The 72,089-nt window shown below is 46.1% G+C and overlaps 2 protein-coding genes across 3 annotated transcripts; one reads left to right on the top strand and one right to left on the bottom strand.

The window, feature by feature from the left end:
• The first annotated feature begins 40,076 nt into the window (after positions 1-40,076).
• LOC123097977 (uncharacterized TPR repeat-containing protein At1g05150) lies at positions 40,077-43,178 on the top strand. The gene has a single exon (XM_044519840.1). The coding sequence runs from the start codon at positions 40,396-40,398 to the stop codon at positions 42,922-42,924; it is 2,529 nt and encodes an 842-aa protein (XP_044375775.1). The 5' UTR covers positions 40,077-40,395; the 3' UTR covers positions 42,925-43,178.
• Positions 43,179-46,514: 3,336 nt separating this feature from the next.
• On the bottom strand, positions 46,515-51,186 carry LOC123097976 (ASC1-like protein 3). 2 transcript variants are annotated; one of them, XM_044519838.1, is made up of 6 exons: positions 50,708-51,183; positions 49,814-50,022; positions 48,591-48,746; positions 47,753-47,938; positions 47,482-47,665; positions 46,515-46,991 (listed from the first exon to the last, which is right to left on the bottom strand). In XM_044519838.1, the coding sequence occupies exons 1-5, from the start codon at positions 50,810-50,812 to the stop codon at positions 47,518-47,520; spliced, it is 804 nt and encodes a 267-aa protein (XP_044375773.1). In that variant the 5' UTR covers positions 50,813-51,183; the 3' UTR covers positions 46,515-46,991; positions 47,482-47,517. The 2 variants fall into 2 exon arrangements, with proteins under 2 accessions (XP_044375773.1, XP_044375774.1); XM_044519839.1 differs by lacking the exon at positions 46,515-46,991 and having other exon boundaries at positions 47,210-47,665; positions 50,708-51,186.
• Between the last annotated feature and the right edge of the window lie 20,903 nt (positions 51,187-72,089).

Raw genomic sequence — 72,089 nt, 5'->3', positions numbered from 1 at the left:
ACTATCTGGTCGATGCGCGGGAGAGGGAACGGATCCTGGGGGCAGGCTTTGTTAAGGTTGGTGAAGTCGACGCACATCCGCTCCTTCCCGCCTTTCTTTGGCACTACGACAGGGTTTGCCAGCCATTCGGGATATCGAACTTCCCGGATGGCGCCTGCCGCCTCCAGCTTGCGTGTCTCTTGGACGATGAAGGCCTGCTTCTCAGTGGACTGCCGTCTGGCTCGCTGTTTCACGGGGCGTATGTTGGGGCATACCCTTAGATGATGCTGGATCACCTCTCTCGGGACCCCTACCAGCTGATTGGGCTCCCACGCGAATATCTCCTTGTTCGCGCGCAAGAACCTCACCAAGGCTTCTTCTTGTTCCGGGTCAAGGCCGGCTCCTATGGTGAAGGTGGCCCCCGAAGACCCGTCCTCGTTGACCGGCACCTGCTTGGTTTCCTCCTTGTCTTGGGTGAACAGCTGCTTCTTCTTGGTAGGCGCGGCCTCCTTGGCCTCGTGGGTACCGCCGGCCGGCTGTGCTGCTGTCGCGGTCTTGAAGGCGAGCCTGAGCGCCGTCACGGCCTCCTTAGTGTCCCCCTTGATGGTGAGGACGCCCTTGCTTCCTGGCATCTTCATGAGGTTGTAGGCCGGATGGGTCGCCGCCATGAATTGAGTGAGAGCTGGGTACCCGAGGATGGCGTTGTATGGGAGACCGATGCGGGCGATGTCGGAGTCCACCAGCTCGGTGCGGTAGTTGTCATGTGTGCCGAAGGTGACAGGGAGGCGGATCTGCCCTAGAGAGTGGGCAGCTCCACCACCCACTCCTGAAAAGGACTTGCTGAGGTTGAGCCGCTCGAGCGGCACGTGAAGAAGGCTGAAGGCTTCTACAGAGAGCAAGTTGAGGCCGACACCACCGTCGATGCGGGTCTTGGTGACGGCCACGTTGCAGATGGTGGGCGTGCAGAGCATTGGGAGCATGCCGGAGCCAGCGGTGGAGCCGGGGTGGTCTTCTGAGCCGAAGGTGAGGTCGGCCTCTGGGGCAGCCCAACCTGGCGGAGCCCCCGGGCGCTTGGAGGCGGCCCCGATCTGACGGAGGAATGGTTTGACGCGGCGATCTGAAGGCGGTGCTTGAGAGCCGCCTAGCAGGGCCGCGGCCCTATGGTGCGCTGGCACCGCGTAGCGATCAATGAAGAGGTCACGGAGCTCCCCCCAGGAAGCCACTGTGGATCCCGGGAGGTTGAGCAGCCAGGCGCGCGGCTCGCCGGCAAGGGCCATGGGGAACCAGTTGGCCATGATCTTGTCATTGCCTCCGGCTTTGAGGACAGCCTCCTCGTACGCCAGCAGGAACGGCATCGGGTCTGCCGCGCCGTCATAATGCGGCGGCATCTCTGGCTTGAACTTGGTCGGCCAGCACACTCAGCGCAGGGCGGGGGCCAGGGCTCGGTACCCAGATGCCCCGCTGCCGACGTCGGTCGCAGAGGTGGATGGCGTGGCATCCGCCATGGGAGCGAAGTGCGGCGGTCCGGGGTGCAGGTTGGTGGAGAGGAGCTCCGGCGCACCTCTACCTGGCGCGCCAAATGTCGGATGTGGGGTTCCGGCAAACCCTTAAGGTTCAAACACTGGGGTGCGCGCGAAGTCTTTCCCTCCTACCGATCTATGCCCTAGCTCGCTAAGATCTCGCGGACGAACTCGACGAACTCGCAACACAGAAAGACACGAGGTTTATACTGGTTTGGGCCACCGTTGTGGTGTAATACCCTACTCCAGTGTGGTGGTGGTGGATTGCCTCTAGGGCTGATGATGAACAGTACAAGGGAAGAACAGCCTCCTGAGGTTGAGGTGTTCTTGTGGCTAGGGTAGGCTCTCGATCGGGTTGGATTAAGCTAAGATGAGATGCCCCTACTATGGTGGCTGGCTCTACTTATATAGGCCCTGGTCCTCTTCCCAAATATCGAGCGGGAAGGGAGCCAACAACGGCGGGCAAATTTGAAGGGGGGCAGCTAGTACAAGCTATCCTGATAAAAGCGGTCTTCGCCTGCGAAAAGCTCTGGTGGTGACGCCGTCTTGAGCTCCACGATGACCTCCGTCTTGCCGTCCTCCTGGTCTTGGTCTCGTTGCACCAATATAGCAACCTTTGCCTGATGCCTCGGTACTCTTCGCCTGCGCTGGCCTCCTTAGCACCAAAGAGGAAATAAGGACACTGCGCGCGCTGGCGCCAGCCTGGTGTCGTTCGTCATGGCTCACGTCACAAGAGCCTCGTGAGGTTTGCCCCGCCTTGATATCTCCGCTCCTCGTGAGCCTGCCTGGCTAGGCCACTCCAGAGGAGGTCTTGCGTCATCCGCCTCGCGAGGCTTGGACCCTCGCGAGGGTCTTGGATGCCTTGTTGATGAAGATGGGTCGTACGGCCTGCTGGCTTAGCCACGCCGTGGGCCGCAGGCAGGCAAGTCTGGGGACCCCCGTTCCCAGAACGCCGACAACACCATTATATCTTTTGGTCTGACCAATACTACCACATTGTTCACATAATGGTGGAATTCCAGTGATATGGAAATTCCGATGAGTTGCTGTTGAGCCCATCAGCAGCATTTTGTGTCCTCCATGATTCATGATGAACATCAAGCTAGTGTTGGAAACTTTCGTAAGCATTATCTTCGTGTCCCGTTCATGAAGCCTATGTGTGAATGAAAGAAGTGACTTCCTCTAATTCACGTGCATTTGGTGCAAGTTGCCGCCATGAATTCGAGAAAGTTAGTTTTGCTTCCTCTGGAATCATCCCAAGTCAGTTATGCATGTGCAAAGTATTCCATGGTTTGATAGGCTCGCTACCTCCACTCCATGTGTAATTCCTAACACCTCAAGCCACTGATTGATTTGTTCTAGGAGAAGAAGTTCCTTCTTAAGATTCGTACTTATGCAAGGACTTCGATATCCTCGATGATGGTTTCCAACTAGAACTCGGTAGTGTTTAGTTGTAAGACTTCTACGTGGTCATGCTTGTCTTGGACAGCGTGTTCACATGTGTGTAGCCGAACCAGCTCATGTTTTGGAGCTTGCTATCGTAGTTCATTTCCCGAGAATCTCGCAATGCCATCTCATCGACTTGTGTTGCAAACTTTCATTCTTCTTCCTAGACTTGATGGGTCTGGAATATCCTGACACCAACCGGATCTAAATCTCAGGCAGACATGATGGTTGGACCTTTTCCCAGGAATTATAATGTTGATCTTTCTAAACCGGTAAGGTGGATGTCGTGGCCAACACACCCAGCCGGAAGGCCTATCATTGTAGTATCTTGACTGAGGAAGTTGGCCACCTCCCCATAAGGATTTCGTAGGATTTACTCCAGTAGGTATTCCTTATGGACTCTTGTGCTCCCAAAGTCCGACCTTTTACTTGATGTTCTAGATACCAAACCATATCTATAAATGGGTTATGCTAGCACATCAAGGAGAACATTAGAAGCGGAGTGTTAAATGTCTCTCGGTCAAACATCCAGATTTTGTTTCCTTGGCATCGCTAAGGTGAAATCTGAGAAAGTGTTGTCTTCCTTTGCATCTGCATTGACCATCACTATTCATCATGGTAGTAAGATGTGTTGCCAGGATCCTTAGCACGGATGTTGGTAAGACATTGATGAGTATGGAAGGGCTCAAGTTCTTGAGAGCACACTCAGTCACTAGGTTATATCCTCGGTATCCACTGGAATGTGCCTCCCGTTTGTCGAGTTGTCTATAACCATAGTTTCCTTCCCGATTTGAGTATGCCATTCCTTCGAACTCCTTCAAACGACCATTTGTGAATTGCCTTAGGCTGGTATAGAGAGTATCAATGATCTCTGTATCAAAAGTAATTCTTTTTGCCACTTAAGGGAATAATTCTATGAGTCACCTTCCCTGAGGTGCCCCGTTATGGAATCATGGCAATTTTTCCTCGCTACTTTGAAACCCTTGTCAATTGTTTCTTCCTTCCTTTTTAAGGTGTGTTTTGCCCCTCAGCTCAAGAGATGTTCAACGTCTCATTCCGTGAGTTGATCGTGAGTTGCTTGATCTTTAAGGAGATCGATTTCTATAGAGTTTCTTTCTGTCATCATCGTGTTGGATAAGGATCTCGAAGGCAAAGACGCCAAGATCAATATGATGCAACGAACCAACATCTTCAGAAATGCAATGGATCGTGAAGAATGTGTCAGTTCCGTGTCCCCTCTGTCTTCTTACCTCACGTCTTGAATCTCGGGACGAGATTCTTGTTTAGTGGGGGTGAGCTGTCACGGCCCCAGATCAGCTCTTGTTTGACTTTGCTTGCTCATCATGTCATCATGTTTATTTCCCAAACAAACTTGAAATGGGGATGTTGAAACCCTAGCACTAAATGAATTCAACTAGGTTCAAATAAACAATATTTTAAATGAACCCAAAATGCCCTTTGAAAATGTTCATGATTTTTGATAAAGGTGAAAACCTCTGCCAAAAATGATGCCAATATTTTTAGGCCATTCTAGATTTTTGAATAACCCATATTGTATTTGAATTGGGGCATTTAAATACTATTAATATTTTTAAATGCTCCAGCAATTCTGAAAATAGTTAAGGGCCTCTGTAATAATTCATCTAATGCCCACAGTTATTTTCAGGATTTATTAAAATTATTTGGTTTATAAACTAAATCAAAACAAAATAACAGAAATAGAAGAGCAGAACAAATTAGTAAAGAGAGAGAGAGTGGACTTACCTGACGCAGGCCATTTAGCAGCCCAGCTGCGGCCCAGCTCTGTAAAGGGTCCAGCCCACCTCCTCACCACGTCATCTACTTCCTGCCAGGAGGAGTAGGGGCGCGTGATCGTTGCGCGCGCGCCAGCTCCTGCTTCCACCGCGACGCCGGCTCTTCTGGACGTGCCACGGAGACGCCCGGAGGCCTCTCTCCCCTCCCCCTCACCCGCTGCTCTCTCTCCCCTCCTCTGTTTCTCTCGTGCACAGCCACCCGATCGCGACCGTCACCACCGCTCGCCATTGCCGCACCCAGAGCCTCCCCCTCGACCCCTCGGTGTGCCCAATAGCTCGGCTACCTCGTCCTCGACCTCCTCGCCAAGCCAAGCGATGCCGGACGCCCCCGAACGCCCTCACCGCCGTCTTCTTCAACCTCGGGCCACCGAGATCGCCGGCGACCATGCGCCCGCTCCTACGCTTCCCCGAGCTCGCTGAGGCCACCGAACGAACCATTGTGAGCTTCTGCGTGGATCCCCTCCTTCCTCCCCTTCGATTTTGAGCCATAGATGTCGCCCCCTAGACGACCGTAGCCGCCGCCGTTTGAGCTCGTCGCCGACGCAGCTCCGGTGACCAAATGGTCACCCCGGCGAGTCCAACTTGCTCCCCGCAACGCGTAGTGCCCCGCTAGACCTTCGCCTCACTCGTTTGCGCATCGCAGAGCCAACCCCACACCCACCCGAACTCTGGCCGCCGCCAAAGCTCGTCGCCGGCATGATTCCGACGACCCCCGCGCCCAACTCCGCCTCCTCTTGATGCGGGCGAGCAAGGGCTATGCCCTGGTGCCCTCAGCGCGCTAAGCCGACGCCTCTAGCGCAAATCCGGCCCACCCCGTCGTGTTCTGTGGTCGCCGCCGGCTGAACTCCGGCGAGCTCGACGTGGCCCCATCATTAGCAGCTAATGACATCGCTAATTAACCCTAGAGCCACTTACAGACGGGCCCCACTGCCTGACTAACCCTGGTTTAGTTTTGTTTACATTAAACTAACCCTGCACGGCCCACAGGTCAGTTTGACCTGGCCACGTCACCTGTTGAACGACCCCACACGTCAGCGTTGACTTGCTGACGTGGCTGTTGACCTGACCCCACCTATCGGTGACCCAAACAGCACTGTGTGACTGACCAGTGGACCCCACTGGTCAGGTTTGACCTGGTCAGCCGCAGTTGACTTGCTGATGTCACAGTGACGCGATGCTGACCCAGTTAATAATTTTCTGGATTTAAAATAATTAAGAAAATTCCAGGAAATATCAAAAACTTTTAAAAATCATAGAAAATCAACCGTAACTCCAAATGAAATAATTTATATATGAAAAATTAACAGAAAAATCCAATCTATCCATTTATGCTACTTTCATGCATGAAAAACTAACTTATACCTGCTGTATAAGTGAAAACATTCAAATGGCATTTTAAATGCTCAAACTAGAGTTTGCATTTGAACCTTTGGTTCAAATGGACTCCCTTGCACTTGTTGCTAGCTGCATTAGCTCAAATCACAGCATATTGACATGTCACATTCATGCATCATATGCCAGGCAAGCGAAACCCCCTTGTTCCCCCTGAGTAGACGTTGTCACATTCATGCATTCATTCATGCATCATATGGACTCCCTTGCACTTGTTTCCTCTCTGTTGCCGGTAATTGTCCCCCCTGAGTAGACGTTGATCCAGCAATGAATTCGATGACACCGATGAAGAGCTATATCATCTTCAGAAGTGCCAGGCAAGCGAAACCCCCTTGTTCATTCCGATACAATCCCACTCTCTGGCTCCTGCTCTCTTTTACTGCATTAGGACAACAACGATTCAACTGTTACATGCTACGGTAGTTGAACCCCTTTCCTTTGCATGACCTGTCATTGCCACAGTAAATAGATGAAACCCACTAGCATGAGTAGGAGTTGTCTGAGCCCTGATGTGCCTACTCATTCATGCTTGTTGTCATGCCTGCTACTGCTTAGAGTTGAGTCCGGTCTGATTCATCAAGGATGAATTGGAATGTGGTGAACATGTCCTACTGTTGAGAGCTAAGTGTGTGAACACGATTTGGTAAAGGTACCGGTGAGAAGCCATGTAGGAGTACATGGTGGGTTGTCTCATTGCAGTCGTCCTCAGGAACTGAGTTCTGTGTTTGTGATCCATGAACAGTTACTACCACACATTAGGTTCCGGTAACTCGACCCCTCTCGGCTTATTAATCAACTCGATCTCTGTCCAAGAGTTGCAACTAGTTTCTGGTGTTTGTAGGTAGTGTTAGTAGTCTACAAAGTGGCACCCGGTACAGGTGGGCTTGGGACAGACTAGGCATAGTGGCATGGTGTACCAAGCGTAGAACCATCCGTCGAGGTGGGCTTGGGAACCCTGCACACATCGTTTGGGGCCGTGAGCGACACCCCGCCCGGATCTCCTTGCGGATGGAACCGGAATGGCGATAAACCTGGACTAGAGACTTGTGTGGTTAGTCTGGTCGTGGCCGACTCCCTCGCCAGGCTTCCGCTTGAAGGTTGCCGAGATACACGACGTGTACATGGTGGTAAGTGGCGAGAGCATGTGTGAAGAAGTACACCCCTGCAGGGTTAACATGATCTATTCGAATAGTCGTGTCCGCGGTAACGGACTTCTGGGTTGCCTGTACAGTTCATAGACAAGTGAAAGCGGATACTCTAAAATGCGCAAGATAAGCGTGAGTGTTATGGATGGCCTTCTCGTAGGGAGACGGGAGCGGATCCATAGTGGTGTATTGATTGGTGAATATGTGGACTCGTGTGCGCCACCTCAAAGGAGTTACCAGCAGTCGTAGTGCTTCCACTTAGACTGGCCGGCATGTGTCCTTCTTCGATCCTGTGTCTGTCCCTTCGGGGAAATGTCACGCGGTGTCTTTCGGAGTCCTGTTAGCCCGCTACAGCCCGGGTTCCCGGAGTCCTGCTAGCCCAGTTGCTACAGCCTGAATTCACTCGCTGATGACCGACACGTTCGTTGCTGGGTCATGTATGTCTGTCCCTGTAAGTTAGTGCCACTTTGGGTTCATGACTAGTCACGTCGGCCCGGGTACTCTGTCATATGGATGCTAACGACACTATCATATACGTGAGCCAAAAGGCGCAAACGGTCCCAGGCCAGGTAAGGTGGCACCCATGGGAATACCGTGCGTGAGGCCGCAAAGTGATATGATGTGTTACATGCTAGATCGATGTGGCTTAGGATCGGGGTCCTGACACTCCACCTCAAGGCGTGTGTCGACGTCGTTGAGCTCCACCCCAAGGCAACCGAGCGCGCTCATCGCCTCCCGGAGAAGGTCGTGCCAGACGATGCTACACCCGTGTGCGAGCTCCACGGCCTGGCCAGGGCCTTCCTCTGCGCTCCAGTTGGTAGAGGAGGCGCGCGAAGACTCGCCCGCCCCTGGCAAGGGCCCGGGGGCTAGGGCTCCCTCGCCCGGCCCTCCGGTCTGAGGCGAGGCCTGACGCGGACTCGTCCCACTACTTGAAGATGGTGCCATGGAGCGAGTCGCCCGGCCGCCGGCAAGGATCAGCAAGGGAGCCTTAGGCACTGCCCCCGCAATCCGGAGGCCGCCCTTGAGGATGGATGCCAGGAATTCAGGCCCGAGGCCCCACGGGGTTGGCCTCGACTCGGGTGCAGGTGCCTCCTTGTGCACAATTGCGCGGCTCATGAGGCACGAGGTCGTGATGGGATCGGTGCCTTTGAGTGGCAGTGCCCGAGACACGCCCGTTACTTCGTTGAAGGGGAACCTGAGGAACAAGAGTCAAAAAACATGATGCGCGCGGATCAAGGAAGGCAGGGTGCTTACTCGTCCGCGGCAATCCACCTCCTACTCGTCAGGGCCCTCAGGGCAGGGCTACGGCGGCCATCGGACTCCTTCCTCCTTCGGGATGCGCGAGGACTGAAGGGCAGCATGTTGGAGCCTGGCACGTGGCCTCCCACTGCAGGGGTGGAGGCCGTGCCCCCAAGCGAGGCGTCTCCTCTGCCGCTTGGAGGAGTGGGGACTGATGATTGAGGAGTGCGTGGCTCAGGAGGCCTCCCTGCGGCTGTCACGGGGGCACACACCTCCGGACCCCCGGACCACGGGGTCACCAGCAGGGGGTTGTCGCGGGGTCCCACGTGGCCTTTGGGAAGCAGCCCCCATTCGTCGAAGCGCGGCATCTTAGCGGCGAAGGCTCCCCCGTTCGAGTAATTGTACAGGGAGACGCCCCTGATGGGAGCTCGAAGGGCTCCCCGCCAGTTAGGAGGCGAAGCACCCCGCGCAGTGTGTTGGAGGGAAGCGAAGGCTTCTGGAGCCTCATGGCGTCTTCGGGGCCGGTGAAGGCCCACATTGGGTTAGAATGCACCGCCGGACAAACTCCTTCACCACCATCGCCATCGTCATGCCCGCCTCCCTCAAGACGGCCAACCTGGCCATGACCCGCGCGAGCCGTGGGTCGATGAGCTCCGCGTGCTGCCAACTGGAGCTCGGCTCCGCGGGGGCCGTCGGAATCAGGAGCAAGGGGCTGTACGTGGTGGCATCAAAATACACCCACTACTTCCTGAATCCCGCCGCGTCCGGGTGGAGGGTGGGGTCGATGCCGGCGCCCGCAATCGCCGCCACCGCCCGAAGCGACACGCACCCCGAGCGCTACCCGCCGGCGACCATCTGGAGGGAGAAGAAGTGGCGAAGTGGGGCCACAGACGGGCGATCCCCAAGAAGGCCTCACACAGGAATGTGAAGGCGTAGAGGAGGACGATGGACCCGGGATCCAGGTGCAACGCGTGGATTTGGTAGTGCGTAAGCACGGTGTTGAAGAAGTCAGAGAACGGCGACAGCAGACTGGAAAAAAGGGCGTGAAGATGGTGAGGGATATTGGTAGCCTCCATGTCGACTAAAGGATGGGAGGCCAGCTAGATCTCTTCTTCGTCGCCTTCCACTTGTTGGAGTCGGCGGCAATCTCGGGCCAGACCTTGTCCAGCCCCTCGCGGTTGATCACGGTGGACCGGCCCAGCGCGGGGATTAGGCCCCGCCGGGGGCTCAGTCGTTGCCGGAGCCCTGCCTCTCTTCTTCTTGGGGGCCATGGCGGCGAGGTGGATTGGAGCTGGCGCGAAATCCGGCAAAGAAGACACAAGTTTGCAAAGAGGAGGAGGGGCAGAAGGCAAGCGCGCAGCAGGGCAATGATGGCTCTGCAGGCGTGTGCCGGCCTTTTGTTAGCCAGGGCGGTTGCCTGAGGCGATGTGGGGAAGTGGAGGCGCCCTCGTCCCATCAAGTGCCACGCGTCAGCCTGGCCCGCAGGCGGTTGGGCCCCGCGGCGCTTCGCCCTTGCCCCTTGGCTTCGCCTCGAAGCCAGCCCGAGCATGCCTTGGGCCCGGGGGCTACTGTCGGCATTTTGGGAACCAGGGTACCCAGACTTGCCTGCCTACGGCTCACGGCGTGGCTCCCTTGACGGCCTGGTATGGCTCATCTGCAAGACTACCAAAACAAGACCCTCGCGAGGGCCCTGGCCTCGCGAGGCGGATGACACCAAGACCTCCAGAGGGGGCGGCCTCCCCAGGCGGCCTCCCGAGGAGCAGAGATTCCTATGCAAGTGCCCAGCCTTCACGAGGCTGCGATGACGTGAGCCATGACGACCAAGGCCAGGCGGGCACCAAAGGGCGCAGAGGAGACAGTTTCCCTTTCGATGCTAAGGGAGCAAGGAAAGATGTGGGTTCCCAAGGAAACCCCCAAAAGTTTCCATTCCAGTGCAACGAGACCAAGACCACGAGCTCGGTAGGACAGATGTCATCGCCGAGCCCACTGCTATGTCACGAGCGTAAGCTTTGCAGGAGAAGACCACCTTTTGTCAGGATAGGATGTACCTCCTGTCCCCTTTCAAATTGGCCGTTGTGAAATCCCTTCCCGCCTAAGTTCCCAGGGAAGAGGACCGAGTCCACTATAAATATAGGTTAGCCACCACCATAGAAGGGGGACTCATTCTCGCCCCCCGAGCCCTCATGAGGCAGCTCATCCACTGTACTAGTTCATCCTCAAACCTCCTTGTGAGGCCAATACACCACAAAGCAGGAGTAGGGTATTACACCGCAAGGTGGCCCGAACCTTGGTAAACTATCATGTCCATCTTCTTCCCCGCTTGAACGCGTATTCGGCGAGGCTAGGCTATAGTGCGACGAGCTTGAGGTTTGAGAGATTGAGATCTTCGCACACGCCCTAGAGTTTGAACCTTCTTGGGTCTGCAGAGCCCTTAATATGACAAGAGTGCCCATACTTATTCCCGCATGGTGGTCAGTGCGGAAAAGGCCAGAGGCCTACTTAGATCAAATATACAAATCGTTAGTGTCTTGGGAGTGTGTGGTAACGATCAATGATCCATGATATGTGGTCCCGTTGCCCCGCTCACGGACTTGCGGCAAGGGCTAAGAATGCCCAGCCGCGCCGCGTGGAAAACTCGCGAGTATCCTCTAGATCAACTTGACTACACATCAACTCGCGGGTACACTCACGGTCAACCCGACTTCACTTTTCTCTCGCGGGTACCCCTGGGGCTGCTACCTCTTGAGCACTGCGTTGGTTTTCCCTTGAAGAGGAAAGGGTGATGCAGCACAGTAGCGTAACTATTTCCCTCAGTTTTTGAGAACCAAGGTATCAATCCAGTAGGAGGCCACGCACGAGTCCCTCGCACCTACACAAACAAATAAATCCTCGCAACCAACGCAATAAAGGGGTTGTCGATCCCTTCACGGTCACTTACGAGAGTGAGATCTGATAGATATGATAAGATAATATTTTTGGTATTTTTATAATAAAGATGCAAAGTAAAGAAAACAAAATAAAAACGGCGCCAGAAATAGCTTGTTGTCGGGAGATTAATATGATGGAAAATAGACCCGGGGGCCATAGGTTTCACTAGTGGCTTCTCTCATGAGCATAAATATTACGGTGGGTGAACAAATTACTGTTGAGCAATTGATAGAATTGAGCATAGTTATGAGAATATCTAGGTATGATCATGTATATAGGCATCACGTCCGAGACAAGTAGACCGACTCCTGCATGCATCTACTACTATTACTCCACACATCGACCGCTATCCAGCATGCATCCAGAGTATTAAGTTCATAAGAACAGAGTAACACTTTAAGCAAGATGACATGATGTAGAGGGATAAACTCATGCAATATGATATAAACCCCATCTTGTTATCCTCGATGGCAATAATACAATACGTGCCTTGTTGCCCCTAATGTCACTGGGAAAGGACACCGCAAGATTGAACCCAAAGCTAAGCACTTCTCCTATTGCAAGAAAGATCAATCTAGTAGGCCAAACCAAACTGATAATTCGAAGAGACTTGCCAAGATAACCAATCATACATAAAAGAATTCAGAGAAGATTCAAATATTGTTCATAGATAAACTTGATCATAAACCCACAATTCATCGGTCTCAACAAACACACCACAAAAGAAGATTACATCGAATAGATCTCCACAAGAGAGGGGGAGAACATTGTATTGAGATCCAAAAAGAGAGAAGAAGCCATCTAGCTAATAACTATGGACCCGAAGGTCTGAGGTAAACTACTCACACATCATCGAAGAGGCTATGGTGTTGATGTAGAAGCCCTCCGTGATCGATGCCCCCTCCGGCGGAGCTTCGGAACAGGCCCCAAGATGGGATCTCAGGGGTACAGAAGGTTGCGGCGGTGGAATTAGGTTTTTGGCTCCGTATCTGGTAGCTTGGGGGTACGTAGGTATATATAGGAGGAAGAAGTACGTCGGTGGAGCAACGTGGGGCCCACGAGGGTGGAGGGCGCCCCCCCTACCTCGTGCCTTCCTGGTTGATGTCTTGACGTAGGGTCCAAGTCCTCTGGATCACGTTCGTTCCGAAAATCACGTTCCCGAAGGTTTCATTCCGTTTGGACTCCGTTTGATATTCTTTTTCTGCGAAACTCTGAAATAGGCAAAAAACAGCAATTCTGGGCTGGGCCTCCGGTTAATAGGTTAGTCCCAAAAATAATATAAAAGTGTATAATAAATCCCAATAATGTCCAAAACAGAATATAATATAGCATGGAACAATCAAAAATTATAGATACGTTGGAGACGTATCAGGGGCCAACCCGACTTCAGTCATGGTTCTGTGGTAAAGTCAAAGTAACCATGTGTCCATAATAGCAAGGGGGAAACCCGTGGAATCACCCTCGATGGATTCCCACTCAATGTAACCGTCAAGGTGGACTTGGAGGAATCACCCTCGATGGTCCACACTTGAGGGGTTCCACAATAGAGTCGTTATCGGGAGTGGTGAAGGAGGAATCACCCTCGATGACCACGACCGATTAACTACACTACAGAGTTAACATCAGAAGTGTTATACGAGGTATCACCCTCGACACTCGATAGTAACCCTGGAGTGTCGTACAACTAAGGGGGTGTGATGTGATGTGTCGGGCTCTGGACATCGATCACGTTGATCGAGTCATCGGTCATCAAGCGGGAGCAACTGGGACAAGGTGAGGGGTCTAGAGAAGATCACTAACCAACCTAAACTAAGCAGTTTAGGATAAGCAGGTAAGGTATGAAAGCAGGTAACAAAAATAGGCTATGCATCAGAATAGGATCATACAAAAAACAGTAGCAGTTCTAATGCAAGCATGAGAGGGAAAGAAATGGGCGATATCGGAATGATCAAGGAGGGTTTGCTTGCCTGGAAGCTCTACTGCAAAGGAAGAAGGGTCATCGGTGACGTAGTCGATCACAGGAGAAGCATCGGTCTCGGGGTCTACCGGAGAGAAGAGGGGGACGACACAATAAATATAAGCAAACAGATGCATGATGATGTCTGCTAGAACTATGTCGGTATTTCCCCAAAGAGGAAGGGATGATGCAGCACAACGACGGTAGGTATTTCCCTCAGTGATGAGACCAAGGTTATCGAACCAGTAGGAGAACCAAGCAACACTACGTAAACAGCACCTGCACACAAATAACAAATACTCGCAACCCGACGTATTAAAGGGGTTGTCAATCCCTTTCGGGTAACGACACCAGAAATTGGCAAACGGGCGTGAGAGAGTTGTAAATATTGATAGATCGAACTCCAAATAAAGTAAAGTGCAGCAAGGTATTTTTGTATTTTTGGTTTAATAGATCTGAAAATAAAAGGCAAATAAAATAGATCGCAAAGGCAAATAATATGAGAAAGAGACCCGGGGGACGTAGGTTTCACTAGTGGCTTCTCTCGAGAAAAATAGCAAGCGTTGGGTAAACAAATTACTGTTGGGAAATTGATAGAACTTCAAATAATCATGACGATATACAGGCACTGATCATTATATAGGCATCACATCCAACATTAGTAGACCGACTCCTGCCCGCATCTACTACTATTACTCCACACATCGACTGCTATCCAACTTGCATCTAGTGTATTAAGTTCATGGAGAAACGGAGTAATGTAATAAGAATGATGCCATAATGTAGACAAGATCTATTTATGTAGAAATAGACCCCCATCGTTTTATCCTTAGTAGCAACGATACATACGTGTCGGTTCCCCTTCTGTCACTCGGATCAAGCACCGTAAGATCAAACCCACTACAAAGCACCTCTTCCCATTGCAAGATAAATAGATCAAGTTGGCCAAAAAAACCAAATATTGGAGAAGAAATACGAGGCTATAATTAATCATGCATATAAGAGATCAAAGAAGACTGAAATAACTTTCATGGATAAAAAGATAGATTTGATCACAAACTCAAAGTTCATCTGATCCCAACAAACACACCACAAAAAGAGTTACATCATATGGATCTCCAAGAGACCATTGTATCGATAATCAAAAGAGAGAGAGAGGAAGCCATCTAGCTACTAACTACAGACCCCGAAGGTCTACAAAGAACTACTCACGCACCATTGGAGAGGCACCAATGGAAGTGGTGAACCCCTCCGTGATGGTGTCTAGATTAGATCTGGTGGTTCTCGACTCTGCGGCGGCTGGAATTAATTTTCGCCGACTCCCCTAGGGTTTCTGGAATATTGGGGTATTTATAGAGCAAAGAGTCGGTTCAGGGGGCACCCGAGGTGGGCACAACCCACAAGGGCGCGCCTGGGCCTCCTGGCGCACCTGTAGGGGAACGTAGTAATTTCAAAAATTTCCTACGCACACGCAGGATCATGGTGATGCATAGCAACGAGAGGGGAGAGTGTGTCCACGTACCCTCGTAGACCGAAAGCGGAAGCGTTAGCACAATGCGGTTGATGTAGTCGTACGTCTTCACGATCCGACCGGTCCAAGTAACGAACGCACGACACCTTCGAGTTCAACACATGTTCAGCTCGATGATGTCCCACGAACTCCGATCCAGTAGATCTTCACGGGAGAGTTCCGTCAGCACGACGGCGTGATGACGGTGATGATGTTGCTACCGACGCAGGGCTTCGCCTAAGCACCGCTACGATATGACCGAGGTGGAATATGGTGGAGGGGGGCACCGCACACGGCTAAGAGATCAAGAGATCAATTGTTGTGTCTCCAAGGGGTGCCCCCCTCCCCGTATATAAAGGAGGGAGGGAGAGGCCGGCCCTAGAGGGGGCGCGCCAAGTGTGGGGAGTCCTACTAGGACTCCCAAATCCTAGTAGAATTCCCCTTTCCTTTCCGGAGTAGGAGAGAAGGAAAGAGGGGGAGAGGGAGAAGGAAATGGGGGCTGCACCCCTTGTTCAATTCGGACCAGAGGGGGGGCGGGTGCCTCCTTCCTTTTGGCCTCTCTCTCCTCTATTCCCGTATGGCCCAATAAGGCCCAATATTTCTCCCGGTGAATTCCCGTAACTCCCCGGTACTTTGAAAATACCCGAATCACTCGGAACCTTTCCGATGTCCGAATATAGTCGTCCAATATATCGATCTTTACGTCTCGACCATTTCGATACTCCTCGTCATGTCCCCGATCTCATCCGGGACTCCGAACTACCTTCGGTACATCAAATCACATAAACTCATAATACAATCGTCACCGAAACTTTAAGCGTGTGGACCCTACAGGTTGGAGAACTATGTAGACATGACCGAGACACGTCTCCGGCCAATAACTAATAGCGGAACCTGGATGCTCATATTAGCTCCCACATATTCTACGAAGATCGTTATCGGTCAAACCGCATAACAACATACGTTGTTTCCTTTGTCATCGGTATGTTACTTGCCCAAGATTCGATCGTCGGTATCTCAAAACCTAGTTCAATCTCGTTACTGGCAAGTCTCTTTACTCGTTCCGTAATACATCATCCCGTAACTAACTCATTAGTTACAATGCTTGCAAGGCTTATAGTGATGTGCATTACCGAGTGGGCCCAGAGACACCTCTCCGACAATCGGAGTGACAAATCCTAATCTCGAAATACGCCAACCCAACAAGTACCTTCGGAGACACCTGTAGAGCACCTTTATAATCACCCAGTTACGTTGTGACGTTTGGTTGCACACAAAGTGTTCCTCCGGTAAACGGGAGTTGCATAATCTCATAGTCATAGGAACATGTATAAGTCATGAAGAAAGCAATAGCAACATACTAAACGATCAAGTGCTAAGCTAACGGAATGGGTCAAGTCAATCACATCATTCTCCTAATGATGTGATCCCATTAATCAAATGACAACTCATGTCCATGGTTAGGAAACTCAACCATCTTCGATTAACGAGCTAGTCAAGTAGAGGCATACGAGCGACACTCTGTTTGTCTATGTATTCACACATGTATTATGTTTCCGTTTAATACAATTCTAGCATGAATAATAAACATTTATCATGAAATAAGGAAATAAATAATAACTTTATTATTGCCTCTAGGGCATATTTCCTTCAGTCTCCCACTTGCACTAGAGTCAATAATCTAGATCACATCGCCATGTGATTTAACATCAATAGTTCACATCACCATGTGATTAACACCCATAGTTCACATCGTCATGTGACCAACACCCAAAGGGTTTACTAGAGTCAATAATCTAGTTCACATCGCTATGTGATTAACACCCAAAGAGTACTAAGGTGTGATCATGTTTTGCTTGTGAGAGAAGTTTAGTCAACGGGTTTGCCATATTCAGATCCGTATGTATTTTGCAATTTTTTATGTCAACAATGCTCTGCACGGAGCTACTCTAGCTAATTGCTCCCACTTTCAATATGTATCTAGATCGAGACTTAGAGTCATCCAGATCGGTGTCAAAGCTTGCATCGACGTAACTCTTTACGATGAACCTTTTGTCACCTCCATAATCGAGAAACATATCCTTATTCCACTAAGGATAATTTTGACCGCTGTCCAGTGATCTACTCCTAGATCACTATTGTACTCCCTTGCCAAAATTAGTGTAGGGTATACAATAGATCTGGTACACAGCATGGCATACTTTATAGAACCTATGGCTGAGGCATAGGGAATGCCATTCATTCTCTTTCTATTTACTGCCATGGTCGGGCTTTGAGTCTTACTCAATTTCACACCTTGTGACACAGGCAAGAACTCTTTCTTTGACTGTTCCATTTTGAACTACTTCAAAATCTTATCAAGGTATGTACTCATTGAAAAAACTTATCAAGCGTCTTGATCTATCTCTATAGATCTTGATGCTCAATATGTAAGCAGCTTTACCGAGGTCTTTCTTTGAAAAACTCCTTTCAAACACTCCTTTATGCTTTGCAGAATAATTCTACATTATTTCTGATCAACAATATGTCATTCACATATACTTATCAGAAATGTTGTAGTGCTCCCACTCACTTTCTTGTAAATACAGGCTTCACCGCAAGTCTGTATAAAACTATATGCTTTGATCAATTCATCAAAGCTTATATTCCAACTCCGAGATGCTTGCACCAGTCCATAGATGGATCGCTGGAGCTTGCATATTTTGTTAGCACCTTTAGGATTGACAAAACCTTCTTGTTGCATCATATACAACTCTTCTTTAATAAATCCGTTAAGGAATGCAGTTTTGTTTATCCATTTGCCAGATTTCATAAAATGCGGCAATTGCTAACATGATTCGGACAGACTTAAGCATAGATACGAGTGAGAAACTCTCATCGTAGTCAACACCTTGAACTTGTCGAAAACCTTTTTGCGACAATTCTAGCTTTGTAGATAGTAACACTACTATCAGCGTCCGTCTTCCTCTTGAAGATCCATTTAATCTCAATGGCTCACCAATCATCGGGCAAGTCAATCAAAGTCCATACTTTGTTCTCATACATGGATCCCATCTCAGATTTCATGGCCTCAAGCCATTTTGCGGAATCTGGGCTCATCATCACTTCCTCATAGTTCGTAGGTTCGTCATGGTCAAGTAACATGACCTCCAGAACAGGATTACCGTACCACTCTGGTGCGGATCTTACTCTGGTTGACCTACGAGGTTCGGTAGTAACTTGATCTAAAGTTACATGATCATCATCATTAGCTTCCTCACTAATTGGTGTAGGAGTCACAGGAACAAATTTCTGTGATGAACTACTTCCCAATAAGGGAGCACGTACAGTTACCTCATCAAGTTATACTTTCCTCCCACTCACTTCTTTCGAGAGAAACTCCTTCTCTAGAAAGGATCCATTCTTAGCAACGAATATCTTGCCTTCGGATCTGTGATAGAAGGTGTACCCAACAGTCTCCTTTGGGTATCCTATGAAGACACATTTCTCTGATTTGGGTTTGACCTTATCAGGATGAAACTTTTTCACATAAGCATCTCAACCCCAAACTTTAAGAAATGACAACTTTGGTTTCTTGCCAAACCACAACTCATATGGTGTCGTCTCAACGGATTTAGATGGTGCCCTATTTAACGTGAATGCAGTTGTCTTTAATGCATAACCCCAAAACGATAGTGGTAAATCGGTAAGAAACATCATAGATTGCACCATATCTAATAAAGTACAGTTACGATGTTCGGACACACCATTACGTTGTGGTGTTCCAAGTGGCGTGAGTTGCGAAACTATTCCGCATTGTTTTAATTGAAGGCCAAACACGTAACTCAAATATTTGCCTCTACGATCAAATCGTAGAAACTTTATTTTCTTGTTACGATGATTCTCTACTTCACTCTGAAATTCTTTGAACTTTTCAAATGTTTCAGACTTATGTTTCATCAAGTAGATATACCCATATCTGCTCAAATCATCTGTGAAGGTCAGAAAACAATGATACCCGCCGCGAGCCTCAGTATTCATCGGACCACATACATCAGTATGTATGATTTCCAATAAATGTGTTGCTCGCTCCATTGTTCCGGAGAACGGCGTTTTAGTCATCTTGCCCATGAGGCATGGTTCACAAGTACCAAGTGATTCATAATCAAGTGATTCCAAAAGTCCATCGGTATGGAGTTTCTTCATGCGCTTTACACCAATATGACCCAAACGGCAGTGCCACAAATAAGTTGCGCTATCATTACCAACTCTGCATATTTTGGCTTCAACATTATGAATATGTGTATCACTGCAATCCAGATCCAACAAACCATTTTCATTGGGTGTATGACCATAGAAGGTTTTATTCATGTAAACAAAACAACAATTATTCTCTAACTTAAATGAATAACCGTATTGCAATAAACATGATCAAATCATATTCATGCTCAACGCAAACACCAAATAACATTTATTTAGGTTCAACACTAATCCCGAAAGTATAGGGAGTGTGCGATGATGATCATATCAATCTTGGAACTGCTTCCAACACACATCGTCACTTCACCCTTAACTAGTTTCTGTTCATTCTGCAACTCCCGTTTCGAGTTACTACTTCTTAGCAACTGAACTAGTATCAAATACCGCAGGGTTGCTATAAACACTAGTAACGTACACATCAATAACATGTATATTAAATATACCTTTGTTCACTTTGCCATCCTTCTTATCCGCCAAATACTTGGGGCAGTTCCGCTTCCAGTGACCAGTCCCATTGCAGTAGAAGCACTTAGTCTCAGGCTTAGGTCCAGACTTGGGCTTCTTCACTTGAGCAGCAACTTGCTTGTCGTTCTTCTTGAAGTTCCCCTTCTTCCCTTTGCCCTTTTTTGAAACTAGTGGTCTTGTCAACCATCAACACTTGATGTTTTTCTTGATTTCTACCTTTGTCAATTTCAGCATCACGAAGAGCTTGGGAATCGTTTCCGCTATCCCTTGCATATTGTAGTTCATCACGAAGTTCTAGTAACTTGGTGGTAGTGACTAGAGAACTTTGTCAATCACTATCTTATCTGGAAGATAAACTCCCACTTGATTCAAATGATTGTAGTACTCAGACAATCTGAGCACATGCTCACTGGTTGAGCTATTCACCTCCATCTTGTAGGCAAAGTAATGTCAGAGGTCTCATACCTCTCGACACGGATATGAGTATGAAATACCAATTTCAACTCTTGGAACATCTTATATGCTCCGTGGCATTCAAAACATTTTTAAGCCCAGTTCTAAGCCGTAAAGCATGGTGCACTAAACTATCAAATAGTCATCATACCGAGCTTTTGTCAAAACGTTCATAACGTCTGCATCTGCTCCTGCAATAGGTTTGTCACCTTGCGGTGCATCAAGGACATAATTCTTCTGTGCAGCAATGAGGATAAACCTCAGATCACGGACCCAGTCCGCATCATTGCTACTATCATCTTTCAACTTAGTTTTCTCTAGGAACATATATAAAACATAGGGAACTAAACGCGAGCTATTGATTTACAACATAGATATGCTAATACTACCAGGACTAAGTTCATGATAAATTAAAATTCAGTTAATCAAATTATTAAAGAACTCCCACTTAGATAGACATCCCTCTAATCATCTAAGTGATCACGTGATCCATATCAACTAAACCATGTCCGATCATCACGTGAGATGGAGTAGTTTTCAATGGTGAACATCACTATGTTGATCATATCTTCTATATGATTCACGCTCGACCTTTCGGTCTCAGTGTTCCGAGGCCATATCTGCATATGCTAGGCTCGTCAAGTTTAACCTGAGTATTCCGCGTGTGCAACTGTTTTGCACCCGCTGTATTTGAACGTAGAGCCTATCACACCCGATCATCATGTGGTGTCTTAGCACGAAGAACTTTCGCAATGGTGCATACTCAGGGAGAACACTTATACCTTGAAATTTAGTGAGAGATCATCTTATAATGCTACCGTCGATCTAAGAAAAATAAGATGCATATAAGATAAACATCACATGCAATCAATATAAGTGACATGATATGTCCACCATCATCTTGTGCTTGTGATCTCCATCTTGAAGCACCGTCATGATCACCATCGTCACCGGCGCGACACCTTGATCTCCATCGTAGCATCGTTGTCGTCTCGCTAACTATTGCTTCTACGACTATCGCTACCGCTTAGTGATAAAGTAAAGCATTACAGGGCGATTGCATTGCATACAATAAAGCGACAACCATATGGCTCCTGCCAGTTGCCGATAACTCGGTTACAAAACATGATCATCTCATACAATAAAATATAGCATCATGTCTTGACCATATCACATCACAACATGCCCTGCAAAAACAAGTTAGACGTCCTCTACTTTGTTGTTGCAAGTTTTACGTGGCTGCTACGGGCTGAGCAAGAACCGTTCTTACCTACGCATCAAAACCACAACTATAGTTCATCAAGTTAGTGTTGTTTTAACCTTCTCAAGGACCGGGCGTAGCCACACTCGGTTCAACTAAAGTTGGAGAAACTGACACCCGCCAGCCACCTGTGTGCAAAGCACGTCGGTAGAACTAGTCTCGCGTAAGCGTACGCGTAATGTCGGTCCGGGCCGCTTCATCCAACAATACCGCCGAACCAAAGTATGACATGTTGGTAAGCAGTATGACTTGTATCGCCCACAACTCACTTGTGTTCTACTCGTGCAAATAACATCTACACATAAAACCAGGCTCGGATGCCACTGTAGGGGAACATAGTAATTTCAAAAATTTCCTACGCACACACATGATCATGGTGATGCATAGCAACGAGAGGGGAGAGTGTGTCCACGTACCCTCGTAGACCGAAAGCGGAAGCGTTAGCACAATGCGGTTGATGTAGTCGTACGTCTTCACGATCCGACCGATCCAAGTACCGAACGCACGGCACCTCCGAGTTCAGCACACGTTCAGCTCCATGACGTCCCGTGAACTCCGATCCAGCAGATCTTCATGGGAGAGTTCCGTCAGCACGACGGCGTGATGACGGTGATGATGTTGCTACCGACGCAGGGCTTCGCCTAAGCACCGCTACGATATGACCGACGTGGAATATGGTGGAGGGGGGCACCGCACACGGCTAAGAGATCAAGAGATCAATTGTTGTGTCTCCAAGGGGTGCGCCCCTCCCCGTATATAAATGAGGGAGGGAGAGGCCGGCCCTAGAGGGGGCGCGCCAAGTGTGGGGAGTCCCACTAGGACTCCCAAGTCCTAGTAGGATTCCCCTTTCCTTTCCGGAGTAGGAGAGAAGGAAAGAGGGGGAGAGGGAGAAGGAAAAGGGGCTGCACCCCTTGTCCAATTCGGACCAGGGGGGGCACACCTCCTTCCTTTTGGCCTCTCTCCTCTATTCCCGTATGGCCTAATAAGGCCCAATATTTCTCCCGGTGAATTCCCGTAACTCCCCGGTACTCCGAAAATACCCGAATCACTCGGAACCTTTCCGATGTCCGAATATAGTCGTCCAATATATCGATCTTTACGTCTCGACCATTTCGGGACTCCTCGTCATGTCCCCGATCTCATCCGGGACTCCGAACTACCTTAGGTACATCAAATCACATAAACTCATAATACAATCGTCACCGAAACTTTAAGCGTGCGGACCCTACGGGTTCGAGAACTATGTAGACATGACCGAGACACGTCTCTGCTCAATAACCAATAGCGGAACCTGGATGCTCATATTGGCTCCCACATATTCTATGAAGATCGTTATCGGTCAAACCGCATAACAACATACATTGTTCCCTTTGTCATTGGTATGTTACTTGCCCGAGATTCGATCGTCGGTATCTCAATACCTAGTTCAATCTCGTTACTAGCAAGTCTCTTTACTCATTCCGTAATACATCATCCCGTAACTAGCTCATTAGTTACAATGCTTGCAAGGCTTATAGTGATGTGCATTACCGAGTGGGCCCAGAGACACCTCTCCGACAATCGGAGTGACAAATCCTAATCTCGAAATACGCCAACCCAACAAGTACCTTCGGAGACACCTGTAGAGCACCTTTATAATCACCCAGTTACGTTGTGACGTTTGGTTGCACACAAAGTGTTCCTCCGGTAAACAGGAGTTGCATAATCTCATAGTCATAGGAACATGTATAAGTCATGAAGAAAGCAATAGCAACATACTAAACGATCAAGTGCTAAGCTAACGGAATGGGTCAAGTCAATCACATCATTCTCCTAATGATGTGATCCCCTTAATCAAATGACAACTCATGTCCATGGCTAGGAAACTCAACCATCTTCGATTAACAAGCTAGTCAAGTAGAGGCATACTAGCGACACTCTGTTCGTCTATGTATTCACACATGTATTACGTTTCCGGTTAATACAATTCTAGCATGAATAATAAACATTTATCATGAAATAAGGAAATAAATAATAACTTTATTATTGCCTCTATGGCATATTTCCTTCAGCACCCTGGTGGGTTGTGCTCCCCTCGGAGCACCCCCCCAGGCGCTTCTCCGGCCCACTGGGTGTCTTCTGGTCCCAAAAAATCCACAAAAAGTTTCGCTGCGTTTGGACTCCGTTTGGTATTGATTTCCTACGATGTAAAAAACATGCAGAAAACAACAACTGGCACTTGGCACTGTGTCAATAGGTTAGTACCAAAAACTGATATAAAATGATTATAAAACATCCAAGAATGATAATATAAAATCATGGAACAAACAAAAATTATAGATACATTGGAGACGTATCAGCATCCCCAAGCTTAATTCCTACTCGTCCTCGAGTAGGTAAATGATAAAAACAGGATTTTTGATGTGGAATTCTGCCTAACATGTCATCTCATATTCGTTTCTTTATAGCATGGACATTTGGACTTTTATATGATTCAAAGCAATAGTCTAGTTTTGACATGATAACTTAAATACTCAAGCATACTAACAAGCAACCATGTCTTTCAAAATATCAACGCTAAAATAAGTTATCCCTAGCCCATCATGCTCAATCATTGATCCATTCATGAAACACACTCGCATATTAACTACACCCAATGCTCAAGTACGATCATAGTGCCCCTTAGTTGGTGCTTTATAAGAGAATATGGAGACTCAAAAATAAAAGTAAAAATTGCATAAAGTAAAAGAAAGGCCCTTCACGGAGGGAAGTAGGGATTTGTAGAGGTGCCAGAGCTCAAAGCAAAAATTGAGAGAGATAAAAACATTTTGAGAGGCATACTTTTCCCACCAGCGAAAACGACTTAGAGTTCCCAACACTTTCCATGCTAGATATATCATAGGAGGTTCCCAAACAGAAAATAAAGTTTATTCCTTTTTCCACCATACTTTCACTTCCATGACTAGCCGTATTCACGGTTGCCTTCCATGCCAACACTTTCCAAGGAATTTATTATTTGACAACATAATGTAATTTCATTTTTTTCATTTCGGGACTGGGCATCCCTAATACCTTTGCCTTACTCTCGTACAATGACAAGTGAATAAACATTCATCGTGATAATAACACATCTAGCATGGAAAATATTAGTCACCCCTCACCGCCTCGCAAGCGGTACGAGCACACAAAAGAGAAATTTATTTTGAATATTAGAGATGGCACATACAAATTTGCTTAGAACGGCAAAAGAATACAACATATAGGTAGATATAGTGGACTCATGTGGCAAAACTGGTTTAAAGGATTTTGGATACATAAGTAGTGATCATACTTAGTGTAAAATGAAGGCTAGCAAAAGATTGAGAAGCGGCCAACCAAGAAACGAATAATCTCATAAGTGAGCATTAAGAATAACTAACACCGTATAATGCACCACAAGTAGGATGTAATTTCATTGCATAACTATTGACTTTCGTGCTTTCATAGGGAATCACAAACCTTAACACCAATATTCTTACTAAAGCATAATTACTCATCAACATGACTCACATATCACATCATCATATCTCAAAACTATTACTAAGAATCAAGTTTATTTTGTACAATGACCTTCATGAAAGTTTTTATTATATCCTTCTTGGATATCTATCACTTTGGGACTAATTTTCATGTGTTGCTTTTGATAAGCTCAAACAAATATAAGTGAAGATCATGAGCATAATATTTATTTCTCTCAAAATAATTTAAGTGAAGCAAGAGAGAATTTCTTGAAAATTTTACTAACTCCCAAATAAATCTAAGTGGAGCAAGAGAGCATTTCTTCAAAAATAACAAAGCACACCATGCTCAAAAAGATATAAGTGAAGCACTAGAGCAAATCCATAGCTCAAAAAGTTTTTAGTGAAGCATAGAGAGCAATTTTAAGAAGTCATGACATAATTTTGGCTCTCTCAAATAAGTGTGTCCAGCAAGGGGTCAAGACTTAAAACACAAAACAAAACAAGCAAAGACTCAAATCATACAAGACGCTCCAAGCAAAACACATAGTATGTGACGAATAAAAATATAGCTTCGGGTAAAATACCGATGGTCGTTAGAAGAAAGATGGGATGCCACTCGGGGAATCCCCAAGCTTAGTTGCTTGCTTCTCTTTGGATAATAACTTGGGGTGCCATGGCCATCCCAAAGCTTAGGCTCTTCTTAATCCTTATCCTTTATCCATCGTAAGATAACCCAAAACTTGAAAACTTCAATCACACAAAACTCAACAAAACCTTCGTGAGATCCGTTAGTATAAGAAAAAATCACTACTATAAGTACTGTAGCAAACTAATTCATATTTTATTCTTGCATTATATCTACTGTATTCCAACTTTTCTATGGAAAAACTCATCAAAGAAAACCATAGAGTCATCGAAACAAGCACACAATGCAAAGAAAACAGAATCTGTCAAAAACAGAACAGTCTGTAGCAATCTGGATATTTCGAATACTTCTAAAACTCCAAAAATTCTGAAAAATTAGGACGGCATGAGCAATTTTTATATTAATCTTCTTCAAAAATAATGGGTATTTTATCACTCTCTAGTTAAAAATGAGAATTGTTTTAGTGAGCGCAAAAGTTTCTGTTTTTCAGCAAGATCAAACAACTATCACCCAAGAAGATCCTAAAGGCTTTACTTGGTACAAAAAATAATTAAAACACAAAAAACACAATCATAACAGTAGCATAATTGTGCTAACACTCAAGAACAGAAAGCAAAAAACAAAAATATTTTTTTTCATTGGGTTGCCTCCCAACAAGCACTATCATTTTACGCCCCTAGCTAGGCATAAGATTTCAATGATGCTCACATGAAAGATAGTAGTTGAAACACGAAGAGTTCATCATGTAGCATGTGAAAACACATTTAAGTCTAACATACTTCCTATGCATAGGCATTTCATAAGCAAACAAATTATCAAAACAAGCAAAGACTAGCATATGCAAGGAAGAAGAATAAAACATAGACAATCTCAACATGAAGAGAGGTAATTTAGTAGCATGGAAATTTCTACAACCATATTTCCCTCTCTCATAATAATTATATGTAGAATCATATTCAAATTCAACAATATAGCTATCACATACCATACTCTCTATATGATCCACATGCATGCAACGTTGACACTCTTCCAAAATAGTGGGATTATCATCAAATAAAGTCATGACCTCTCCAAGCCCACTTTCATAAAAAAATTCATAAGATTGAACACTCTCCAAATATGTGGGATTATTTTTACATTAAGTTGACTCTCTTACAAACCCACTTTTAGTATTATCGCAAGCATATTCATCATGAGGTTTAAATAAAATTTTAATATCATAATAATCATTATCACCCCAATCATGATCATTGCAATAAGTAGCGGACATAGCAATATTAGCATCCCCAAGCTTGGGGTTTTGCATATTATTAGCACAATTGACATTAATAGAATTTATAATAACATCATTGCAATCATGCTTTTCATCTAAGGAGCTATCATGAATCACTTTATAAATTCCTTCTTTTAACACTTCATCACAATTTTCAGATTCATGAATCTCAAGCAAAACTTCATAAAGATAATCTAGTGAACTCAATTCACTAGCAATGGGTTCATCATAATTGGATCTCTTGAAAAGATTAGCAAGTGGATGAGGATCCATATCAATTGATTTTTTAGCAAGCGAAGATGCAAGCAAATGGAAGACACATGGCAACACAAGCAAACATGAGACCTGACGAGAAAACGGCGAACGAAAAGAGGGCGAATAAAAACGGTAAATTTTTGTGAAGTGGGGGAGAGGAAAATGAGAGGCAAATGGAAAATAATGTAAATTGTGAGGAGATGATATTTGTGATTAGGAACCTGGTAGATGTTGAAGATCCTCCCCGGCAACGGCGCCAGAAATTCCTTTTGATGTCTGCTAGAACTACATTGGTATTTCCCCAAAGAGGAAGGGATGATGCAGCACAGCGACAATAGGTATTTCCCTCAGTGATGAGACCAAGGTTATCGAACCAGTAGGAGAACCAAGCAACACTATGTAAACAACACCTGCACACAAATAACAAATACTCGCAACCCGACATATTAAAGGGGTTGTCAATCCCTTTCGGGTAACGGTGCCAGAAATTGGCAAACGGTTGTCAGAGAGTTGTAAATATTGATAGATCGAACATCAAATAAAATAAAGTGCAGCAAGGTATTTTGGTATTTTTGGTTTAATAGATCTGAAAATAAAAGGCAAATAAAATAGATCACAAAGGCAAATCATATGAGAAAGAGACCCGGGGGCGTAGGTTTCACTAGTGGCTTCTCTCGAGAAAAATAGCAAACGGTGGGTAAACAAATTACTGTTGGGCAATTGATAGAACTTCAAATAATCATGATGATATCCAGGCAATGAACATTATATAGGCATCACGTCCAACATTAGTAGACCGACTCCTGCCTGCATCTACTACTATTACTCCACCACATCGACCGCTATCAAACATGCATCTAGTGTATTAAGTTCATGGAGAAATGGAGTAATGCAATAAGAACGATGACATGATGTAGACAAGATATATTTATGTAGAAATATACCCCATCGTTTTATCCTTAGTAGCAACGATACATACGTGTCGGTTCCCCTTCTGTCACTGGGATCAAGCATCGTAAGATCGAACCCACTACAAAGCACCTCTTCCCATTGCAAGATAAACAGATCAAGTTGGCCAAACAAAACCCAAATATTGGAGAAGAAATATGAGGCTATAAGTAATCATGCATATAAAAGATCAAAGAAGACTCAAATAACTTTCATGGATAAAAAGATAGATCTGATCATAAACTCAAAGTTCATCCGATCCCAACAAACACACCGCAAAAAGAGTTACATCATATGGATCTCCAGGAGACCATTGTATTGATAATCAAAAGAGAGAGAGGAAGCCATCTAGCTACTAACTACGGACCCGAAGGTCTACAAAGGACAAATCACGCATCATCGGATAGGCACCAATGGAAGTGGTGAACCCCTCCGTGATGGTGTCTAGATTGGATCTGGTGGTGCTGGACTCTGCGGCGGCTAGAATTGATTTTCGTCGACTCCCTAGGGTTTCTGAAATATTGGGGTATTTATAGAGCAAAGAGTCGGTTCAGGGGGCACCCGAGGTGGGCACAACCCACCAGGGCACGCTTGGGCCTCCTGGCTCCAACTTCTGGCACCAGGCGGTGTGGCAGACGACGGAGAGGCTCTACAGCACGGCGGCGAGGCGAGGACCGGCCGGTGGCCGCGGTGGAGCGCGATGGTCGGCTCGGCGTCCTCGGGCGACCGACGAGCAAGGCGTCGGGGCGGAGAGGCGGCTCCTATGCGCCGCGGGGAAGAGAGCGAGAGGAGGGGCGAGGTAGGGCTAGGGTTAGACGAGGGAGGGGCGCCGGTCCTATTTGTAGGCGGGGTTTCACCGGCGGATGGCCGCCACGGCGCCATTGGCCACAATGATGACCGCCACCCCCCCCCCCCCCCCCCGTGAACAGGAGAGTGAGGCAGGCGCAGGTGGGCCGGCCTTTGCGGCTAATTGGGCCAAGTGGCCCGGGCTTTTTCTCCCGTTCTATTGTTTTGTTTTACTTTTAACTTTTCTGCTTATTTGTCTTATGTTTTATTATCTATTAATTTTAGTTTTATAAAACACCTAATTAGCACCTAAATTAATGTTACCAAATATGCTACTGCCATAAAAAATCTCACTCACCAATAAAATAGTTTAACATTTTAGAAATTATAAAAGGCATTTAAATGATTGTTTAAGCCACTGTTCTAATTATTTTTGAGCATTTAAACATATTATAAAAATTTGGTTTCTTCACCAATAATACTTAAGAATTATTTGCCCCAGTTTGCACATTTTATTTTTGACATTTGAAAACTTTTATTTTTGACTTTAATTTAAATTTGAATTTGAACCGATTTGAATCTAAGCGAGATTAGCAACAGTAACAGTGATGACATGACATCATTAGCAGAGAATTACTGTAGCTTAATTATTTGGGCGTCACAATTCTCCTCCACTACAAGAAATCTCGTCCCGAGATTTTAGGAGGTAGATTGAGACAAAACGGGGTATTCATCTCGAAGACGATCCTCGCATTCCTAAGTGGATTCATCTTCAGAATGATTTAACCACTGAACTTTTAGAAATTCGATAGCCCTCATAGGGGTGCAACATTCAGCTTAAATGAGAACGCGGATCGGATGCTCTCTGTAGGTGAGATCATCGTGCAGAGGTTGAGCTTTATAAGCCATGGGGTTGTTGCAATAAAACTTGCGACTCAGGGCATCGGGCATGTCATTAGCCTTGCCATGGGTATACGAAATACCATAGTTATAGTCTGTAATTACTTCCATACACCATTGCTGACGGAGATCTAGATCTAGTTGAGTAACAGATACTTCAGACTTTAATGATCAGTGAAGATCTCGCAACGAGTACCAAAAGGAAATGCCGTCACAACTTTAGTGCAATCTTAAATGCAGCAAGTTAAAGGTCATCGGTTAGGTAGTTCTCCTGGAAAGACATGTTGGAAGTCACAATCGACTGGAGCGTTTTCAATTCCCACAAGAGGAGAAGCGTTTAACGCATCAGAGGAATAAATCCGTGCTTCGGCATTTCGAACAAGATGAGCATGGTAGCTTACTATCTCACTTGAAGGATGTAGTAGATGGACGGTTTTAGCGGCGCAAATGATAGAAGCGATAGGTGTTTTCAACCATTCCATTCCCAGAATGAGGTCGATATTGGACGACTTCAAAACAATGGGGGAAACAAGGAATTCCAACCCTTCAATTTCAACGGGGACGTTGTGAGTAACCAAGGGGGGTCGACACTGGCCCACGGAATGTAGTTTGGAATTCCAGCCAAGCAATGGCGGTTCCAACAGGTAAGGAATGACTGTGGCTATCCCACCATTGAGCAGCGGGACCTTTCGGGTAATAAGCCGCAAAGGTGACATAGTTGGCAGGGGCTACATCAGCAGACTCCGACTTGGGAGTGTTGTCACAGAGTCAGTCATCAGCATCAAGGGGCTGAGTTCAGCTGCGGTAGATGACAGGGTTAAGACGCGCAAAGTATTGCAGAGATACTGGGGTTGGTTGCTGATTCATATTGGGACACGGAAACTGAGTCATGACTCCTACATGAACTCGCAATGCAGCTCAACTGTTGTATCATTCCGGTCATGTATTCGGGAGGTGGTGGATTGTTGCCACCACGGTCACGACCAGCGGTTCTAACCATCCTGCTTAAATGCAATAGGGTGGTAGTTTAGCAAGGGGTGGAGCAAGTGTATGGATTCATTCACGATGTAACCAGAACAATGAGCAAAGGCGCAGTATGTACAAGGCAGTAGTCTTTGAAGACATACAGCTACATATTCGGAGCCGATTACACGCTGCTCATATGAGTTCGGACAAGAGAAACACCGTAGACATACTAGGTGGCACGCATTCACGCGATGGAGGGATACATCAATGGGACATAGCGAAGGCTAAATCAATGTAGAGGAAAACCACTAGAGTGAGGGTCTGCAAGTGCCGACGTAGGGTGCCCTCGACAAGAGGATCCTGCGGTCAGTGAACAATGTGAAGCAGATCTTGGCCTTTAATTCGAGGAAGGGTTAATACAAATCTCTGGGTGGATGTGATCACGAGATCCTAATGTTAGATTTAGCAAAATCATTTAACCCGAATAGAACAGAGATCAGAGTCCCAGAGTATAGACGAGGAGTAAAAGATTCTAATACCACCCAATGGCGACGTGGGCCCGTAAGCCACACGGCCATGTTAGTAAAACAATTTTTCAAAGACTAGACTCAACTTCGGCCAAGGAGTTGGAAAGGGGGACCCTACAGGCAGTCGGCTCTGATACCAACTTGTGACGCCCCCGATTCGACCGTACACTAATCATACACGCAAATGTGTACGATCAAGATCAGGGACTCACGGGAAGATATCACAACACAACTCTAGACACAAATAAAATAATACAAGCTTCATATTACAAGCCAGGGGCCTCGAGGGCTCGAATACAAGCTCGATACACAAGAGTCAGCGGAAGCAATAATATCTGAGTACAGATATAAGTTAGACAAGACTGCCTTAAGAAGGCTAGCACAAACATCAATGATCGAAGAGGCAAGGCCTCCTGCCTGGGACCTCCTAACTACTCTTGGTCGTCGGCGGTCTCCACGTAGTAGCATCCGTCGGTGGTGGCATCTGGCTCCAGGGATCCACCATCTGGTTGCATCAACCGGAAAGAAGGAAGGGGGAAAGGGGGTAGCAAAGCAACTGTGAGTACTCATCCAAAGTACTCGAAAGCATCAGATCTAAACTAAGTATGCATTGGTATCAAATGGAAGGGTTGTGTCTGTGGACTGAACTACAGAAAGCCTGAATAGAGGGGAAGGCCTAGCCTATCGAAGACTAGCATCTTCAAGCAGCTCCAAGCATCTTGCAGCATGTAGAAGAGTAAATAATAGTAGTTTAATTAACAAGCATGTTGTAGCATTAACGCCCAGAGATCCTTCCTCGACCCCCTGCGAGAAAGCAATCTCGGGGCCACATATCCATCACATAACAAGTATCCATTTCTAGTTGTATAAGATCAGGATACAAGTCTGAACGTCCATTACCGTGGACACGATATTCGAATATATATCTTCCCTGCAGGGGTGCACCACGTTACCCAACACGCTCGATCACTCTGGCCGGACACACCGTTCTGGGGTCAATGCCCGGCCTCGGAAGATCAACACGTCGCAGCCCTACCTAGGCTCAGCAGAGAAGTCCCCGCCTATCTACATCCTAAGCGCCCCGGGGTCTTGGGCCCATCGCCCGTTGCACTCAGGGTCGTTGCGAGCAGGGTGAATACCAGCACCGCCTCGGATGGCCAGCACGATCCGACCATGCCGCAATGCTGAACTGGACGTCTGACAAAGCTTTGGCTGATACTGCGACATTGAGGCCCATAACTATTCTCACGTGGTGGTTAGTGCGTAAAGGCCAAAGGCCAACTCAGAACAAATACCCAAACCTGTTAGTGCATTATTAAAAGAAGTGACGGCTGTCGGGACAAGTCCGGAGCTATCACCCCCTCCTGGGTGATACCGCTAAACAGCCAGCCGCCACCGTCACATAGCACGGGTGCTCTCCGGGCCCGCCCGGCTTTCACCAATGTCTCAAGTAAAGTCAAGGTAACCGTGTGTCCAGACATCAAGGGGAAAACCCGAGGAATCACCCCCGGTGGATTCCACTCAATGTAATCATCATGGTGAACGTAAGAGGGACCACCCTCGAGGTTCACACTTGAGGTGTTGAACGACAGAGTCGTATCGGGAATGGTGAAAGAGGAAATCACCCTCGATGACCACTACCGAATAGCTACACTACAGAATTATCATCAGGAGTGCGTTATGAGGGATCACCCTCGGCATTCGATAGTAGCTCTGCAGAGTCGAGCAACTAAAGGGGCGTGATGTGATGTGAGGTGTCAAGCTCTGGTCGTCGATCACGTTGATCCAGGCATCGATGATGAAGCAGGGGCAACAAGGACAAGTGGGGTCACTGATGGATCTCTAACCAACCTATACTAAGCAGTTTAGGACAAGCATGTAGGTAACAATAGCAGGTACAAAAGCAGGCTATGCATCAGAATAGGAGCAATCAATTACAGTAGCAAAATCTAATGCAAGCATGAGAGAATGGAATGGGCGATATCGGGATGATCAAAGGGGGGGCTTGCCTGGAAGTTCCGCTGAAAGGGAAGAAGGGTCATCGTCGACGTAGTCGATCACAGGGACATCAACAGCGGTCTCGGGGTCTACCGGAGAGAAGAGGGGGAAGAAACAGTAAATATAGAGCAAACAGATGCATGACAGGCAATAAGCAGCGCTAGGGGTGCTCTAACGTAGTACTACGCAATATCGGCGAAGGGGAAAAACATCCGGGAACGTTTTCCCGAAGTCCGACATTTTCAGATAGAGGAACCGGAGGGGAAAAGTTCGATGTTCGCTATGCTAGGGGCATTTGACAGATGAACGGAGAGCGTATTCTGATTCGTCTCGTCGTTCTGAGCAACTTTCATGTATAAAACTTTTTCATCCGAGTTATGGATTATTTTCTATTAATTTCTAAAGTTTAATGCCTTTCTAGATTTATTATTAATTCGAACTAAAAACAGAATAAACATTTGTCACCTAGCTCTACACTAGCCTGAGTGTATGACCAATGGGGTCCAGGAGTGGTACAGTCAGCAGAGTTGACCCAGTCAATATTTGACTGGTCAAAAGGTCAATAGTGTTTGGGTCCCACTTGTCATTGGCTCATCTAGCTAACTGTAGTTTTAAATTAACTAATCTACTTCATTAGGTTAACTAAGATTAATTAATTAAGTTAATTAACCGTTTAATTAATTAATTAATTAATTTTATTAATATATATTTTTCTAATTCTTTTTCTTTTTATAACAGGGTGGGCCCCACTTGTAAGTGGCCCAGGAGGCCACGCGGGTTAACGGGCGCAGGGGTTACGGGAGCTGCGGGCGTGGGCGCCCGTGCACCCGAACGGGGCAACAGGGAGCGCCGGCGGAGGCCGTAGCCCGGCGCGGCGGGGAGAGACTCGCCGGCCGGCCGCGGCAGGCGGAGGCGAGCGCAGGGGGCGGCGGAGCGCGGGCGCTGGGTACTGCGGAGGCGGGGTGCGAGCGACGGCATGCGGCGACTTGGCCGGAGCAGAGCCGCATCAGGGGACGGGCAGCGGCGGCCACGCACAGCCATGGGCGCGTGCGGGGCCGCGGCACGGACGAGGCGCGCAAGAGCGCAAGCGGCACAGGGCGACAGGCAGCGGTGGCGCGAGGGAGCAGCAGGGAGGCAGTGGTGGAAGCAGTGGCGAGCGCCAGCGGGCGAGGGCGGCAGCCATGAGCAGCAAAAGCAACTAGCGGCAGCAGCGCAGGTGGGCACGGAAAGGCCGCAGCGGTTACACGAGCGGGCGGCGCTAGGGCACGACTAGGCTTCCATAGGCGGCCATTCGACAGGGAGCACGAGCTCCGGTGAGTTCGGTCGCGGTGGTTCGGTAATGGCGGAGGGGACGCGGAGAGCGAGCTATGGCCTGGGGGAGAAGCAAGGGAGTGAGAGAGGGGAGCGGTGCTCACAGCGGGGGCACAAGGTGGCCCTTCGGTGGCTTAGTAGCTGCAGGGCGGTGGCCGGAGTCGAAGGCGACGGCGGCGACCCGAGGAAGATGACAAAGGGGATCCGGCGCTATAGAGCTCCCCAGCTCCAACTTCTGGCACCAGGCGGTGTGGCAGACGACGGAGAGGCTCTACAGCACGGCGGCGAGGCGAGGACCGGCCGGTGGCCGCGGTGGAGCGCGATGGTCGGCTCGGTGTCCTCGGGCGACCGACGAGCAAGGCGCCGGGGCGGAGAGGTGGCTCCTATGCATCGCGGGGAAGAGAGCGAGAGGAGGGGCGAGGTAGGGCTAGGGTTAGCCGAGGGAGGGGCGCCGGTCCTATTTGTTGGCGGGGTTTCACCGGCGGATGGCCGCCACGGCGCCAGTGGCCACGGCGATGACCGCCACACCAACCCCCCGTCAACAGGGGAGGGAGGCAGGCGCAGGTGGGCCGGCCTTTGCGGCTAATTGGGCCAAGTGGCCCGGGGTTTTTCTCCTGTTCTATTTTTTGTTTTACTTTTAACTTTTCTGCTTATTTGTCTTATGTTTTATTATCTATTAATTTTAGTTTTATAAAACACCTAATTAGCACCTAAATTAATGTTACCAAATATGCTACTGCCATAAAAAGTCTCACTCACCAATAAAATAGTTTAACATTTTAGAAATTATAAAAGGCATTTAAATGATTGTTTAAGCCACTGTTCTAATTATTTTTGAGCATTTAAACATCTTATAAAAATTTGGTTTCTTCACCAATAATACTTAAGAATTATTTGCCCCAGTTTGCACATTTTATTTTTGACATTTGAAAACTTTTATTTTTGACTTTAATTTAAATTTGAACCGATTTGAATCTAAGCGAGATTAGCAACAGTAACAATGATGACGTGGCATCATTAGCAGAGAATTACTGTAGCTTAATTATCCGGGCGTCACATTGCAGACGGAGGGGAAAACATCCGAGGATGAATTCCTGGCGTTAGACGGCTTCCGAACAGATGAAAAGAGGGGGACGGTTCCATGTTCAGCATGCTAGGGGCATCTGACAGATGAACGGATTGCATAAACAGATTGAACTGAACTGTATGCCCCGCATCGCACATGCAACTAAAATATGAATCGTGTTTGATGTATCTGCATCACAAACGTTTTGCATCTTTTTGAACGGGTTTTTTACATCACCGTTTGTGATTAATGCATCGCACACAGTTTCGTCAAAGGGTCTCTGATTGTAGTGTCGCGTTAGCAGCATCCCGCAGTAGTGATAGTGGAGTATGGGGGAGCAATCGACTTGTCTTCATCAAGCGAAAGCAATCAAGAAATGTGGTCCAACTTGAGGAAGTCAAGATCTTCATCATCTAGCTCAAGTGGACTATATGCAACGCAAAGGTTTTCCCTTGATGGGTTTTCTATTTCACCGGTCTCATGGTGGTAGTTGGGAGACCGGGTTATAGGATCGAGTGTCGTACTATCAAGGGGGGCTCTTAAGTAACTAGCTTGATAGTATCATTAGTAGAGAGCTCAAACTATTGTATCCTTGCATCATCTTTCTTGGTTCTTGTTTGGTGTTTCTCTTTGTGAGTTTTAGAGCTTATGGTCATCTTCATGACAAGCTCGATTTCATCGAAAACGGAGTTCATATGCCTCTTCTATGATGTTTTCGATGTTGGAGTTTTTGCCGATTCTTTATTCATAGAGGGTTCACATCTCTATATCATTGGCATTTTTCTACTGCCTCTTCTCACTTTAACTAGTCGTTGTTTGGATAGTAATCGTCGCCATCTATCCAACAAGCTTGAGTTTGCTCAATTCTAAGCTCATATGCAGAAGTTATGGCAGTTCTGGTTTTCTTGCTCCTTCTGTTTTGCTTGGGCAGTTTTTCAGCTTGAGTAGTAGTAGAGCGGTAGTACCTCTTCCCCGAATGTAGTACCTCTTAGGAGGTACTTCCGCTGACCAGCTCCGCTTCCACTTCCACTTTTTTTATGCTTCTATTACCCAATCCGCTTGAGCAGTAGTAGAGCGGTAGTACCTCTCTAAGCGGTAGTACTGCTCCCCTGAGCGGTACTACCTCTCAAGCTGGAAAACTGCCCAAGGTCCCCAATGGTCCCTATCTTTCTAGCTCGTGTTCTTCCCCCATTGCTGACCTTCTTCGAGCTTGCTTTCTCTCAATCCATTCATGGTTTCTTGATAGTTTTGGGGGGGGGAAGAGAGAGGAGATCTAGATCCACATTTCCACCAATCACTTTGTTCTCTGTGTGAGGGGAATCCCTTGGATCTAGATCTTGGAGTTCTTGGTGTTCTCCTTGTTCTTCCTCTCATATTCCTCCATAGCTTTTGTTGTTGTGGTGGGATTTGGAAGTGAGGGACTTGACCACTTCGTGTGTTCTTGCCATTGCATTTGCATCGGTTTGAGTTCTCCACGGTGATACGTGAAAGTGAAAGTTGAGAAGCTTGTTACTCTTGGGTGTTTAGGCACCCTAGAGCTTGTGCCTCTTGGGTGCTTGGGCACCCTAGACAGTTGGTGGTGCCGCGGAGCTCAATTATTGTGGTGGAAAGCTCCGGGACAAGTGTCGAGGTCTCCAATTAGGTTGTGGAGATTGCCCAGAGCAATTTGTACGGATTCCGGTGACCGCCCCCAAGGGTTGCCAAAGTGTACGGGTTCAGTGATCGCCCTCAAGGGTTGTCATTTGTACGGGTTCGGTGACCGCCCTCAAGGGTCCCTTAGTGGAATCACGGCATCTTGCATTGTGCGAGGGCGTGAGGAGATTACGGTGTGTCTAGTGGCTTCTTGGGGAGCATTGTGCCTCCACACTGCTCCAAACGGAGATTAGGATCCGCAAGGGTGTGAACTTCGGGATACATTGTCGTCTCCGCTTGCCTCGGTATCTCTTACCCGAGCCCTTTGCTTATGCACTTTATTTTATGATAGCCATAGTGTTACATGCTATATATCTTGCTATCACCTAGTTGTTTATATTGCTTAGCATAAGTTGTTGGTGCACATAAGTGAGCCTAGTTGTTTTAGGTTTTGTTCTTGATAGATTAAATGCTAGTTTTATTTCGCATTTGTTCAAGCTTAAACTGTAATTATTTTAAAGCGCTTATTCACACCCCTCTAGATGACAACCATGATCTTTCCGGGGGGGCTTTAAAAAGAAATAAATTCCTTAATGAAATGGTACGATGAAAAAGAAGGAAGTGTGGAAAAAATGACAAAAAGATATTGGAACATTAATTTGAAAGAGATAATAGAAGCATGCGTTCATTTTGGTCATGGTACTAAAAAATAGAATCCTAAAATAGCCCTTACATTTCGGCAAAGCGTAAAGGTACTCATATTATAAATCTTGCTAAGACGGCTCGTTTTTATCAGAAGCTTGTGATTTAGTTTAGCAAGTTAAGGGGAAAGGTTTCTTAACCGTTGGTACCAAAAAAGAGCAAAAAGATTTTGTAGCATCAGTTGTAATAAGGGCTCATTGTCATTATGTTAATAAAAAGTGGTTCAATGGTATGTTAATGAATTGGCTCATCGTCGTTATGTTAATAAAAAGTGGTTCAGTGGTATGCTAACGAATTGGCCGATTACAAAAATTAGACTTTCTCAATTTAGAGGGCGTGGGGCTTTGCGGGCATTCAGACAACTGTCACGCATGCCTCCGACAACCTGACCACACTCAAAACCCTCTCCTTCGCCCGCAGCCTTTCCCGTCCGGAGCAACTGCTGCCTCGAGTCCCAAGTGGGCCGGTCCGTCTCGCATGTTCTACTCGTTCGCACCGACGACCGCACCTTCACTTCACAGGTCTCATTGACGCGCCCTCATGGAGAACGCGAGATGGACCTGGCACCGCAGGAAGGGAAGAACAAGGACGTGGAGGATGGGCGTTGTCGCGGGCCTTTAAAAAAATAAAAAATATTGAAAATGTAATGAATGTACTTCGGTTTATATGAAAATCATCTGTTCTACACGAATTTTGTCCAGTTTATTGAAATCTACTTTGAAATGTATGCGTGCATGGTTGAATGGCCAGCTTCCACATCAATCTTCGCGGACGGGTCACCACTTGTCCGCGGACGGATTCGGTGTCCCAATTAGGGGTCAGCGTTGGAAATGCCCTACGAGCATCTAGTAGGTGGGCTGAATCCCCTCCCCGCAAAATCAATTTAGGATTCGCCCTAAATCAATTTTGCATGCAGTTTATCCCCCACATAGAACAAATACCGGATCTGATACAGGATAATTTAAAAACTTCAACAAAACAAGTTACCGCTACATAGTGGATAGTCTGGATCTTGCTGGTGTTCATCACAAACAAACTTAACAAACTTAAACTAGAAACTACGGAGGGTCGGCCGTAGCTTACGGCTTCACGCCGAGGTAGAACTTGCAAGCGAAGCGGTAGATGGTCTAGGCGAGCTTGTACTCCGTGTGCGCCGCCTCGAAAGCGTGCGGCGACGCCCTCTTCACCGGCGTCCAGCGCCTCCTTCGCGGCGAAGCGTGCGACTTCCGCCTTGCGGAGAGCCTTCGTCGACGACCACAACGCCTCATACAGCGGAAGCGCCACCACCCGTGGCTCCCGCCGCGGTTGCACACCTGCGCCGAGCGCCACGGCTCGACGGCGAGCTGCCGGCCTCCGCGTCGTGCTGGCCACGCTTGCGCGGCGGGGACCCCATGTCCACGGCCTTTTCCCGACATGGTTGCGCTCGCTTGAGCTACAAAAAAGACGGCGACGAAGGTGAAAAAGAAAGTGGCGGAGGGGAAGAGGAACATGGCGGATCTATTGCGAGACGGTAGACTTAAACCTCTCCCTCCCCGTACATATAGCGGCTGGAGGGGCGGTTTGCAGGCCGCCCGTATAAATTTTACGGGCCGCTGCAAATTTGTCAGACCTGTTCTAGCCCGTAAAGGCCCGAATATGCTATAACGCCGGAAATATAAGGGTTGGTGGCGGGATAGAGATGCTCTAAGGTGGTACACTGTTGGTTCACATGGCCTAATATCTTCCTAGAAATGCAACGAAAATGTAGTGTAAACAGGTTTTGTCTAGGGCGCATCTAGATATATGCCTTAATTATTGCATATCTAAGTGACACAAGCAAGCATAGAAAGGAAAAAAGAAAAAAAAAAGGAAATATCCACATGAATCTTCGCGTAAGATCAATGATACAGGACTTGGATGTGCAATGGCACATCTAGATGCACTTTAGCAAAACTGAAACAATAAACCTATAAACATTGGCGATCTTGTTTTGAAGGATCAAAATACAAATTGACGGTCCCCGACGACAAGAAGGCTGGCGGGGGCGGACCTACCAACCAGTTCACTCCTGCTGACCGCGGTACCAGCAGCACGACCGGCCGAGGACCGCCACCAGCAGCAGCAGGCCACTGCAACCGCAAAACATAACGGTGCGAGACAGCGAGGGCGCGCGACCGAGCGTGACGAGGTCTCCAACGCCTCAACGTGCGCGCCCACACATACATGCGGCTCCAAAGCCTTGCAATCTTGACCAGTGCCGGCCGGACGGACGGAGCGCCCTATCCACCATGTCCATGTGATCGCGAGGGAACCAGCACCCGCCCTCCCTCGCGAATTCAGCCCTCCAGCTAGCCCAGCCACAAGCCAGGCTGCCACCTCCCCCCCCTCCAACCATCGTCTCCCTCCCTTCCACCTCCACCACACCACGCCCACGCCCACGCCGCACCACAACCGCCGCTCCACCCTGGTCCCACCCCACCCCCGCCTCCCCCCTTCACCTCAAATCCCCCGCCCCCGCGCGTGCCGAATTCGCCGTCGATCGCCGCTCCGCCCCCCCACCCAGCGCGCGGCTTCCCGCGATGGCGCTGTCCGCGTCGGCGGCGTCGGCGGGGAGGGGCGCGCGGGCCGAGAAGGTGCGCAGGATCTTTGAGCGCTTCGACGCCAACGGGGACGGCGGGCTCGACCGGGCCGAGATGGCCAAGCTCGTCGTCGCCGTCAACCCGCGGGTCAAGTTCAGCGACGACCAGATCTCCGCCATCCTCGACGAGGTCTTCCGCACCTACGCAGAGTTCATCCTCCCGGGGGGCCAGGGCCTGTCCCTCACCGGCCTGCTCCGCACCTACGACGACGGCGCCGGGGACGTCGACCGCGACTTCCTCGCGCTCTCCCTGCCCGCCGTCGACTCCGACGCCTCCTCCCCCGAGATCGGGCCCGGGGACGCCGCCGCCTCGCCCTCCCCGACCTCCGGCGCCGCCGTCGCCGCCTCGCTGCTCGACGACCACCTCAGGCCGCTCGGCATCGGCGGCACGGGCCCCTCGTCCAGCTCCCGCGCCGCCGTCGCCGCGCCGGCCTGGGCGACCTCGCCCAGCCACGGGATTGCGTTCGATTCCTCCTGGGCGCTCCTCGACGACCTGGAGATACTCGTCAAGCGCCTCCGCTCCAAGCAGCTGCGGAAGACCTCCTCCATCGACACCAGCGGGGGCGGCAGCAATCTCGACTCCTTCTCCGAGGCCGGCTGGTCCAGGGAGATCTCCGCCTCCGCCGATTCGGGTTTGGCGTCCGCGCCGTGGGACGAGACGAGCCGGGACTACCTCACCTTCGTCAAGGAGCTCGCTGTTCTCCGCACGCGCGCGGACGCCTCCCGCTCGCGCGAGGAGGCCTTCGACAACCACATGGTCATCGGCCGGGCGCTCTCCGAGCACCGCCTCTTCCGAGACGCCCTTGCCAGCTTCCGCCGTGGCTGCGAGCTTCAGCCCACCGACGTCCGCCCGCACTTCCGCGCTGGTAACTGCCTCTACGCCCTGGGCCGCCACGCCGAGGCCAAGGAGGAGTTCCTCCTTGCCCTCGAGGCGGCAGAGGCAGGTAACTCCCAGTCCGCGGACATTCTCCCACAGATCCATGTCAACCTTGGTATTGCAATGGAGGCTGAGGGGATGGTACTTGGTGCCTGCGAGCACTATCGAGAGGCTGCCATACTGTGCCCATCCCATGCCCGCGCGCTGAAGCTCCTTGGGAGTGCACTCTTTGGTGTTGGGGAATACCGTGCAGCCGAGAAGGCACTGGAGGAGGCCATCTTCCTGAAGCCAGACTATGCTGATGCGCACTGTGATCTTGGGTCAGCCTTGCATGCAGTAGGGGATGATGACCGTGCAGTTCAGGAGTTCCAGAAAGCAATTGATCTTAAACCTGGGCATGTTGATGCCTTATACAATCTTGGTGGATTGAACATGGACGCATGCCGATTTGTGCGAGCTGCGGAGATGTATACTCGTGTGCTGAGCATCCGACCAAACCATTGGCGTGCTCAGCTAAACAAGGCAGTTGCTTTGCTTGGGCAGGGAGAGTCCGAGGAGGCCAAGAAGGCACTCAAGGAAGCATTTAAGATGACACAAAGGGTGGAGGTGTATGATGCCATCTCACATCTGAAGACACTGCAGAAAAAGAAGCCAAAGCCTTCAAAAGGAAAACATGATGCTCAAGGAGAGGAAGCCTTTGTTATTGTAGAAGCATCCAAGTTCAAGAGGGTTGGAAGTAAGACCACACTGCGGCAGGATTTGGCCAATGCCCTTGATATAAGGGCCTTCGAGAGGACGACAAAGCTTGGCCACTGTGATGCTGAGCTTCTGAGGAAAGAGATGAATGAGACTGATGTCCCCGTATCCTACTCAGGCACTGGCATCCCAGAGAAGTCGATCAGGAAAGCAGCTCTTGAGGTTATTCTTCGCAGGCTCCTATCTTTCCTCAAGCCAGATACCTTCCAGGGTGCTGTCAAGGCAATGAACGAAAGAATTCTCTCGGTCCTTGATGCGTCTGGCTCTGGCCGCGTTGATCTTGGGATGTTCTTTGCTATCATTGCTCCAATCTGTTCTGGTCCTGTGGATAGGCGCAAGCGTGTCGTCTTCGATGCACTCCTTTGGCGTCCTGCAAGCGAAGGTGGCAGGGGCCAGATCAGGAGGAGTGACGCGCTAAGTTACATTAAACTTCTCCGTGCCGTTTACATACCAACCCATGGGGCTAGCGACATGCTTGAAATGCATGGGGAGTCTGACCCTACCATGGTATCGTACACAGAGTTCCTTGAGATGTTCAATGATCCTGATTGGGGTTTTGGAATTCTAACCACACTGGTGAAGCTTGAAGACAGTGATCATGTTCGCCACGGCAGCCACACCTGCTCCGTATGCAGATATCCTATCATCGGTTCACGGTTCATGGAAACAAAACACTCCTTTAGCTTGTGTAACCGGTGCTACAGTGAAGGGAAGGTTCCATCAGCCTTCAAGTTGGAGGAGTACAGGTTCAAAGAATACAGCAACGAGTCGGAGGCTCTTATAGACAAGTGCATGTGCTTTAACTTGAATTCTAAGAAGCTGGAAGCTGATGCTTGATTGTTCAAGCATCGGCGTTGAGTTGTTGAGCATGAATCTGTGTATGCCCTTTGTAGTTGTGAAGATGCCTAGTTAGCTCTCCTGCCCGCCCTCTTGTAAACTAAGGTGCTGTTCTTTTTGGAGTTCGCCAAATGTGTTCCAACCCTAAGCTGTCAGCTATTCTTCGTTCCAAGTGTATGGGAGCAAAAGCATGTGAACTCCAAATACACTCCTGTAACCACGTCCCAAATCAATGCCACCAAGGCTTTGAAGTATTTCTGAGCCGGATGTGTTGTTCAGACCAAACAGTTTTGGTTGCGCTGTCGTACTATTTTTGTTGGCATTTTAGGTTTCAGGTATGTAGTATTTTTGAAGGTGTGGTTCCAGGGGCATAACGAAACACCAATATCTATGTTGTTTCTTTTCAACTGCTTTTCTTGGCCGATCTTAACTAGAAGCTTCTTCTCTAATCTTGGTCACAGTGGTAGTGGTTGCTCCCATCATTTCTCTACATCATTCGCATGACAGGTGAGTCCACTCAGTGACCCAAATTTCTGAATCATTTTCGGATGGCTGTTGCAGATTTCTGCCGCTCTAACTGTGGTTCACATGTTTTAATCAAATGGTTGGCTTAGCTTGCTCGTGCAGGCTATTCTTTTTGCGGGAAAAACTTCTGATCTATTCATCATCTGTTAGGGCAGTACAAAGAATAGTAGACGTAAAATTTAAATCTAGATCCTTAGACCATCTAGTGACGACTATAAGCACTGAAGCGAGCAAAGGCGCGCCACCGTTATTGCCCCTCGCTCATTGGAGCCGAGCAAACCTTGTTGTAGTATACTCTCACACCCCTAGATAGATACCTAGGGCCTCTGTATCTAATCTCCGCCGTGTTTCTTTACTTCTTTCAGTGTTTCCTCCAGCTATTTTCAGTTCTTGCTTCGGTGTCCCAAGCTACTGCTAGAGTGCTGAATAACTCGATGCTCTTGTTTCGTGGTACTATGCGACTGTCATTTTTCCAGAACGTGGATTCATCGCTGGTATTCAGTTGCTCCCTTCTTCAGTCTGTAGTGGCTGTTGCTCAACTAAAGGTTCTTGCTCTTTATGCTTTGTTTAGGTTTCGCCGTCCCATGCTGATGCTGTGCAGGTCCATGAAATCCAGCATGTGCGACCCACTTCCAGGGACTCTTTCCGCTCTTTTTCTTTGTCGGCTTTTTTTTTGTGCCTTATTTTTTCCCTGTGACCATTGGCAGAGCTACACGGTGCGGCAGCCCGAAGACAGGCAGCGTGACGCGCTCGGGTGGCGCCTGGCGGGAAGGAATGCGTATTTTTACCTTTTTTTTATTTACAAATCGATCCTTTGTCCACTTGAATTGGCCAAATGGCCCTAAATAGTACGTAAATCCTATTGCCAATTTGTCGTGGCAAAATGTTCTCTGAGCGCCACGTGTCTCTTTCACCCAATTTCCGTCTCGATCATGCTAACGAGTGGAAAGAACTAAGAGCAACTCTAGCGGAGTTGTTGTATGCCCCGACGACTATAATAATTGCCAATACGGTGATTTTGACCTAAAATGGCACACCATGATCGCTATAATTTATGGAGTTCGCTCAAATAAGAAGATTGTGGAGGCCCCGTTTGAAGCTCGCTCCATATCCAATCACCAGCTTGGGAGGAAAGCTCGCTCCATATCCAATCACCAGCTTGGGAGGAAAGCTCGCTCCATATCCAATCACCAGCTTGGGAGGAAACTTTCAGCTTCTTCCTTCTTTGGCCAACGCCGGGATTTTACAGAGCGCCCGACAGGCAAACACACCACCGCGAAGAGTAATCACCATCAAGTGGGTTGACGAGATAGCTAACCACCCGCCCATCGATGGTGTACCCTTTCACCTTGAATTCCTGAGGCGCCCGTTTGGATGGCCGCCACGCAACCCAGCTATAAAATACCAGTGCCAACACGTCCCCATCATCAAAACCCTAGCTGCCAGCTCCCCTTTCTCGCCGTCTCCTTCCCTAGCCATCTCCTCCCCTCTCCGCCATAATGCGGACGCACCGGAGGGGTGTAACCCATTGGCTAAACCGTTTGTCCCAGTTGTGGCACACTGACAGTGCAAACTCCCCCATGACGCACTAGCTGCGGCAACCGATGATTCCTCCGACTACGACACGCATGGCGATCCATCCTCCCGTGACAAAATATATTGTCTCCCATGGCAGCGGAAGGCATCGATCTGGCACCTTGAATGCCATCATACACATCAACGAGGTCGTTCCCATCGAAACCGCTGCCCCGTCGCCTCCGAGTCCCCGGTCGCCATCGTGTTGTGGCTCTGTGCCCTCAAAGCTCGCAACGAGAGCACAATTCTACCCTGCAACCACCGATAAGGAGCAACAACAACTCGCGACTGCCGCTCGTGAGTCTGACCCCTATGCCTACCTTGACAATCTCTCAGGGGAGGTCGATGGCAATGTTGAATCGTGACATTGCATACTATGAAAATGTCATCGAATGGCATTCCAGTGGCTAATTATATGTAATGCGACACATTGTGCCCACTAAATATAGTTGTTATTAAGTTACTGTGCTGATACATGTGTTTGGTTAGATTCAATTGAGAATAAATTGCCCCTACAAAATTGAAGATGACAAAAAAAAATTTACGGAGGCAACTGTTTTGGCAATTTCATGTTTGCTTACAAGTCCAATAGCCTCCAAATCCGTATGGAGCGGCGACCCCACTATGGTGACTCTGCTAAAGTTGCTCTACAAAAGAGCAAGATAAGAAAATGAAGATGCCTCTACTATTAAACTTTGGCAAAAATAACATGATATTCAAGACACAACCAATCATGAAATATCGGGTTTGGTAACATATATGTAGCACCAAGTTGTCCGAAAATGCCAAATGGAGACCGAGCTCCATGAAGGCCTTAATTCGGAAACTTCAAAATTCAGACTTTTTAGTTTCATAAAATTTACCTAGAGACGTAATGTACATGTGTGTAAATTTCCAGGTCAAAATACATTAAAATGAGAGCTAAAAAAATATGTGGCTTCTTAGAATATGTATTATCCATCGTCCATGATTTTTTATGTGCAACTCACAATTCAAGGTATTTCATCCCAAAATTTTACGCACATACCACATTACATCCTTGTATACATGTGTATTTTTTTCCATAATGTTTTGAAACTGCAAAGTTTGAATTTTGAAACTTCCAAAATTAAGGCCTCCATGGAGCTCGGTCTCCAAAATGCCCTAGTTGTCACACAAGAGACAAACTGCTCTTGGTTGCTGTACTCCAAGCTCCTTCAACACAGTTTAGACCTAGATAACTATAGCCTTCTTACAAGGGGATCCGTCTTACAAGCACTTAACGAAATCAAGTTAGAGTGAAGAAATATAGCAAACCCACCCGTAGATTTTTGCTCATCTAGACATCCTGCCCTGTCAGCATCTGAAATTGCAATCACCAGAACAAAGCTTGACATGTCTATGCGGATCCCTAACTCCCTAGTATTTCTAATGTAGATCTCAGAACTCTCTTAACAACACGGCCATGTACATTATAAACCAATGCAGATGCCATCGTAGTCACACATAGATAAGGAGACAAACCAATGCCGTCAAAAAGTTATAACTAGCAGCATGAGACACTTGGTACATCAGGTGTGAGATTTCTAAGCTCCTGATAAAAAAAATCAACTTATTCCCATGAATTAGAACTAAACCTACTCACAGTCACAGTATACCAGACATGGTAGAGAGGAGTTTCTAAGCTCTGTGGATAAGCCACAGAAAACGACCTCTTAAGCCTTTTCTACTAACAAGGAAAGATGAACCAAAAATTATGAAGGGACCTTCAAGTAAGGTTGCTAGCTATACCCGGTATATATAGAACCTGCTCTGTTTCTTGGTCTAGCAATATTTGATATCATAAGGTAATATACAGAGATGAAACTTTCTTAGCACAAGCTTGCCGACCAACACAATCTACTGGTGTAAGTACAGGGCAAGGTACCAGCAAAGAAATGGCCCGTCACAATTGTCAAAGAACCACCCCCATCAATCATCATCCGAATCTGCATTGTGAAGAAATTCATCAACTTAAATGATTACAGCTAACAAAAACCTGGGTTAATACAGTTTCTGGTGCAATTCAAATCTTTATAACTGATAATGATGGAAGGGGGTCTCCCAAGCAATGCATCGGAGCCGGTTACCATTAGCCAATCTGATCAATGTGTGATATTATGACTGCACTATTCATGCAACTAGTCAAAATTGAAATGTGTGGTTCATTATTTCATTATGTATGTCATATGGGTCTCCCCTACTGATTCCCCTCTCCTTTCATTTCGAAATGCACAGTTTCCTGTTTCATGTAGGAATTGCCGACAAAGTTAAGCCTGTATTATCTGGAAGAGAAGGGGGGAATCCAAATTTCACACAAAAAAGGTATGTAGATATCCTAATACCATCTGTGAGTTCGTAAAAAAAAACCAGACAGGCTGAAAAAGGATGAATGCAAATCAAACAACAAGTGATTGCAGCAAAGAAATAAAACCTTACCAGATCGAACATCCTCTCCGACTTTTCCTTTATTATTCAATTCAATTGTTTCATTATCATTAAAAATATGAGTTTCCCCCAATATACATGAAACACAAGTAATGTGAGAAGCATTGTGTTGAAAACGTAGTACAAGGTCGTTGGGAACCTATCCAGCTTCCTCAAGGATATGATAGACTGGTAGCTGGCATTGCAAGAACAAGAACAGTGAGTTTCAACCTTTGGAAGTAAAAGGAATACAAGAAATTATGTACCAAAGTAGCAAACAAACCTTGAGGTTTTGATTATCCAAAATGGGAAGTAAATCAGACGCAGCAGGAGCCAAGAGAGAGCAAAAAGCCCAAAAAATAAGCTAGCCCCTAGTTCTTTTTCAGTGTACTTGCACAATTTGGCAGTTTCAAGGAACACGTCACTCGCGTCATGCAACGCAAGAATGATTGTCCCAATTCGAAAAAATCTGTAGAAATGTAACTTTAGTTGCCTTAGAGCTGTGTTGCAATTTTGATCTTAGCTATAAAAGTCTACTATATCCTATGAATGATCATAATCAACAGAAAGAAGTAAAAAGAAATGAATGCCTCTATAGTACAATGATTTTCAGAATATATATGTATTGTGACATTACATAGCCATGCTGCATGAAAAAAAGTGAAATTACAAGAAGGGAGTGCAGTACCCTTTGCTCTAATGAAGCACAATGATTTTCAGAAATATCTATGTACGGTTACATGACATGGCCATGCTGCAGGGACAAAAGGCCAAATTAAGCACTGCTTACTAGAACATTCAGATCAATCAACAGCAAGAGTTAAATCGATCTATTATTGCCATTATAAATTCTGCTTTCCAATTTATATATTTTCATACATGATCATATTTGTTTATCAAATCAAACAAGTAGGTAACTAGAAAGATCTAGAGAATTGCCAAGCTTCAGTGCACACTGCAAAGTCATTGGATTCCAGCGTAAGTGATTGGTAATTGGTGGTTTTTTGATGCATAATGACTAACTGACCATAAATAGGACACATCAGAATATAACAGAAGTCCGTTCCCATACAATTGCAATCCAGAAAATACACAATTAAAGAGGCTCAAGAAATATTTACCCAGTCAGAAATGAATATCCAATAAGAACAGATGTTACTACATGATGAGACATCATTACAGCAAAATCTTTTCTGCGGGTTTCCCAAGCAATGAGAGCAAAAATGCTGTAGATATAAAATCCACACTGGCACATGTAGAAAAGTCTCAATGAGGACCTGAGATACAGAGGTCAATATATATTAGAGAAAAGAACAAAATATCACTTCACTCAAAGAATAGGTTAAATGGTTCCAAACAAATATGCCCGGGAGTGTTTCAGAGTTCCTATTAACATATCTAAAATCTATAAAATCTGAGCCATTTGTTTTGTGTGATAATGAGCACGGCAATTGGTGTTCTGAGCATTATGTCATCAAACAACAAACAAAGAACGGCATCGTGAGTATGCATCTTCCCCTCTAAATGGAAGGTCACGCGAGATAAACCTTACCCCTCACATTTCCTAGAAAAGCTAAGACTAAGTAGAAGGATGGGAGAACAATAATTTATCATGGTTATAGTTGGTAAAGGTTAAATGAAGCAGGATTCCTTTATCAAGGTAAGAAAGCAATTACAAGATCACATGTAAAAATTTAAAGTGAAAATGGGTACAGTAAAGTATGTGGTCGCTGGATAATAGATTCTTTGCAACTTTTATGCATGCCCCCAAAAGTCAGTTATTTCAAGTTATTGTAGATAGAGTTTAGGGGACTCTCTATGAGACAGTAACAGACCATATGCAACAAATGGTGTACGAATCTACCTAACTTTCTTGACTATAAATAAAGTTATCAACAATATATAAATAATGTCAATGTATGAAAAGTACGAAATGTGCATAAATATTTCCTCCAAGTGCCAGTACAAGATAATGGTACAGTACCAACACCCTGAAGGGTGTACAAAACAGTGTGCTAATACTCGTGAAGGAGAGGATACATAAAAATGTTTTGAACATAGGCAACCTTATCATGTTAGCTTAATAGCAAGGTAAGCGAGTTTATGTTTTTTTTACATATATCAAATTACGAGATAATTAAATATTTCATGATCTTAAATGATCTGGAATATTCTGAAATTCATACTTTCGAGTACATTTAGAAGTTAATTTATTGCAATAACAATAAGTTCTTTCTCTTCAACTTTAAAGAAATTGAAGAGACCATGTATCAGGGCAAAAAGCTCATGCAACACCAGTATACCCTATATTTAAGAAAATTATAGAAGTATACTTGGCACTCACGGGATGGGTTGATTTGGCCAGCCATCGAAGTATTGCATTGTATCCAACGACCATGGTTCCTGCTTTATTATCAATAGGACCCATGCCTGAACAGAAGCATAGTATGTCAGCTTCCAAGTAGACTCTGAGAACTTGACAATCTTTGCTTGCCTGGCCTCATCATTCATCAACTTAGAAGCCTTGCTAGTGAAAAGGTAAACTGCCAACGGCTGAAATGACAACATATACAAACAGCCAAACATCAGATGTGAAGGTTAAACTGACGAATATTCAGTGATGTAAAATAAAGTTCATGGTAAAATTTCAGAAAATTTGGACAGAAGCGAATAAACATATACTGCATAATTAAAGCAGAGATAACCTAGGGGCCTATTGAGACAGATTTATAGAACAAATAGAGCAATTATATTATTCAGTAGTCTGAAGCATCATGTAAATAACTTCAGACTGTATATGGATTTTACAGTGGCTTCGAAATCGAAGATAATAATCAAGTGCAGTGGTGTATCATGTAGGAATTGTTGGTACATGACATGATAATGCTCACTACAGTACAGAGTACATGGAACACCAGAAGGCATGAGAACAGACAAGCAAGCTCAGCTTAATAACTGCAGTAGTACAGGCACAGGAGTCCTAGACAGCATCCATCAGTAAGGCGGCAATTAATGAGCAGTTTCCATTCGGGGCACAGTCGGCGGGGCGTTGCATCACATGGGCACGGACGGTTAGTCAGATTAGCCGGATCACATTGATCGGTTACGAATTCGGCAGCAACACCAGCGAGCATTGAGCAGCAGTACGAAGAGCACACGTGGGGCGAGAGATCTCGCGGAACCCAGCGCGAATCTGGGGCGGGAAGAGGCGGCGGCGGCGGAGGAGCTGGCTCCGTACCTTGTACAGTAGGCGGTCGAGAACGAAGCGGGCGCAGAAGAAGCCGAGGGAAAAGAGCAGCGTCATGGGGAGGACGGACGCGGCGTCCGGGCCGCGGATCGCCATCGCCGGCCTCGACGGCGCCACCACCAGCAACAGCGGCAGCAGCAGCACCGCACGGCGGCGCCCCCAGCCGGGCAGCCCGCGCACGCGGATAATGTGAAGGGGGTGGACTGGGTTAGGGAGCAGGCGGTTGAGGGGGGAGCGAGAGGCCCAGGCGGACGGACGGACGGGCACGCACTGCTCCTTCCCTCTGTATTTCTACTGCTGCTGCTCGCGCAGCCGCGGCGCAGGTGGGAGGAGGCGGGCACGAGCAAGGGAGGAGGGCAGCAGGACGATGCGCGCGAGGGACGACGGCGGGCGGGGTGTGGGATCTCTGGACTCTGACGTCTCTGCCTCTGCTCACCCTAGAATTTCGTTGTCTTTTGTTTATTTAAGTGTCCGGTCGTACGAGTATTTGTGATTTAACTAGGGCTCCTCCTGGACTAATTAAGACTCCAGTCTTGAATTGATTTTTTTTAGGATCAGTCTTGAATTGATGGGAGGCCTCGTGCCTCCTGACACCTCTCCAAAGAATGTTTGGGCTGATGGTTTGTTCCGCTTTCGCCACCCCTCCTTGGCTTGTACGCGAACCTATGTCCCCTAAAAGAAAAAACGAATTTATGTCCAAATGCATACATGCGGGGAAATATCACGTGCTCCCATCCTTGTGGTTTTCTTCATGCTTAATTTTAAAATATTGATTTAAAAGTTTCAAAATTCTGAAAAAATGTTCACAAGGAATGAGACTTCAACCTCTAAAAATTTCAGGTCCAAACTCGAAATGTATATTGAGAAACAAAAAAGACAATTTCAAATATGAATAGTGTCAAACGTTGTTTTTGTCTCTTTTTTTACACTAGATTTCCCTTTTTTCATGAACGTCCATTTGGAGTTTTGACAAGTTTTTAGTAGTTGTAGTCAACCTGCCACTGATTTGTCTCTAGAAGTTGGTTCATTTCTTAACATGTGAAAAATGATCCATGTCCTCAACAACGGTGTGACTAGTTTGTTTGTCTAGCCTTCGCCATGTTTTTCCGGCTCACGCTCTTTTTGTTGTGAGCTAGTAGTTTGCGTGCACGGATACATGTCTTCCTTGACCGTTTTATGGCATGCTTGGAGGATTTGAATTCTTATGAGTTCATTTTTATGATCGTTTCTGGAGGATTCCTTCCCCTATAGTTTACAGGGAAATAAATATCCATCTAAATCTATTTGTATTTGGGTGTGATTAGGTCTCAGTTGACTTGACTATAACATGTACACCCTCCGTTTTTAAATATAAGTCTTCTTAGAGATTCCAATAAGGGACTACATACGAAGCAAAATGAGTGAATCTACACTAAAATATGTCTCTATACATCCGTATATAGTTTGTATTGAAATCTCTAAAAGGACTTATATTTAGAAACGAAGGGAGTAAGAAAGAAAAGGAAAAACTGAAAAATTGCACCGATCACCATGTAAGACCCCACATATATAGCATCGACTGAGATGACTGCGATTTAGCAATCCCGTTTGTATTTTTTTCTCTTAACGTGTCAAGCACTCATTGATGCTCATTACCTCATTAAAGGACTTTCAAGGATGTTGGAGTACCCGCCATCCGAGTGAAAGGACATGCGGTGCCCCCATGTGTGGTTTTGGTAATTGATGACATTTTCTATGGACTAATGGTTGCATTGAGTTATATTTGAAGGATTTTTTCATAGGCATTTCCTGAAGTACATGTGTTGGTTTCAAGGAGTTTATGGGTTGACCAAGGTGCTATTAAGGAATTATCCAAAGATTGGTCATGTGAGTGTTGAGCTTATTGCAAGCATTTCTTGAAGAAGAAGATTGTGTGATCATTCATGTTTACCTTCAAGACATCATCCAAACGAAGAGAGTTGGAAAGATTCAAGGTTGATCAAGACTAAGTCAAGAGTGAATCAAGTTGATCAACTCACAAAGCGTAGAAGATGTACTGAGAGGGATCAAGTGATCCCATGATATGGTAAGCATTGTCCATTGTGCTTTGTGTACTAACCCATGGTCTATGTGAGAGTTCTATGTGGGGTTAGGTACGTGTTCATGGGCTTGCGTCAAGAGGAAGATATCACTCAACCCATGGAGAGGATGACATCAAGTGGTGATCGTCATCAAGACTGCCGTGTGCAAGTTCAAGTGGAGCATCACGAAGAGATCAAGTGCTTGAAGCTTGTCGTCCATTGTGGTGACAATGGACTTGTGAAGATGTGCCGAAGAGTGGCTCACCCATAGTGGACTATGGGGGAGTAACCATCTAGTCTTCATCGAGCCAACACAATCAAGAAAGGTGGTCCAACTTGAGGGAGTCAAGATCGTCATCATCTAGCTCAAGTGGACCATGTTCAAGGCAAAGGTTTGCCCTTGATAGGTTTTCTATTTTACCGGTCTCATGGTGGTAGTTGGGAGACCGGGTTATAGGATCGATAGCCGTACTATCAAGGGGGGCTCTCAAGTGAGTAGCTTGATCATATCGTTCGTCGAGAGCTCAAACCATTGCATCCTTGCATCATGTTTCTTGGTTCTTGTTTGGTTCTCTTTGTGAGTCTTAGAGCTTATGGTCATCTTGATGACAAGCTTGAGTTCATCGAAAACGGAGTTTGCATGCGTCTTCTATGATGTTTTCGATGTTGGAGGTTTTACCGGTCATATCCGAGGAAGGGTTCTCACCATTTTCTTTGGGACTTTTCTCATTTGCTTCTTATTGGTATTTCTATCAATATTGTGTTAGCCCTTGTCGCTAGCTTCCCAACAAACTTGGTTTCGTCGAATTCGGAGTCCGTTTGCAGAAGTTGTGTCAGTTTTGGTGTTCTGAAAAGGCTGCAGCGGTACTACCGCGGACAGGAGCGGATGTAATTTTTTACTACCGCTCTTGGGAGCGGTACTACCGCTTGGAGCAGTACTACCGCGGCTACTTCCATGGCTACTTCCGCTCGGGACCAAAAACTCGTCACAAGTCCAGCGGTGGTAGGCACGGATGTAATTTTTTAGTATCGCTCGCAAGCAGTAGTACCGCTACCCCTAGCGGTAGTACCGTGAGGTCAAGAGATACCACCGCTCCGATGGTTCTTCTGGCTTTTTTGCCTCCTCGCTGTTGTGTTTCAAAGGGCTACTACCGCCCTAGCGGTAGTACCGCTCCTTGGAGCGGTAGTACCGCTCGGTGCGGGCTGTGACCATAACGGTTGGATTTTTCCCCACCTATAAAAGGGGGTCTTCTTCTCCAATGAACCTTATCCTTTGAGCTCGTGTTCTTCCCCCATTGTTGACCTTCTTTGAGCTTGCTAACTCTCAATCCCTCCATGGATTCTTGCTAGTTTTTGAGGGAAAAGAGAGAGGAGATCTAGATCCACATTTCCACCAATCACTTTCTCCTCTATGTGAGGGGAACCCCTTGGATCCAGATCTTGGAGTTCTTGGAGTTCTCCTTCTTGTTCTTCCTCTCATTTTCCTCCCTAGCATTAGTTGCTTCGGTGGGATTTGAGAGAGAAAGACTTGGGCACTCCGTGTGCCCTTGCCATTGCATTTGGTGCATCGGTTTGAGTTCTCCACGGTGATACGTGGAAGTTACAAGTTGAGAAGCTTATTACTCTTGGGTGCTTGGTACCCTTGAGCTTGTTCCTCTTGGGTGCTTGGGTGCTTGGGAGCCCTAGACGGTTGGTGGTGTTCGGAGCTCAATCATTGTGGTGTAAAGCTCCGAGCAAGCGTCGGGGTCTCCAATTAGGTTGTGGAGATCGCCCCGAGCAATTTGACGGGTTCCGGTGACCGCCCCCAAGGGTTGCCAACATGTACGGGTTCGGTGACCGCCCCCAAGGGTTGCCATTTGTACGGGTTCGGTGACCGCCCTCAAGGGTCCCTTAGTGGAATCATGGCATCTTGCATTGTGCGAGGGCGTGAGGAGATTACGGTGGCCCTAGTGGCTTCTTGGGGAGCATTGTGCCTCCACACCGCTCCAATGGAGATTAGCATCCGCAAGGGTGTGAACTTCGGGATACATCGTCGTCTCCGCGTGCCTCGGTTATCTCTTACCCGAGCCCTTTACTTATGCACTTTACTTTGTGATAGCCATATTGTTTCTTGTCATATATCTTGCTATCACCTAAGTAGTTTTTCTTGCTTAGCATAAGTTGTTGGTGCACATAGGTGAGCCTAGTTGTTGTAGGTTTTGTGCTTGACAAATTAACCGCTAGGTTTATTCCGCATTTGTTCAAGCCTCAACCGTAATTATTTTAAAGCGCCTATTCACCCCCGTCTAGGCGACATCCACGATTTCTCCATTTGGTATCAGAGCCTCGTCTCTCTTTGTTAGGCTTAACCGCCTAGAGAGTAAAGATGTCGACTAGGGGATTAGGATTCTGTGACACACTTAGTTTCGATGGCACAAATTTTGATGTTTGGGTAATTCGCATGCTTAATCTCTTTAGGGTCATGGACCCAAATTTAGAGCGAATTGTAGATATGGGTTTTTCTCCTCCAAAAGATCCCCAAAGATTATCTTTAGAGGATGAGAAAAACTCTTATCTCAATGCTCAAGCTTCTAATATGCTTTTCGATGCTTTGAGCAATGTAGTTATATTTCAACTCATGCCTTTCCGGGATGCTCATGAGTTGTGGACAAAGCTTCAAGATAAATATGGCGTGTCCAAGTTTTGTGGGGATGATTGTTCTCCCTCCACCTCCGGTCATGTTGTGTTCTCAACTTCTTCTACTTCACCTGTTGGGGAACGTAGCAGAAATTCAAAATTTTCCTACGTGTCACCAAGATCAATCTAGGAGATGCTAGCAACGAGAGGGGAGGAGTGCATCTACATACCCTTGTAGATCGCGAGCGGAAGCGTTCAAGAGAACGGGGTTGATGGAGTCGTACTCGTCGTGATCCAAATCACCGATGATCCTAGCGCCGAACGGACGGCACCTCCGCGTTCAACACACGTACGGAGCGGGGACGTCTCCTCCTTCTTGATCCAGCAAGGGGGGAGGAGAAGTTGATGGAGATCCAGCAGCACGACGGCGTGGTGGTGGAAGTAGCGGGATCCCGGCAGGGCTTCGCCAAGCGCAAGCGGGGAAGAAGAGGTGTCACGGGAGGGAGGGAGGCGCCAGGGCTTGGGGTGCTGCTCCCATGTGCCTCCCCACTATATATAGAGGTGGAGGGGGCTGGTTTCTTGCCCTCCAAGTCCATTGGGGTGTTGGCAAAGGTGGGGGAAAGAAATCCCATCATTTCCCTTCCCCACCGATTGTTATCCCCCTTTTTTAGGGATCTTGATCTTGTCCCTTCGGGATATGATCTTATTCCTTCTAAGGTGGGATCATGGTGCGCCTTGACCAGGGGTGTGGGGCCTTGCCCCCACTACCCACGTTCATGTGGGTCCCCCCATGCAGGTGGGCCCCACTTCGAAACCTTCTAGAACCTTCCCGGTACAATACCGAGAAATCCCGAACATTTTCCGGTGGCCAAAATAGGACTTCCCATATATAAATCTTTACCTCCGGACCATTCCGGAACTCCTCGTGACGTCCGGGATCTCATCCGGGACTCCGAACGACTTTCGGATTTCCGCATACTAATATCTCTACAACCCTAGCGTCACCGAACCTTAAGTGTGTAGACCCTACGGGTTCGGGAGACATGCAGACATGACCGAGACGACTCTCCGGTCAATAACCAACAGCGGGATCTAGATACCCATGTTGGCTCCCACATGTTCCACGATGATCTCATCGGATGAACCACGATGTCGAGGATTCAATCAATCCCGTATACAATTCCCTTTGTCAATCGGTACATTACTTGCCCGAGATTCGATCGTCGGTATCCCAATACCTTGTTCAATCTCGTTACCGGCAAGTCACTTTACTCGTACCGTAATGCATGATCCCCCAAACACTTGGTCACATTGAGCTCATTATGATGATGCATTACCGAGTGGGCCCAGAGATACCTCTCCGTCATACGGAGTGACAAATCCCAGTCTCGATTCGTGCCAACCCAACAGACACTTTCGGAGATACCTGTAGTGCACCTTTATAGCCACCCAGTTACGTTGTGACGTTTGGTACACCCAAAGCATTCCTATGGTATCCGGGAGTTGCACAATCTCATGGTCTAAGGAAATGATACTTGACATTAGAAAAGCTCTAGCAAACGAACTACGCGATCTTGTGCTATGCTTAGGATTGGGTCTTGTCCATCACGTCATTCTCCTAATGATGTGATCCCGTTATGAATGACATCCAATGTCCATGGTCAGGAAACCATAACCATCTATTGATCAACGAGCTAGTCAACTAGAGGCTTACTAGGGACATGTTGTGGTCTATGTATTCACACATGTATTACGGTTTCCAGTTAATACAATTATAGCATGAACAACAGACAATTATCATGAACAAGGAAATACAATAATAACCATTTTATTATTGCCTCTAGGGCATATTTCCAACATCACCTACATGTGGTTTGCCACAAGGTAATGACATGGTGAGTAGTGGTGTTCATTGCAATGATGATAGTGGGCTTAGTTTTGATAATCCTTCATCACTTTCTTGTTGCGATGCTTCATCTTTGGACTCTAGCACTTCGAGCACTCCAAATGTTTCACATGCTTGTGTTGATAGTCCTTGCATATCATGTACAAATTGCTTGACTAAATATCATAATGATATGCTTGCTATGTCTTGTTGGCATGATAAAAATGCATGTATTTCCTCGAGTTGTTGTGCTAACAATGTAGAGGAAACCCAACACTCCATGGAACAAGATGTGGTCTTGAATGGTGCTTCAAGGGATCCCACATCATCATCTATTGCTTTTTGCCTTATGGCCAAGGCTTCAAAGGTATCTCCCACTTTGAATCCCAATATATCTTGTGATAATATTGATGATGGCAAGAGTGATGATGATGTCGATTATGATGATGTTGCCTCCTTAAAAGTTAAGGGGGAAATAATTTTTAAAGCTCTTCTTAAGAATAAAATTGCTCGTTCCAACTTCATGGAAATCATGTCTATTGCTATTGAGGGCAAGAAATATATTGATGAGTTGGAATCTCGTCTTGAGGAGCATGAGGTCACCATTGATAAAATGGAAGGTCATGAGCATGATTACGCTAATGAGATTGCGGACCTCTCTCAAGCTCTTGAACTTGAACAAACCACCAAGGAATCTCTTGAGGAGACTTTTGCTCTAGAGTTATCTAGAGTGAAGGAATCTCATGATAGAGCTCTTGAGGTGGCCAATGTTTTTGAAACTAAAAATGCTAAGCTTGAAGTTGCTCATGCTAGACTCCTTGAGGATTTTGAGCACCTCGAAAATGGCTCAAGGGTCATCAAGGGTGAGCTCATCAAACTCACCGAGTCTCATGCTCAACTTGAAGCTTCTTATTTAAAAGAGCTTGCCAAGTTGCCTTCTCCTCTTGTTGTTAATGATAATGCGTGTGCTACTAACTCTATTTCTTGTGAAGCATCCATTTTAAAGGAGAACGTTGAGCTACAGGCTCAACTTGAGTTGCTCTCTAGCAATTATGGGAAATTGGAAGAAAGCCATGAAAAGATCTCAAGCTCTCATGATGATCTTCTAGTATCCCATAATGTGCTAAAGATATCTCATGAGGCCATGATTGCTAAGGTAACATCTAGTGAGCCTCATGTGGACACTAGCACTACTTTTAGTCAAAATTCTATATTGCCTTGTGCTAGTCCTCGCGATTCATCCATGCATAACGTTGGTACATATTGTGATGAATTGCTTTCCTTGCCTTGTTGCTCTAACGATGAAGCTTATACTTCCTCTAGTGCTTGTGTTGAGACTAACCATGTAGAGGAAATCAAAGAGCTCAAGGCCCAAGTCACTTCTTTGAAGAAAGACTTGGAAAAGAGTCATGAAGGGAAATTTACACTCAACAACATCTTGAGAGTGCAAAAATCCCCCAATGACAAAGGTGGACTTGGATTCAACTCCAACAAGAAGAAGAAGTCCAAGATGAACAAAAATAAGGGCCAAGAACAAGTCAAGAATTTGGCCAAGATTGTTTGCTTCAAGTGCAAAGTAGAAGGGCATCATGTTAGATCTTGCCCATTGAAGAAGAAGGCCATTAGTGACAAGCAACAAGGGAAGCGGCCACAAGTTCGATCTCATGCTCAACCTCAAGTTGAAGAAAGGCCTCTTCCCAAGAATCCTCAAGCTAATGCTTCTCAAGTTGAGAAATCAAGTGAGAATAAAGTGAAGAGTAGACGTTGCTACTTATGTCGTGAGAAAGGTCACCTCGCCTCTTCATGCACTAGTGGTAACTTATCCAACCCAATTATTATTGATGATATCTATTCTCTTGGGAAGGATAATGTTGGCCATGTGTTTGCCAAATTTGTTGGTGCTCAAAGTGGTGTCAAGAAAAGAACCATTTGGGTAGCCAAGCCTATTGTGACTAACCTCTTAGGACCCAACTTGGTTGGGGACCAACTAGCTCAAAATTGATCAATAGGTGTTGTTGGAGGGCATTGGAGACTTGGCTACATTATGAAGAATTAAGGGGACTTCATCATTCTTATTGTCTCAAGCCAAGTCAATTGGGTTATCAAGTTTCTATCTTATATCCAATGTGCCTCCTTGCGATAACTTGTACTCAAATTGTTTACGTTGAAAGTTACTTGACCCTTTGCATGTTTTGGTTTTGTTCCTTGCATGTGTTTGTATATGTTGTGTCTCCAAATTGCCTATCTTGAGTAATCAAGTTTGTGTATGTTGGTTTGTACTTCATGTACATGTGTGTCGTACGTTGAGCCTTTGTGCATCTTGTTTGTATCTTAGTTGGCTCTCGTGAGAGATTAATGGAATATCCCATTATGGGGGAGTGATGTGCTTTGTGCACCTCACAATCCTATAAATGTGTGTACATGAGTAATACCATGTAGTATTGATATTTCAAGATTATCTAGTCGCTATGGGTATGTCTTCTCATGAGAAATTCAAATTCTAAATAGTCCATTAATTATCTCTTGTTGGATTCTCTTATTGCCTCTTGTTAAGTTTTTATTGGTATCACATTATGGGGGAGTCATATGCTATGTGCATATTACAAGCCTAGAAAATGTGTACATTTGAGATATTGTCACCTAGACTTGATATTGTAAATTATCTTGTTCTTAGGTGGCATGTTAGCTCTACAAGTTGCAATTTGCTTGTGTTCGGTGTGAAGATGATGTTGGATATCCTTGCTATCTACCAACGGGAATCATTTCCAAATACTTCTTGTCTTTTGACAATTGGTACTCACTTATGTGTGGTAGAAATTATTGATCATCTCTACTTTGGCCTTTGCTTTTATTTTCCTTATCTCTTGCCTAGGAATGTATCAACTCCCTTTGTCTTCCATACCACTTGTGGATCTTGTTAATTTCTTGATCTTGTCTAGTGTTTTCTAGATATAGTGAAAGTGGTGATCCCACCTTGTGCATTTTGTATTCAAATGCAAATTCTCTATAATGCACTAGTCTTGGAGGAGCTATCCTATTTTCTATAAAACACTCATCTTGCGCTCCTTATCAAGCGTGTGTTGGTGGAAGGCAAGTCATTTTCTTTTTGGTACTTTGTGCCATCATGAAACTTTGTAGAGAGCTTGGTTTGTTTGGAACCATCCTCTCTTTTGGGAGTTTGATATCTTTTATTTAGTGTGTATCAACAGATATCTCATTCCTCGATGTATCTATTATGGATATCCTCCAAGTGATGATTTATTCATTTGGTATCTTTTCTTCACTTGGTTTTTTTCTTTGTCATTTGGTATCGGTTTTTGAAAGTCATGAGCATGCATATTAATTTGATGTAGTATTTTTAGCATGCTTTCTTTCTTGGACCCAATATATAGGGGAAACTCCACCAAGTCTCAAATTGGATGAGATGTGCATGAAATTCATTTTCATATCTATAGGCACATATTTATGTGGAGGTTGTCCTATGTATTGTTGGTTCTCTAACTCTTTGGTCCCAATGAGTTTGGGTACCATTTTGTTTGTGTTGTTGTTCTAGGAGCAATTGGAGATGCATTGGATGCTCGGCTCACTCACAAGGAAGGTGGTGTCATCATGTGCTAATTGGAGTCAAGCTAGGATGATCAATGAACTACTACCTACCTTTAATTGGTATCTACTACATCCTTCCAATGATATCTCGGTAACAAGTATCTCTTCATGCATTCTTTTCTTGCATTCAACCTTGTGTAGGTTGCATCTTAGCATGATTTTCATTCCATCTTGTGATACTTGTTTCCTTTCTCAAAGCATCTCAACGATGATCTCATGTTGCTAGTTGTGATGTCTTTGATGGGTGTGTGGTAGGGATTCATTTATATACTGTAAGACCATATCTAGCCATGTGCTATGCTTCCAAGCAAATATCTTATTGGTATATGTATGACTTCCTTTTGGATATTTTGTTCCTTCGTGTTGTAACTATTTCGGGTGTACATCCTTCTTTGTAGATATATATCATCATGATTTCGTCTACCTAGAATCTTATACACTTGAGAGAAGTTGCATATCTAGATGATATCCTTTCTTTCACGTCCACCTTGTCTTTCTTATGTTATTTCTTTGGTGGCTCCGTGAAAGCTTTTGCCTTGAGTGCGTGTCTTCTATCGTTGCATCTTGATGCGCTCTTGTGTGGTGAAGATTATTTTCCTCATGCTTATCTTTACGAGGTTTTTGCCATCTTAATTGGTATCCCTCGTCTTGATGAGCCTTTCATCTTCTATCTTCACCGCGGGTTGTCACAAGCATAGGTTCTCTATATGCTTATTAGTAAACTTGTGAACCCATTTGCTAGTTGTGTGTGGGAATGATAGGCCTTGCACCGTGTGCCTCATTCTTTCAAGACTTTATTGATGCTTAATGCTCTTCTGTACATTAGTCTTCTCAAGTGCATTGCCTTGACTCACACACATCTTTTTGGTTGAGCCCACTCTTAAGTTGCCTCTCTTACTTGTTGCTCAACCATGTGTTTGTTGCAAGTACTAGGCTTAGTTTCCTATATGCTCTCTTGCACTTGTTGTAAGTTTCTATTGATTTTGGGGGAGCTATGATCCTATTTTGTGCACTTTGTATCCAAATACAAAAATTCTTGATGTGCACAAATCATGGGGAGCTTCTCTAGTTTCTTTAGAACACTGCTCTGCTCTTATCATAATATCCTTTATTCATGTGGCTCGTAGGATCATTGGCCTAGTTGGTTCAATTGGTATCTTTTGATAGCTTGCTTCAATTGGTATCTTTTGATTGCTTGATTGCTTGTTTCTCTCTTTGTTATGTCTTTGTGGCATATCTTCCTTTTGCAATCTTTGGGCCTCAATATAGTTTGTCTTCCTCCAAGTATTTACCGTTGGATATGTGTATTGCATTCCACTCTCTTGTTGAGAAATACACAATTTATGGAGGAACACATTTTATATTGGCCTTCTAAGCTTTTAGCCCATTTTGGCAATCGATGCCAATGGGGGAGAAGTTTCAGAGAGTTTTGTGGAGAAGTTTAGAGAGTTGTCTCTTCTGGCTTTGGTTTGTTCCTAAGCATACGCATCTCCTACGCATGCATTATTGGTTGTTGCATTGCATGGTGATGCATAATTCCTTATATAAACTCTCTTGAAAGTGATTGTTATCAATTACCAAAATGGGGGAGATTGAAAGGACATGCGGTGCCCCCATGTGTGGTTTTGGTAATTGATGACATTCTCTATGGACTAATGATTGCATTGTGTTATATTTGAAGGATTTTTCCATAGGCATTTCTTGAAGTCCATGTGTTGGTTTCAAGGAGTTTATGGGTTGACCAAGGTGCTATTAAGGAATTATCCAAAGATTGGTCATGTGAGTGTTGAGCTTATTGCAAGCATGTCTTGAAGAAGAAGATTGTGTGATCATTCATGTTTACCTTCAAGACATCATCCAAACGAAGAGAGTTGGAAAGATTCAAGGTTGATCAAGACTAAGTCAAGAGTGAATCAAGTTGATCAACTCACAAAGCGTAGAAGATGTACCGAGAGGGATCAAGTGATCCCATGGTATGGTAAGCATTGTTCATTGCACTTTGTGTACTAACCCATGGTCTATGTGAGAGTCTATGTGGGGTTAGGTACATGTCCATGGGCTTGCGTCAAGAGGAAGATATCATACAACCCATGGAAAGGATGACATCAAGTGGTGATCGTCATCAAGATTGCCGTGTGCAAGTTCAAGTGGAGCATCACGAAGAGATCAAGTGCTTGAAGCTTGCCATCCATTGTGGTGTCAATGGACTTGTGAAGATGTGCCGAAGAGTGGCTCACCCATAGTGGAGTATGGGGGAGCAATCATCTAGTCTCCATCGACCCAACGCAATCAAGAAAGGTGGTCCATCTTGAGGAGGACAAGATCGTCATCATCTAGCTCAAGTGGATCATGTGCAAGGCAAAGGTTTGCCCTTGATAGGTTTTCTATTTTACCGGTCTCATGGTGGTAGTTGGGAGACCGGGTTATAGGATCGATAGCCGTACTATCAAGGGGGGCTCTCAAGTGAGTAGCTTGATCGTATCGTTCGTCGAGAGCTCAAACCATTGCATCCTTGCATCATGTTTCTTGGTTCTTGTTTGGTTCTCTTTGTGAGTCTTAGAGCTTATGGTCATCTTGATGACAAGCTTGAGTTCATCGAAAACGGAGTTTGCATGCGTCTTCTATGATGTTTTCGATGTTGGAGGTTTTACCGGTCTTATCCGAGGAAGGGTTCTCACCATTTTCTTTGGGCCTTTTCTCATTTGCTTCTTATTGGTATGTCTATCAAGATTGTGTTAGCCCTTGTCGCTAGCTTTCCAACAAACTTGGTTTCGTCGAATTCGGAGTCAGTTTGCAGAAGTTGTGTCAGTTTTGGTGTTCTGAAAAGGCTGCAGCGGTACTACCGCGGACAGGAGCGGATGTAATTTTTTACTACCGCTCTTGGGAGCGGTACTACCGCTTGGAGCAGTACTACCGCGGCTACTTCCGTGGCTACTTCCGCTCGGGACCAAAAACTCGTCACAAGTCCAGCGGTGGTAGGCACGGATGTAATTTTTTAGTATCGCTCGCAAGCAGTAGTACCACTACCCCTAGCGGTAGTACCGTGAGGTCAAGCGATACCACCGCTCCGACGGTTCTTCTGGCTTTTTTGCCTCCTCGCTGCTGTGTTTCAAAGGGCTACTACCGCCCTAGCGGTAGTACCGCTCCTTGGAGCGGTAGTACCGCTCGGTGCGGGCTGTGAGCATAACGGTTGGATTTTCCCCACCTATAAAAGGGGGTCTTCTTCCCCAATGAACCTTATCCTTTGAGCTCGTGTTCTTCCCCCATTGTTGACCTTCTTTGAGCTTGCTAACTCTCAATCCCTCCATGGATTCTTGCTAGTTTTTGAGGGAAAAGAGAGAGGAGATCTAGATCCACATTTCCACCAATCACTTTCTCCTCTATGTGAGGGGAACCCCTTGGATCTAGATCTTGGAGTTCTTGGTGTTCTCCTTCTTGTTCTTCCTCTCATTTTCCTCCCTAGCATTAGTTGCTTCGGTGGGATTTGAGAGAGAAGGACCTGGGCACTCCGTGTGCCCTTGCCATTGCATTTGGTGCATCGGTTTGAGTTCTCCACGGTGATACGTGGAAGTTACAAGTTGAGAAGCTTATTACTCTTGGGTGCTTGGTACCCTTGAGCTTGTTCCTCTTGGGTGCTTGGGCGCCCTAGACGGTTGGTGGTGTTCGGAGCTCAATCATTGTGGTGTAAAGCTCCGGGCAAGCGTCGGGGTCTCCAATTAGGTTGTGGAGATCGCCCCGAGCAATTTGACGGGTACCGGTGACCGCCCCCAAGGGTTGCCAAAGTGTACGGGTTCGGTGACCGCCCCCAAGGGTTGCCATTTGTACGGGTTCGGTGACCGCCCTCAAGGGTCCCTTAGTGGAATCACGGCATCTTGCATTGTGCGAGGGCGTGAGGAGATTACGGTGGCCCTAGTGGCTTCTTGGGGAGCATTGTGCCTCCACACCGCTCCAAACGGAGATTAGCATCCGCAAGGGTGTGAACTTCGGGATACATCGTCGTCTCCGCGTGCCTCGGTTATCTCTTACCCGAGCCCTTTACTTATGCACTTTACTTTGTGATAGCCATATTGTTTCTTGTCATATATCTTGCTATCACCTAAGTAGTTTTTCTTGCTTAGCATAAGTTGTTGGTGCACATAGGTGAGCCTAGTTGTTGTAGGTTTTGTGCTTGACAAATTAACCGCTAGGTTTATTCCGGATTTGTTCAAGCCTCAACCGTAATTATTTTAAAGCGCCTATTCACCCCCCCTCTAGGCGACATCCACGATCTTTCACCGAGGCCATCCACGGCCCTGCTCACCCATGCGTCATCCGATTGATTCGCGCCGTCCCTATCGGCCTGCCAGACGGCCTTCGCGTCGTCCAATCTTGTTAGTCCGTTCCTTACCATCGTGTCGAATCTATTGGTCCATGATCAGTGGGCCGCATTCACGTTACCCCCCCCCCCCCTTGTCTGGCATCTTTTGCCTCGTCCCTGCGTGTGCGTTTCTGGGAGCGCATGCCTGGACCTCTTATATGGCGCCTGAAGTGTCAGTTGCCCCATTTGCGCTCACGCGCTTGGTTAGTTGGGCTGACCCATTAACAAGAACGCTCACTTGATCTCTCGCTCGCTCGATTCTTTGTTGGCTCCCTTGGTCGTCCTGATGTTGACCCTTGACCATTGACGTTTTGAAAAGGTTTGCAAAATACCGAAAATGATGAATTAAAATGCGAATAAAAAATCTCAAGTATTAGAAAAGGTTCACTAAAAATAAAAAATACTAATTAAATAGTTCACAGATACACCAAGTTCACTAATTTGAAAGGAAAAGTTTACAAATTTGGAAAATAATGCCCATGAATTTGCATAAAGTCCACAAATTTGAAAAAGGTCCATGAATCTAAAAATATAAGAAATGAAACCAAAAGTTCACGAATTTTGAAAAAAGTTCATGAATACAAAAAAGTTCACGGATTTAAAGGAAAAGTTCATGAATATGAAAAAAATGATGAACTTCAAAAATATTCACGAATTAGAAAAACATAGATTTGAAAAAGTTCACGGATTTTAAAATCACGTGTCTGAAAAAGGTTCATGATTTTGAAAACCCAATCTTGGATTGGAAAAAAGATCGTAATTATTGAAAAAAAGTCCACAGATTCAAAAAGTTGATGAATTCAAAAAAATTGTAAAGGAATTTAAAAAAGTTTGTGAATATGGAAAAAGTTGATGAAGTTTCAAAAAATATTTGCGAATATTAAAAACTTCACCAACTAAAAAAATGTTCAATAATTTCAGAAAGGTTTTTCAATATGAAATATGTTCAAGAATTTTCAAAAGTGTTCACAAATTTGAACAAAGAATTTGAGAAAAAATAAAATAAAATAAAATAAAATAATGAGAGCGCAAAAATAAAAAAATTGTCTAAATACCGGCCAGGAAGTTTTTTTAGGAACACCTGTAACTTTATTAATAGTCATAGCAATTACAGGTACACTAATATGGACATAAAATCCAAGAAAATACAAAGTAAATTCTATGACTAAGAATTACAATGAAATCTCTTGTAAACACCTTCTTTGCGGTATCAATCTCTACTCGAAGAAATACTCCAATGACTTCGCCAAAGAGTCTATAATTAGACTAGAGCAACGATGTTGTCACTCTTTCACCTACACGAACATAACCAATAATGATTTTTGAAAGCGCCTTGAATCGACCATTTACCCTTTAACTGGCCAGGAAGTAGATACAAACCAGGAACGACAGTTGAACGTTTATGGGCTAGCCCAGTTAACTCGTGGGGTGTGCGTCACGTACTATTTACCCTTTAACTGGCGCTATAAGCGTTGAATAGGATTAGCGGCCGCGCCTATACAGCGCTTATAGCATCGTTCCCTGATCTTGCGCTCACCCGCCCCCCTCCTGGGCAGCGCTGTCTATCGTTACCTCGTTTGTATTTTTTTAGTTGACTATTGACCATTATAAATAAAAATACATAAATTATACAAAATGAAAAATTGAAAATGAAAAAAATCACCAATGTTTTTAGAAATTCACGAAAATTGAAAAATGTCATGAAATTTGAAAAGATATTCATGAATTTGGAAAAGTTCATGAAATTTGAAAAAAGAATGGCAAACATTGAGAAGAGTTTGCAAAGTTCACTAAAAATGCCTTGCGCTAGTGGGGCGATGTCGGGCTTAATCATCGGTTGGGTCTCGTTCAGGGGTAGGGACTGATTCTTGTCTGCCCGGTTGTTGAGTGCCTCTTGATCAGCTCCCTTGTTGTCTACCCGGTTGTTGGATCCCACCGGGTCTTAACCAGTCGTCGAACGTCGTGATCGGCCCCCCTTTCTGCCTACTCCTTTGTTGGATCCCGACGAGTCTACCCGGCGGTTGGGTGCGTTGCATCCTCGAATGTACGTGTTCCTAGGGTCATGCATTTCGTGTCTAGCCAGCTACTGAACGATGCCTGATCGGCCATGTTTCTCTATTGGGCATCGCGGGGTCTAGGTAGTTGTTCCTGTCCACTCCTCCGTTGTATCTCAACATGTGTACCCAACGGTTGGGTGTCGTCGTTGGTGCATCCCCAGATGGGCGTGTTCCGCGGGGAGTGTTGTTCCTGTCTACCCACATAATGAACGCCGCCTGGTCTTTCTCTGTTGGGTGCCACCAGGTCTGCCCATTAGATATTGTCGGGTTGGCGCATTATCGGTCGTTAGATATCATTGGGTTGGCGCTACTCCTATAAATCCATTGATCCTATTTACATGGCTACTGAATGCCGCCTGATTGGCATCTTTCTCGGTTTGGCATTGTCCGGTCTGCCCGCCTAGACATTAGCCCCGCACGAACCAGGCACTGACGAAGGCTAGGCAAGCATGTATGATGTCTTGACTAGTATAGATCCCCTAGATGCAGGTATATGAGCTTCTAGTATTTACATACTCATGTGCTTCAAAAGCTTCATAATCTCGCCTTTTAATGCGTAGCGTATACATGTTTCTAATAATTCTGCATAAAGCACGAAAAATATAGTATCTTTGCCCATGGTAATAAAATAGAATATTGTATAATTATCAATAGAAATTACCTAAAAATGTGTTTATTTGTAGTATGTTCAGTTGTATATGTGCGAGTAATGTCCTTATCGTGGCTCTTCTTGCCCTTTGATTGATCGTAGCATTGTGTCCTCGTCGTTAATCCTCGTAGTTCTAAGCTCGCTTGTATTTGTGCCTTGTATGTTTGTATGGATATCTGACCTATGGCTTGTTTTTTTGCAGGTTTTTCTTCTTTTCGTTGATTGTCTATTGCAGTATTGCTCCTTGTCACCGACTTCACCACGTTAAGGTTTATTCCTTTGCTTTATTTAGAGACATTTTCCTACCTTTTGCATGCCTAATGGAATTGATTTTTTTCCTGTTGGTTTATCCAAGTGATTTGTTTGTGTATGATTTTTACTATAGCTTGTTACATTTTCTTGTCGATTCATTTGTACAGGATGTGTTTCGTTGTCTATTTTATAGTCCCTATTTTGAAGTCCGTGGCAATGCAATTTTCTTTGTCGGTGTTTTCTCACGTATGTGAGATTGTTGAGGATGGGGCTGTGTTGGCTAGGGTAAAGATCGAATTGTCTGGGGATGGTGTCATTATGTCGGCACACGGGACAATTTTGGAGCATTGCTTGGGTGTCCTCCATGCGTACAAGCAGGCTGTCATGCAGGCGGTTAGGTTTTTGCAGGGTTTGTATGGTTTTGTGGTGAGGGATTATAACTATGATTGTATGTTGGTGTATAGGAATTCGTTTCGTTCTGTTGTCATTGTGGCCCTGTCTGTTGTGTGTTAAGCAGGCTGTGTGGAAAAAGTCATGGTGCCTTGCACCTTCTTTCCGGACATTAAGGCATATTCATCATTGGTGAACACTTTCACCATCGGCTTGACTTGGCGCCCTTGTACTCACGCCTCTTGGCATTTGTGCGCTCCATTTTGTTAGGTAGTTTTTTTCAATGTTTAGTTAGGACATGGATATTACTTTATTCTTGTCATCGAAGAAAGCTGATGTTAGTGTAGGCAATATATTCTATCTTCTTCTTTGTGAATTACATAGGGGTGACATTAGCATTTTCCATTCCCTTACTAAATCGATTGACTTGTGAACCACATATGCCTTTTACTTAATCCATATAATGAGACCCATGAGGTAATGAAGAATAAAAATAGTAGCTCTATATCTTAACCAAACCACGCTGCAAATATTTCCCACAAATCACAGTGAGCAGGATAAAAACAACAATTTTGTGTCTTAATAGGCAGTTCATCCCAACGTCACCTCCCTGTCCGCTGCCTCCTTGATACGTCTCCAACGTATCTATAATTTTTTATTGTTCCATGCTATTATATTATATGTTTTGGATGTTTTATATGCGTTAATATGCTATTTTATATTATTTTGGGGACTGACTTATTAACCTAGAGCCTAGTGCCAGTTTCTGTTTTTTCCTCGTTTTTGAGTTTCACAAAAAAGGAATATCAAACGGAGTCCAGACGGAATAAAACTTTATGATGTTTTTCTTGGACCAGAAGACACACGTAGGACTTGAGAACCAAGTCAGAAGAGTCCCGAGGCGACGGCAAGGGTGCAGGGCGCGCCCCAGGGGGGCGCCCTGCCTTGTGGGTTCCTCGGAGCTCTTCTAACCCTATTCTTTGGCCTATAAATTCTCAAATATTCCCGAACCACCAGAAGTGTCCACAAAAATACTTTTCCGCCGCCGCAACCTTCTGTTCCTGTGAGATCCCATCTTGGGGCCTTTTGCGGCATCCTGGCGGAGGGGGGTCCGATCACGGAGGGTATCTACATCAACCCTATTGCCCTTCCGATGAAGCGTGAGTAGTTTACCACAGACCTACGGGCCCATAGCTAGTAGCTAGATGGCTTCTTCTCTCTCTTTGATTCTCAATACCATGTTCTCCTCAATGTTCTTGAAGATCTATCCGATGTAATCTTATTTTGCGGTGTGTGTAAGTGCATCTAGTGCCACCCCTAGTTGGTTTTGGAGTATTGACGACAAACTTGGTTGAGGGACTAATGTGTTTGTGAGAATTGCAGGATAACACATGTAGCAGTCCCTTTTTGATTCGGTTTACCTACCAGAGATGACCCCTAAAAGTGTGTGAAGACACTGAAGACAATGGTGGTTTGTGAAGACATTCACAGTGAAGATTATGACATGAGAAGACATTCATGTGAAGACTATGGAGTGCGAAGACATAGTTGTTTCGTAGTTTCCTTTTCTTCTTTGTTGAGTCATAGGAACCACCGTACTGTTAAGTGGGGTCCAAGTGAACAAAGTCAGAGTGACTGAAGTGATGCTCAACCAATACCCTATGTCTTTGAGCGAAGACAATGAGAGCAAATCTTATCCAGAGCTGGATGAGTCAGCTTTACTTGTAGCCCAAGTCAAGCTGCCGCATGTGTTTGAAATCCGACCGTTGGACACGTGTCGGTTCCTTAGTGACCCAGGGTCATTTCGGACAAATCAGGTCGGGTTGCCTCCTGGCTATAAATAGCCCACCCCCTACACCATAAATTGGTGGTTGCTTAGAGTTAGTGCACAACTTTTGTCGTTTGAGAGCAACCCACTCCGAAGCATTTGAGAGAAAGAGATCCTTGCGAGGACAAAGCCCAAAACACCCAGAGCCAAAGAGTGTTAGGCATCACTGAAGTCTTTCTGTCCGCGTGACCTGAAGACTTGTTACACTTGAGGACTGTGTATCCTCCAGCCGGTTAGGCGTCGCGTTCTGAGCATCCAAGAGCCATTGTGGATCGCCGGTGAACGAAGTCTGTGAAGGTTTGGAAGTCTACCTTGAAGACTTACTAGAGTGATTGGGCGAGGACTAGGTGTCCTTACCTCAAGGGGAATAAGGTGAAGACGCGGTCTTCTGAGTTAAATCTCAGCCTCCCTAACCAGACGTATGATAACCCACAAGTATAGGGGATCAATTGTAGAGAGTGTCGAACCCAACGAGGAGCTAAAGGTAGAAAAAAATATTCCCTCAAGTTCTATCGACCACCGATACAACTCTACGCACGCTTGACGTTCGCTTTACCTAGAACAAGTATGAAACTAGAAGTACTTTGTAGGAGTGATAGGATAGGTTTGCAAGATAATAAAGAGCACGTAAATAAAATCTAGGGGCTGCTTAGATAAAGACACAACTAAGTTAGTTTTAGTAGAGAGCTTTTTTCAACAAGAAAGTTATTTGTCCCTAGGCAATCGATAACAAGTACCGGTAATCATTCTTGTAATTTTATATGAGGGAGAGGCATGAGCTAACATACTTTCTCTACTTGGATCATATGCACTTATGATTGGAACTCTAGCAAGCATCCGCAACTACTAAACGTCATTAAGGTCGTGAAACCCAACCATAGCATTAAGTATCAAGTCCTCTTTATTCCCATTCGTCATACCCCACCTACTCGGGTTTAAGTTTCTGTCACTCTCGCAACCCACCATAAGCGAACCATGAACATATTGCAACACCCTACAGCAGTGGCCCCTCACGTTTGCGCAAGAACGGAGGGCACTGTAGGACAGCACCATAAATAAAATATACAATCATACCAACCAAGATCATGATTAACCCATAGGACAAAACGGATCTACTCAAACATCATAGGATAACCATAGATCATTGGGAAATAATATATGGAGTTGAGCACCATGTTTAAGTAGAGATTACAGCGGGGGGGGGGGGGGAAGAGGTGTTACACCGTTGCATAGAGGGGGAGAAATTTGGTGTTGACGGTAGCAAGATTGTTGATGTAGATCGCCGTCCCGATAGTTGCCCCGGCGGCACTCCGGCGCCATCGGAAGCGAGGGGGAGAGAGCCCCCCTCCTTCTTCTTCTTCCCTAGCCACCCCCCTAGATGGGAGGAGAGTTCCTCCTCTGGTCCATGGCCTCCATGGCCGCGGAGGGGCGGGAGCCCCTCCGAGATTGGATCTCCCTCTTTGTTCTCTTTTGTTTCACGTTTTCAGATCTGGACGAAAACCGTTTCTTATATTCTCGGAGATCCGTAACTCCGATTGCGCTGAGATTTTAACACGTTTTTTTTTCCAGATATAAGCTTCCTTGCGCCCGAAGTACAACTCCAACCGACGTACGAGGTGGGCACAACCCACAACGGCACGCTTGGCTCCTCTGGCGCGCCTTGGTGGGTTGTG

Source organism: Triticum aestivum, chromosome 4D (assembly GCF_018294505.1).
Source record: "Triticum aestivum cultivar Chinese Spring chromosome 4D, IWGSC CS RefSeq v2.1, whole genome shotgun sequence".
NCBI lineage: Eukaryota > Viridiplantae > Streptophyta > Magnoliopsida > Poales > Poaceae > Triticum > Triticum aestivum.
Note: the sequence above shows the minus strand (reverse complement) of the source record. Positions and strands in the feature narration are given on the sequence as shown.

Bases quoted from the DNA above. Each gene is read 5' to 3' on its own strand.
- LOC123097977 (XM_044519840.1), top strand. From the start codon at position 40,396: ATGGCGCTGTCCGCGTCGGCGGCGTCGGCGGGGAGGGGCGCGCGGGCC.
- LOC123097976 (XM_044519839.1), bottom strand. From the start codon at position 50,812: ATGGCGATCCGCGGCCCGGACGCCGCGTCCGTCCTCCCCATGACGCTG. The intron at 50,023-50,707 runs GTACGGAGCCAG...TTGTCATTTCAG, and splicing joins TCGACCGCCTACTGTACAAG to CCGTTGGCAGTTTACCTTTT. The intron at 48,747-49,813 runs GTGAGTGCCAAG...TCTGTATCTCAG, and splicing joins TGGCCAAATCAACCCATCCC to GTCCTCATTGAGACTTTTCT.